The sequence below is a fragment of the Acomys minous genome, assembly GCF_964271855.1.
Source record: "Acomys minous genome assembly, chromosome: 10".
Lineage (NCBI taxonomy): Eukaryota > Metazoa > Chordata > Mammalia > Rodentia > Muridae > Acomys > Acomys minous.
This window is the reverse complement of record NC_140491.1, coordinates 28,774,677-28,846,765: the sequence shown is the minus strand read 5'-3', so window position 1 is coordinate 28,846,765 and position 72,089 is coordinate 28,774,677. Positions and strand designations below refer to the sequence as shown.

The 72,089-nt window shown below is 42.8% G+C and overlaps 1 protein-coding gene across 1 annotated transcript; it reads right to left on the bottom strand.

Annotated features, from left to right (window-relative positions):
- Positions 1-31,929: 31,929 nt before the first annotated feature.
- HS3ST1 (heparan sulfate-glucosamine 3-sulfotransferase 1) lies at positions 31,930-61,562 on the bottom strand. Its single transcript, XM_084797770.1, has 2 exons — positions 61,311-61,562; positions 31,930-33,292 (listed from the first exon to the last, which is right to left on the bottom strand). The coding sequence occupies exon 2, from the start codon at positions 33,184-33,186 to the stop codon at positions 32,251-32,253; it is 936 nt and encodes a 311-aa protein (XP_084653896.1). The 5' UTR covers positions 33,187-33,292; positions 61,311-61,562; the 3' UTR covers positions 31,930-32,250.
- Between the last annotated feature and the right edge of the window lie 10,527 nt (positions 61,563-72,089).

Sequence of the window (72,089 nt, the reverse complement as noted above, 5' to 3'; positions counted from 1 at the left end):
ACCTGGGCTGTTGCCAAGACTATAGGTTGCTCTCCACAAGCTAACAAGACACTACTGCTGAAGACAACGCCTACACAGCACATTGGACACGAAGAAGTTGAGCTGGTACCAACTAGAGGCTTCACCCCTACATTCTAGTGTCTTTGGTACAGGAAGGTATTCGGTATGCTCCTAAAGGAGAGGGAAAAAACTCACCTACAAACCATTTGATTGATCTATAATGGTGTCCTACCTGCGAGGGCAATGATGGCACAATTTGTGAGAATAACCAACCAATATCTCATGTGACTTAAGGCCCACTCTATGAGATATAATTCATACTCAACAATGCTTGGGTGACCAAGAATTTGAGACTAGACATCACAGAGACCTTTGGTAAAACCTAAGACTACCATTCTACTCAAAGAATTTAACAACAAAATGACTTCTAATGACATTATGCTATCCTCATAGATCAGTGTCCTGCTTAGTCACCATCAGGGAAGCCTCTTTGTCCAGAAGAGGGGAACAAATACAGAGATCCACAGACAGGCATTATATAGAGAGTAAGAGACTTTGAACACTCAGCCCTAAATAGCATATCTTCATCAAATCACTCCCTTAGTGCTCAGGGAACCCCATGGAAGATGGGGTAGAAAGAGCACAAGAACCATAGGGGATGGTGTAGACTTTGAACTTTTTCTAACCTACTTTATTTGGGGTTCTTTAATGCTTGTACCTCCCTCCCAACCCCCCTACCCTAGATAGGAGAGAATAGAGGTTAATGGGAACAAGAGAAATAGACCTTTTCAGACTTAGTTCCCTGGAGCATTTCCACTCTTCCTGGTCAGGATTTCAGCAGACTCTTTAAACAGCAAACCAGCAATTCATCAAAGGTGACTGCAACTACAGCAGCTGGAACCCACCCGGAACAGCAGCCAGAACCTTGAAGCATTCTCTGGAATGGTTTTCTCTAGGAGGGAGTGTCTCAAAGCCTAATGGTGAATAGCCAAATAATAAGAAGCAATGCCAAAATCAAAAAGCCAAAAAAAGCTAAGCCTCTTGTTTTGGTGCACAGCCTCTTAGAGTCCATATGAGGATATTTATCAGTTGGTAAAGACTATGCCCCACAAGAGGTGGTTCTTCTTCTACTGGAAAATAATGACCTGTTCTCTCACAAATCTGTTTCTAGTGGACAAACAGCACACCCTCACACAAGTCTGTTTCACATCCCACACTTGGAATAAAAACAAAACATGTTTGCATACACTATAGGATGGAGGGCACAAAAAATCAAGGCCCTCTAAATCAATATGTTTGGTGCATACTTTAGACTCACTCACAGGGACTGAGGCAGCATGCACAGGGCCTGATTGGGTCTGTATCAATTAGGGTACTAGAACTGAAAGAAGAAGACACAATCTCCCATCTCTAAGCCAGAGGAAATTTCCAATTGAAAATCACTTGCAAATGAAAATTTAGTGTTCTCCAAGGGAGTCTTACTGGGCAAACAAACCACTCTTAAGCATAGTCTCCATGCTCAACAGTAGAGGGTCAATAGTGAATGAACTCAAAGGCATCTTTGGAGGTTTGTTATCTCATAATACTGTGTCAAAGTTCTTCATTTTAAAATTTTATCTTATTTTTAAAATTTTATTTTATTTATACTTTGGTTTTCTTCTCTATTTTTTTTTTTTTTACCCCTCAAGTGTATACGTTACGGCTTTCAGTTTAGTGTTTTTATGAGACTCTCCTATGTGTGAATGAGTTTGTCTCCTTGTTTCTTGTGCTTTCTCTTGGGCTCTTTTCCTTCTGTTAGTTTGTTTTGTCCAACTCAAATGTGTTAGTTTTTGTTCTATCTTATGCTTATTATTATATATTATATTATATTATCATATAATCTCACAGAAGTCTGTTTGCCTTCTAATGAGAGACAGAAATCAAGGGAATCTATATAAGAGGGAACATGGGGAGGATGTGGGAAGAGTAGAGGAAAAGGAAAACAAATTCAGGATATATTATGTGAGCAATGAATTTTATTTTTCAGTAAGAGAGAAGAAATGCTATCAACTTTATTCTCTCCACATCTGGGGTTGCCACATTAATAGTATCAGTGAGAAAAGATCAGTCTAATAGGCCATGCAGCCAAGAATTCATTTCCAAGGTAGAGAGAGATGATTAATTCGTTAATGGATGAGTGTGTTCACTGGTTAATGAATTTTATGACTCGGTTAAATTCTGTACCTGTCCAATGAGGTTTTGTCTCATGCATATTCACTTAATACAGATTTCCATTTAGCAAATTGCACTTGATGAATATTTACTTAGCAGGGCTTCACTTTTTCACCTGAAATGTATTTCGTGTCCTTAAATGAATTTTTGCTTTTGGTAGAGAACAGCAGGGACTGAAGTTGCAGTGGGCCATAGGGCTGCTTGAAGGTAAACACCCCCTGCTTCTTTCAAAGAAAAGAAGGAGTGGAGAGATGGCTAAGCATTTAAGTGAGCTTGGGGCTTTCCCAGAGGACCCGAGTTCAGAATCCATCACCCACAAGGGGCCACTCACTATTGTCTGTAACTCCTGCTCCAGGAGATTAGAAGCCCTCTTCTGGCAACCAAAAACATCTGCACTCACATACACATACTGTTAAAATAGTCATAATTGGGATGTCACCATCAAATCCCTACTCTCGGGGCTCAGGGAGCCTTGTGAAAGAGGAGGCAGAAAGAGTTTCACAGTCAGAATGGATGGGGACACAGGAAATAAGACCTTCTATACAGCAGCACTGACCCATATGAAACTTGGAGACTGTGGCATCATGTGCAGGGATTACACAGGTCTTTGACAAATGGGGTCCCAGCACTGAGAGAGCAGACACGTGACCCTATCTCTAACCCAGAAGCTATCCCCAATTGATTACCACTTGCAAATAAAAAGTTAGTACCCTCCAACACGCTCACATGTGTGTGATACAACTCACACTTAAGGGAAGGCCCTAAACCCAGCAGCAGATAGCCAAACCAAAACAAACTCAGTGACATCCTTGGTGGTTTTGTTGTTGTTTTTGTTTCATAATGTTCTGTCAAGGCATGTTTTAACCTTATGGAGCCAGTGTGTATATTATGGCTTCTGGTTTTGTGTTTTTATGGGATACCTATGTCTATGAACTTGTGTGTCTCTACATTTATGCATGGTTTTTGTGTTTTCTTTGACTTCCTTTCTTCTGTTTATTTTTGTCCTCTTCTGTTTTGGTTTTCCTTTATTTTATTATCATTCTTTAGATGCCTGTTTGTTTTCCTAGGGTGAGACTGAAATGGTGTGGGTTCAGATGGGAGGGAAGGTAGGGAGGACCTTGGAGAATCCAACAGGTTGTAAGGCTTGACATGATCCCAGAATCCTGGCCCAAGATTATAGTTAAGGAACTCCCTGTAGAAACTGGGCCAATTGTAAGGCAAAGGGACAGGCTTAGCATGAGGAGCCAAAATAGTAATAAATAGAGTTAGTGAGCCTTGTTGTATGTCAAGTTGGGGAAGGGGCAACAATAATCAGAATACAGGGCGTGAAAATTCTATTTTCCATAGAAGAGAATTGAAAACAAATTTTAAAATATTTTTAAAATCATGTTTAAAAGTAGAAAGGCTCTGCTTCTGGGAGCAACAGCCAGTAACAAGTAAAAATAAAACCAAAAGCAACTCTGCTGAATAAATTAGACAGTTGACTGCTCCTAGACGGATTGAAAGAATTAGTCAGTTTACTAGGCACAGATATGAGACACTTAAATGAGCAGGCGCAACACACTGTTGTTTTAGAACTTTCAGGCATATTTTCCAAGCTTTTCATGGATTTTTTGAAAATTATTTGTATTAAATACTTACTATCAGTTATCCTGTGCCATTCTTGAAACAGCCCTAAAGACAGATCTCTCTCTTAGAGGTAAATGAATTAAGTTGCAGGTGAAATAGAATTCTAAAGGCACAGGAGAGGTTATAAGGCTGAGCATAATCCCAGAAGCCTGGCCCAGGTTGCTAATGAAGGAATCCAAATATAAGAACTGGAGGGACTGTAAGGCAAAGAAGCCGGCTTAGTGCCAGGAGCCACCCTAGTGATAAGTTGAGTTATTGAATTGTATGTCAAGCACTTTACATATGAAGCCTTTACACGCTGATGAGGAAGCTGATGCACACACTATTTCAGTCAGCTGGGGCTTCTCCAGTAACGTTTAATACCAGAGACTGACTGCTAAGAGCAGCGGTAAATACTTTTCGCCCAGTTCTAGAGGCTAGGAAGTTCAAGGCATCAGCACATTTCCTGTCTCTTTTCTAGTTTATATACCACCATCTTCCCAGTGTGTCCTCCCGCAACCAAAAGGATAAGAAAGTGCACTGAAGCCTAGCTTCTAAAATGGCAATCTCCCTCCCCATGCGCTAATTACTTTCTAATGGGAGCCCCTCTGATCCCATCACACTGAAGATTAGAGTGTGAGTTTGTGGAGTGCACAGCCTGCACCGGAATCAGGTAAAAATGGCTGACTTCAAATGCTTACCGCATGATGGAATCAGAGCCCATTACTGCTGCGCAAGCCTTCCACTGGGGTCATGCTGAGGCTCCCCCCGATGTGCTCCCTGTCCTGAGCAGAAACAGCTCTGATGGAACACCTGTCTTGTTCTAAAAAGGATGCTCTTGGGTCAAATCTAGAGTCAAAAATTCAGGAAGGCAAGAGACAGATTTTCCTTTCTATCCTCAGGAAGCTAAGAATCAACTTCCATCTATTTCCATTTTTTGCTTGGCCTTTTTTTTTTGTAAGAGGCATATTTTAAAAAGGAGGTATGACGTGTCATACTATGTGTGCCATGCAGACAAGCCACTACCATAATCTTACAGTTCAGGAAATCCATCATTGGCAATAACAACACATCTCTCCATCAGTCTAGGTACCACAACACTATGTAACCTCGTTATCTAGTCTAGAGACCCAGAAGTCCCTTCAAGCTTTATATTATTATGGAATCATGGTGTTGCACTCTTTATGGAGGAAAAGAGTGAAAATATTTATATCAGACAACATCCTGCCCAAATGCAACATGGTGAATCACAACAGTAAGTGTGTTTGGTTTACTTACAGAAACATGGGTAAGGCATCACTTATTGGAGCATCTAGACATTGGCACATAGGTCATCCAAAAACCCAGCCCTCTATGTATAATGACTCATTAAGGCTGCAACACTCGACTTCACTGTGGAAGATACAAACAGCTACACCAAAATGTCTCCTCTCCTCTCACCCACTAATTGCTTGTTTTTTGTTTTTTATACCACCTTAGGAAAGGTCACAGTGAGTCCTGGATGTTTTGTGATCTTTGTGAGTCTTGAACCATCACTGGGAGGTAATGTTTCCATTCAGGAGGAACAGCTGCATAGGAGGTGCCTTGTATCCATCTCTACACTCATCACTATCAGGTCCTGCCACGTCTAGAGACACATCGAGAAATGAGTTAGAGAAAGAAAACAAGGTACAGAGATTTTTAAAAATGTATAACGACTCAAAAAGTCACTTTGAAGAAAATAATTCAATAAAATTGTTCATAATAGGAAACCTTCCAGAACCTGACAGCAATAAGAAGGGGTGCCCACTGAGTGAGTTTCCAAATGCTGGCAATCACAAGGGACAACCAATGGGACTTTCCACTTGTTTAATGTATTTTAAAGGATCCATTCGAAGACCACACTGGTATGAAAACAAACATCCTACAGAGTATTATTTTTGGGCTAAATTTTGATTTATCTACAAAAACCTACATTTGATGGTAAGGAAAAAAAAAAAGCCAAAGACAAAACAAACTATTTTCAAATCCTAACAGTTAATCATGTGCAGGAATGCCAAGTTTCTATAAGCTAGCCTACACTTCCTTGGAAGTAAATGATGCAAATTCTCTATGGTAAGCTTTTGAAAAGACCTAAGAGCTTTTAATACCTATAATTTGGAACAAAGAAGAGAAGGTGTAGGTACCAAGACAGTGAAGATATCAGGCTGACATGTGTGTGGTACCAACACATGTTTACTTGTGTATTAGTGTGAACCAGACAGCTAAAATTTCATGATGTCATTTAAACCTTTTATGAAATTCTAAAACAAAACGAAACAAAACAAACATATCAAATGTCACTATGTAGTTGGAGAAATCTAACCCAAGGAACTTCAGGAAGCTGGGTGTGGTGGCACAGGCCTTTATTCCCAGCACTTTGGGAGGAAGAGCAAATGGATTTCTGTAAATTCGAGGCCAGCCTGGTCTACAAAGTGAGTCCAGGAAAGCTTTGGCTATGCAGAGAAATCCTATCTCAAACAAACAAACAAACAAACAAACCGAAACAACAACAAAACCAACTTGAGGAAGCCATACAACATGACACAGCTTTTCAACTTCAGAGCCACACACTTGTACATCTTGCTCTTGAGGTCAGGCTACACAGAAAGGGATAATACCTATAAATAGTCCTGTATTGTAAAGATGCTTAACATGAACAAAGACAAGTACTCTTTACTTTTAACTTTTTATGTCAGGATAAAAAGCACCAGAAATGCTTGAACATAAATCTTATGGCACTGGAGATCAAGTTGTACCAAGCACGAAAAAACATGGAGGCCTGTGGAGATGGTGTAGTGCATAAGCTTACTAGCTGCTCTCGCAGAAGACCAAGGTGTAGTTCACAACAGCCGTGAAGCAGCTAACATCCCTCTGTGGCTCCAGTTCCAGGGGATCCAATGTCTTCCTCTTCCATGGCCATTGCATGTACATGTTGCATACACAGGCATACAAACAAAATGCTCATACACATGAAATAGAATAAATAAATCTAGAAGCAAGAATTTACTTAGGAATGAGCTTGAATATGTTATCCTCCTTTGGAAAATGAGCTTCTGGCAAAAGATACCACAGTAACTCTTGCTGGTCGTGACCTGAGGTTTGAGTTCAAGAGCAATTCTGGAAGTGTGGTCAGGGAAGTTGGGAAAACAAAACATTTTTTTTTCTTGGTACACAAAAACATATGAAGAAATACTACATTAAGAGTGCCAAAATCTACCCATTGGCTATGTTATACCAGGCAGGGTAAAAAGTTCATCACTGTGTGGATACTGTGTTCACTTTTGAATAATATATTTATGGTTAGGAAGGTGATGCTACATATCTCATAGACTAGCTCTTTTCTGTCTATGAATATTCATTCCGTCAGTGGCATGACTTAGGAGTCAGAACTGGATGTTCTTACTTTGACCCCATTTGACAAAAGCTTCTGTCAGGTGATGGACCTGAATGATCACAGCTGGCCAGTGCTGGAACCTATTTACACTCCTGTCTGACCAGCTTGTCTGTTCAGGAAAGTGAAAGAAAGAAAGCACTGGCATTGAGCCACTAGGAAGAATAAAGGAAAGGATCAGAGATGTTTTCCTGGTGCAAGAAGGTTCCAGACACAACAGCATAGGGGCCTCAAGTCAGTCAAACAGTAATCCCATAAATTTTTGTTTTTTGTATGATAAAAACTGTTAGGTATATCAAAGACCATTTCTTGACAGGCTAAGCTGCTCTGTGACTCAAAAACTGTGCATCATACAGGTCATGTAATAGGAAAGCATGCACTGAACTGCCCGGTCTGCACCTGAGCTTGACGACTCTCCGTGTGTCTATGATCTCATGGGGCCTCTGATGGCATGGCACATGCAGTCGCTTAGGTGTCCTCTGAGAGCCGTTGGCAAAATGGTGTTAGATATTTATTGAGAGCGAGTGAGCATGAAACCTGTCTTAGTACAGTATCACAGACAGAGCGACTTGAATAGAATGCCTTATCTTCTCTAGTTTTAGAGCCTGAAAAGTCCAAAGTAAGGATCCTAGTCAATGTACTCCCATCTCCTCTCACTCCCCTCCTCCCCCTCTTTCTCTTTCTGTCCTTCCCTCACCTCCTCTCCCCCTCATCCCTTCCTTCCTTCCTCTTTCCCTCTCCTCCCTTGTTCTCTGTCTCTCTCTGTCAGTCTCTCTCTCTCTCTCTCTCTCTCTGTCTCTCTCTCTCTCTCCCTCTATCTCTCTCTGCCTCCCCCCTCTCTCCACAAGGACACAGTAGTATAGAATTAGATTCCAGTCGTTATGGTCCAATTTAAACTTAATTGCCTTCTTGGTTTAATGCCTTTTCTTGCTATAACAAACCCCAAACCTGGTAACTTAACAGAGACTGGAATGGGAGTTTGCCTTGCAGTTCTGGAAAATACCATGTGGTAAGACAGCTAATGCAAAAGACCAGGACTTGACTTAATCGGCTCATGACCTCAGGTCCCCACCTAATCCACATTCAAGTACACTCACCATTTAAACTTGGAGATTAAGTTCCATCTATGAACATCGGGGGACAATCACACTCTAGTACCCCACAGAGTAGCAGTAAGAGTGTGGACTTGGAATAACGGAATATATTCCAGTGCACAACAAAGAGGAGAAACTGAAGGAAACTGGAGAAACAGAGAGGGCTTGTGCATGAGGGCTTTTTCTGAGATGGATGGCTGTTTTTTAACAAGTCATCCACTGAGAAGAGTCTCACTTCCCTGGGATGGGAGTAGAGTATCATCCTGCAAGGCTGAGCCATCAAGCCTGGGCAAGGAGTGAGGTGTTAGTAAACATGGTAATATGTTCTGGGTCATAAGTGAATCATTAGTCCTGCAGCAGAGATCCCTCAGCAGCAAATCACCCGTTAACAGCAGAGATCAGAGCAGTACACCTCTCTGGCTGTTTTCCCACGGTGAAAAGGACACGGCAACTAAAGGGCATAGTTCAGTGTGCTATTGGCAAGTTTCTGTGTTAAGTCACAGGACAGGGCTCAGTGCCTGGCACACAGATGACATTTAATATAGTCCCACTTATTAGTCCTGTCCATAGTCCTGATCTTCAGTGACAGAGGAGTACTGCCCTCATTCCATATTCATCCCGTGTCTTGCCATACATTGTCAACAGTCACACTTCAATTAAATATACCATTGGTTTTTACTGCTTCGTAAAAACTTCCAAAGATAATCAGTGTTAGTGCTGGGAAAGGTTATTGCTCCATAAAAGGGAGAAAGAGCTCAATTCTCCCTACTTGAAGTTGCTGACCATCATGTGCAGCTATAGTGTTTTAGTTATTTATTTATTGTGTCTAGCAGAGGCGATGGGCCTTAGACTTACAAAGACTCTGAATGAGACTGAGAAGGGACGTTCTCAGTTCCCAAGCCATGCTCATCCTTCCTAGCGCCCCTCGCACAGTCATTGTTTTCTGTGGTTGGTCCTTCAGGGTGTGCTGAACTCAGGCTTCCTGAGGTTCTAGATCCATGATTTTACTGCTGCGTGGTCTCCAAGGGATAGACACTTCAGGGCTCTGTTCTTGTTTCTTATTGTATGTGGCTAGGGCATTTTCCCAACACTGAGTGTGCCTAGGAGGAGAGTCTCTCGTGGCAGCTCAATTTCCTGTGCACCAGTGAGAGTCATAATTAACAGCACTGATCCTGCCAAGCCATGGGTGCCAACACAGTCCCCTCCCGTGTGTGTGTGTGTGTGTGTGTGTGTGTGTGTGTGTGTGTATGTGTGTGTGTGTATGTGTGTGTGTGTGTGTGTGTGTGTGTGTGTGTGTGTGTGTGCACTATCTTAATTCACCCTGGTATTTACATTTGTAGCCCACCCATAGCTTTTGAGTTAGGTTCAATGATAAGCTCATTTTAAATGGCCCTAATTTGAGTTTGCTACATTTTTCTTCTCGCCATTCTCACTAACACAGACTGTTTCAAATTAATAGGAGTCGTTGATTCCTGTGAGTCATGTACAGAGAATCTCAGCCATTTCTCCAGTTTGACCTCAGAATTGAATATCTCAAATCTGCCACCATCAATATGAAGCTTCTGTAACAGAGATTTTGAAAAGTGATTTTGAAAAAATTAAATTCCAAATGTTTTCCAGAAGGGATTTTTCTCCAAAAAGACTTTACTCCAATAGCTTACCAGAAGTCAACAATGTTACGTATACCTTCCATTCTAAAAATTTCAAAGTCTTTTAATGTTCCTAAATGGATTCTTTATGATCTTTTAAGAAGGGACACGCCCTCTGCACAGTCTTTTGCTGTTATAGGCATCCCCTAAGAGTTTCCTAAATAACAAATCAATGAAGCATTGAAACCTTTAGACAGTCCTCAACTGACCTTACTTGTCTCCAGTGGAGATGTAAAAGCATCCTTAAGATTATTATAGTTTTATTTAAATGTATGTTTTAAAAAGGGAAAAGATAGATTTAGGAGATGGGAGGGAGAAAGAAGGGAGAGGAAGAAAAGGGGGAGGAGAGAAGGGATGGGAGAGAGAGGGGAAGAGATTGATAGGTACATAGAGAGAACAAGAGATGTAGAAAGAGCAAGAAAAAGCAGAAAGAGCAGGTAAGCTGGGCCAAGTAATAGTCTCCTAACCCCACCTACTTGGGATGTTAAATGCATGAGGACCACAAGTTGAAGCCAGCCTGGGGAAAAGAGGAGACTCAGGAGCCCTCTCTCTCTGTATATATAAACACACACAGACACACAGACACAGACACACAGACACACACACAAACATACATCTCTATATTTATATACACACATATATACATATGCCTATATGTGTGCATATATACAGATAGAGAGAATGTATGCATGCTTAATACACGTATGTATGTATGTATATATGTATGTATGTATGTATGTATTTGTGTAACACAGGGACAGAATATTTGCTTAGCAAGTATGAGGCCCTGCGTTTCATCCTCAGCACCGCAAAAATAAATGAATAAAGAGATTAATTGATAATAAAAAATAGAAAGACAGGGAAAATAAAGCTGACACACAAATAAACTTTAACCTGCTCAGTTAATTATTTTCTGAATATTACTTTTCTTTTCCATGTGTAGAATATCATTACATACTATGTGCTAATTCTTTATTTCCAACTAAGATTATAAACACACTTTCTTATTGCTTCCTAAGCAGCAAGCATGAAAGTCTGCATAGCATGCCATGTTTCTGTGTTAACAAGTTGCTTAACTTTTCCTAATCATTTGGCAGATGTTGCTATTTGATTATTTCAAATTATTAAACCTAGAAATTATAAACATTGGAGTAGATATCTTTGAAGCTAGAGTTTCTATGATTATTCTTTGTTTTTATTCCCTCTTTTACATTTCTCTCTCGGAATTGCATTTGCACACTGAAGCGCTGAAGCTAACATCGATCTCCAGCACCATGAAATGTGTAAGAATTTCTATGTAACCAGGTCTTGGCCAGCAAAATATTGTCATTAGTTCAGACTTTATTAATGTCACACTTCCAGTTCTGCTGCCCTCCTGTGAGCTCTTGACTGATACCCTATCAGTCACACAAATGATTCTTGATAGTGTGACCCAGAGGCACAAAATATTAACCATTACAGTGCAGTTTCTTCTATAGATGAAGATTTGCTCTGGACATTATGCAAGGGATCATGATTCTTGTAAATTATTTACCCTGTGTGTTTGAGGATATACATATGTTACGTCAAGTGTTCATTTTATGTATATGAGTGTGTAGCCTGAATGTATAGAAAGAAGTGTGCCACACACATGAGGGACACACAGGGGTCAAAAGAGGTCAATTCCCCTGGGAATGCTGTGACAGATTGTTGTGATCAGCTTTGTGGGGGGCAGGGAGCCAAACCCTGATCCTCTGCAGGAGCAGCAAGTGCTCTTAACTTCTGAGCCATCTCTGCAGCTCACCACAGGTTTTCACATGTTTAAATTGCTTCCAATATCACTTTGCATTATCACGGCTGAAATAACGTTTCTGCCATCTTCACCTTGAAGGCTTTGCTGAGTTACTGTTACATGCTTATCAGAGTTTTCTGGAAACAGGGTTGTTTAACAAAGGAATGTACCTACCCATAGGGCCCTTGATACATGCATCTCAGTGGCTCCCAGAAGTATTTGTAACAACTCAATTTCAGATTGTTCTAGGAGAATGTCCCAATTAACAAATCGTTCCCAGTGTTCAACATTTCTTGTTTATAAACTACCTGTGTATTTGACAGTTGTGAGGTAGAAGTCATTGAGTTTTGTTACAGTTATCTTGAAAATATTGCTGGAGAAACTGAGCAGGCATCTCTATTTCTGTTCATTTTCCCGTACATGCTTCCCTCCTCCTGATAGATTAGTGGCTGCTTGAATGTCTCCCTATTGTCTTCATAGCTCTCCCAAAGTGCTTTCATAGCTCCTCAGTTTTCCACCTCCAAACCCAAACAGATGAACAATACAGGTATAACTGAGGAGAAATGGCTGGTGGCAGGTAGTTCTCAAACTGTGTCACACTCAACGTCTCAGCATCACGTTGTTTTGCAAACTTGGCTCTTGTTGAGTCTGTTTCATGTGTGATTAGTTACCTGGAGGCTAGGGATTGTGATGGCTGTGAAACATAGTCTACATGTTGTTGGTTACCTTTAGGACATTTTAAAGACAAATCGAATTTAGCACAGATTTATAACAAAGTAGTTTGTAGAAATGGTCCAGTATATTTTGGAAAATGTACATCTTGAGACAATATAAGGTACATAATAGAGCAAACTATTCCTCTGGAACATCTCTGTGAGAGTGAATTAAGCTCTTCTACCTCTTTTTCTTTTACTAACATCTAGGTGTAAAGACAGAGCATAATCTCTGTGAAGTATCTTTACCGTGTTCAGCCTACACTTGCTATTTAAGAAAGCATAGTGTATATACTTTTAGCTCACACAAGGCCACTGGATAGCTGTGTGCCTCCAACTTGGTAGTTCAGCCTCTCTGAGATGTAGATGTCTAACCTATTAAGTTGATACGGAAGATAAAATGAAACATTCTTTAGTCAGATATTTGTTGCTAGTTGAGATAAGGTCTCATCATAAAAAAGGGTGGGGTTAGCTCACAGTTTGAGACATTGAGGGTTTAGTGCTGGTATCAGCTTAGGACTGATGATACCCTTCTTGCTGGCAGGGTACAGCAATGTTATCTGCTATCACTTGGCAACTCTCCAGTCTCTCTCTCTCTCTCTCTCTCTCTCTCTCTCTCTCTCTCTCTCTCTGTGTGTATATGGGTCTGTGTGTGTGTGTGTGTGTGTGTGTGTGTGTGTGTGTGTATCTATGTGTGTGTGTTTGTGTATCTGTGTCTGTGTATATGCATATATATGTGCATGTGCACTGGTGTATGTCTGTCTTGTAAAACTACCAGGATTTAATCAAGAGTGCTCTCATCCAAGCTTACCAAATTCTGTTTGTTTTCCAAAGGACACTCCAGTCATAGATTCATTTTCCACCCTCTCAATGCCATTAGCTATGGCTTTGGATTTAATACCCATGATTTCAGAGAACTTAAAACTCTCCTGCTAGCTATTCTGGTCATTGCCAAAGGAGCCACCTTCAGTCTGAGTCAAAGGCAGCCAGAGAACACAGGGAGTACTATCTCACACTGCTCTCTACATAAAGGTTGTTATTTCGTTATTACTGCCATGTTTCTGAACCTCAAACACCCACTGATGTTTATTAATGACTATCTATAGCACATTTCAAATGTGACATTTAAACGTGTAAAGTTGTTTGAAATAGAGGATCATCAGCCAAGGAAATAGGACCTCTTCCGTGTTTGAAACTCCTGTCATCCTATCTGTCCCCACACTCCCAGAGCCACAGAGCAAGTGCTCACAGGTTTTTGAGGTGCAAAGCAGTTTTCATAGGCAGAAGAACCAATTTCAGAGTATTAGAAACAGTCATTGCTGCTGTTTCAGCTTTGACTGTGTCAAGGTCTTCGATAGGTCATCTCTGGGGTAGTTGGAATAACTCATAGCACGATTACCCATGCACTGAAGAGATGCAGGCCCAGGAAGCAGAGCATATGGCAAAGAGAGTTAGGCGGCTGGCTGCATGAGCATCGGTTTTTTGTTCAGGACAGTCAAGCTTAAGACACAGTCTCTGGTTTCCTCTCTTCTAAGTAAACATTGTTCAGGTTTAAGGAGTTGGAACACCTGTAAGTTGAAAGCTCTATTTCTAAGTAAGCTTAGATCCATGCTCCACAGCGAGTCCCAGGGCTGTTGAATGCTCTGAGGCTTATTTCAAGCTCTTGGTTCCCTATTCATGTCTTGACATACTTTTTTCCACAACAAAGGAGCTTTATTTGTTACCATTGGCCAATGTATCGCCTTTGTCTTGTTGGTTGTTTGGTCTGCATAATGTATGCCTATCTTATGACAGAAACACCTCCAAATATCACAGGCTTTACACACAAAAGTACTTCAGGCTGTCATTGGATCTACTGAGAGTGGCAGGTGGCATTAGCACTAGTGCCTCTATTATGCCACTAGTGTATAATTTCCATATGACTGTGGATCAAAGGTATTGGGATGTGCATAGTAGGCCCTGTTGCTATTCAGAGTTCAAGTTTTACTGGAATCAAGGGTGTTTTAACAGTATTGCCCATGAATATCCATTTCTCACCTCTTTTCAGGTGTGGAAAGGACATGTCAAAACCCAAGTCCACCTGTGCAATGATACGGCTGTGCAGAATTCTCTTGAGGAAAAAAATAGAAGTCGTGTGTGTGTGTGTGTGTGTGTGTGTGTGTGTGTGTGTGTGTGTGTGTGTGTTGGAAAGGAGTTATATGTACGTGAGTGCTGGCTCCCAGGGAGGCCGGTGGCATCTGATCTCCTCAGTTAGGGGATATAGGTAGTTGTGAGTTGTCCAACATGGGTGCAGGGAATCAACCTCAGTTCTTCTGCATGAGGAACATGCACTCAAACACTAAGCCATCCTTCTAACATTTCTTCTCTTTTTCTTTCTGAGTAGAAAGCATCTTTGAACTTGCATGGGCCTTGCAGGTCATTCTTTCCTATGTCAGTTTTTAGAGGAGATTCAAGGCTCAGAAAGGTAAAATCCTAGAGCTGGTAAATTAGCTAAGACTAGATACATCACATCCCACGTCCTGTGTTCTCCCATCTAGCCATGTAGATCATCAGGAGCTCAAAGAGAGGAAGGCCATTCCAGGGGATTCTCTTTCCCATGCCTGTCTAAGGAATACACCATGAAACCGAGTGTGAAAAGGTGCTTTGCTCCCGTATTGAGAGCTCATTTCTTCTTTGAGCCCTATTTGTGTGCAGGGAAGGCTAACCTTGGTCTCAGCTCAGCCGACTGAAGTCAGTGGAGGAAGCATCCCAGAAGAGAGGGGCCTTGGACTCTGCCTTGGCAAGAACGGAGGATGCCTTCCCAAGAAACCAATGAAGAAATCACTCTAGGAAAGTAATCAACTTCAAGTGTGCAAGCCCTGGCTGAGGATGACTAACTGACATGAAGATGTAAATAAAAAGCCCATGAAATGGTCCACCTGGTTATTTCTTCATTCTCCTTTGTGCCTCCATGTCCTGCTCTGCTCCTATTTTCCTTCTTCATTCACTACCCTAACAAAATGGATTTGTGTTTTCAGATATCTCAACCTTGTATGTTCAAAAACCTGTAGCATGTGGTGATGTGTAACATGTTAGGAGGTTGTCCTATCACTAGGGCCTTTGTAGCACCATCTAAGCTGTAAAGAAGCTCTCTTGTAAGTGGAGCCATTGTGATATTTTAAGGGTCCATCTGAGAGGTAAGGAAAGCCTCATGTTCTTGAGGTCTTTGTGGACCCTTCATGGATCTAGGTCACTAACCAACAAGTTTGCGGGACTCAGATGCCATGGGTAGCAGAGGGAGATGGTAAAACAGACCCGAATTACAATTCCAACTCTATTCCTGTCTATGTGTTTTCAATGTCTGGCTCTCACTTTTCACACTGAGGAGAGAAAGCAGAACCCACAGAGAGACATGAAAGCCCACCACAAAGCTCTCCCTCTGTGCATTTTTTTAAAACACGTGTCCTTTTCCTTCCCCTGGAGACAAACACTGTGCCAGGTAAAATGACCATTCACTTATTCATTCACTTGCAATTTACAACTCTATAGGCCTCTAGTTTTTCTAGATTCTGAGAGTCACTGATGACCAGGAAGTACAAAGTCTCTGCCTTTGCAAGGACAAGTTCCTGTCAGGGAAGTCTAAACAGTATTCAGTTATTAATAAACACTCAGTTAATAACTTGGGGGTTAAGTGCTTTTGGTATAGAAATTAAAACAAGAATAAATTCAGTTGTTATATATACATTTTATATATGTGTGTGTAACCATATATAAATTTGGTTTGTATATAAATTATATAAAATATAAAATATTATATACATAATATATATAATTTTAATGATAAACAATTAAGTTCAGATTTTAGAAAGTGTTAGGAAAATTACAAAGAGAGACTGTGTTTCCCAGACCTTTAGTAAGTAGGTATTATCTGAGGAGCAAGGTATATGCAAGTTTCCTAGCAATCTCAGGGAATTGTCACTGATCTTGAAATTGATTTCTTGAATTCTTTAAGTCCCTTAAGACTACTTAGCTCCTTTATTTCCCCATTCTCCCATGCTTCTCTCACCTAAAGTCCCAATAGGATGTCCTCCCCTCTGACCCACTTTCCTGGTACGTGAAGTCTTTCATGGGACATGCCCCTTGGGCTAGTGTCTCGATATAATTGAATATATACCATTTGACTCTTTTTGCTTCTGGGTGAACTCACTCATTATGAAAATAGAAAGATCCAGAGGGTCCTAGAAACCTACAAGTAGAACATTATGATGGGTGGATCTTGGCCCAGGGGTCCTGCTCAAACTATGGCACCAGTCAAGGACAATACGTGCAATAAACTTTGAACCCCTACCCAGATCTAGCCAATGGACAGGATGTTCTTCACATTTGAGTGGAGAGTGGGGTCTGACTTTCACACGAACTCTGGGTGCCACATATTTGACCACGTCCCCTGGATGAGGAGGCCTGGTGGCACTCAGAGGAAGGATAGCAGGCTACCAAGAAGAGACTTGATACCCTATGAACGTATACAGGGGGACGAGGTCCCCCTCAGTCACAGTCATAGGGGAGGGGAGTAGGGGGAAAGCAGGAGGGAGGGAGGCATGGGAGGAAACAAGGGATGGGCTAACAATTGAGATGTAATATGAATAAATTAATAAAATATTTTTTTAAAAAGACTACTTAGCTATGACATAACCCAGTGTGTATTGAAATTATCAGAATCATTAAGATAGACAGGTCCTAAAGGCACTTGTGAGTGAGTTACAAAGCCACTCCACTCCCTTCACTCTCTCGGTTGTATCTGTGGCTTCAAGAGGATTGCCTACTGATCTGTTGGTAGAACGGAAAACTGCGGCCTGGGTAACAGACAGATGTGCACAGTATGAGGCTGAATACAGCATCCCCTTCTAGGGCATTCCTGGAGTACAGTGAAAACAGGCAGCTGCCTCCGTAGGAAGAACTTTGGCCAGTCACCCCATTTTCCGCTTTGAGGAGAGTTGGCCAGATCAGTTATAACAATGTATTAGCATATTAGCAAGAGGAAAACTTTTTGCTGGGTGGTGACCAGCAGGAAATACAGCCTCCAGTTACATTTCCATCTTCTTCACAGGGCCCCAGGCACCTCAGGACAGAGGAAGCAGCTGAGACACTTGCTGTTAAATTGGATTTTGGAATGCAGACAGAAAGGCACTAAATGTGGTCTGAGGTCAGAGGGACGAGAGACAAAGCAAACCAGACCTTATTGGCTTCACCTCTCACACCTAGAGTCAGAAATCTGCCGTGGACAATGAGAGTGAGTTCACAAAACTGTAACCTCAAATTTCCCATCCTGATTTTAAATAGTTGAGCTCTCTTGAAGAATTGGGCTCCTTGGGTGAGCTGAGGGGTTTTCCTTGCAGGAAGTCTGGTGGTCTCTCTTTGTCTTGGGTCTTCATCCTGAGATTGCACACCTGGAGTCTATATTTTGAGGTACATCACAACTCTGTCCTGGGGACTGCCTAGAGGCAGGATGAACACCTAGGAGATGTCTGTGTGCTTAATCTATGACGTTCTATGACAGAGTTATTTTTATATGGGGAGGAATTTGTGTATGGGATTAGGAATCTTGATGTGAAAGACTGCTCTGATTGTTTCTATGGAAGCAGTTCAAAAGTCAGACTCTACATTGAAGGCGATCTAATCTAGGATGGATAGTTTTCTTTTTAAAACTGGGTTAATGTGGCTATTTGCATACAGTTGTGTATGTGTACACTATTTACACACACACATATATGCACTGCATTTTCTTTATCCATTCCTTTACTCGTTAAATGTTGGACAAACCTGGGATATAGTTTAGTTGTGAAGAGCATCACAATAAATATTAAGGTGCAAATATTCTGTGGTACACTGATATGGGATTCCAAGGAGAAGGTGTTGCCCAGAAGCCACCAGGAAAAACAGATTCCTGACAACAATTTGTTTTTATCTTATATAAGTTTGATTAAATTCCAGAATTCTGAGATAAATTTCTATCATTTAGAGTGCTAAGTGTGTGGTCACCATGTTCAGCTGTAAAAACAAACCAATCAAGCTCTTTGATGACCTCCCTATATGGGGACCCGCCTAGCAGGTGGAGACCTGTTCCCACATGAGGCAGCCTTGATCTTCCATACTGAGCTAAGCATGCCTTTGCATGATGACCTCCCTGTGTGTTCTCATGTGCCAACTTCTCAAACCTCCTTAACTTCTTATGACTGTTTAGAATATTCATACTGATGAAATCATAACTCCTGGTGGAGTTTTTTTTAAATATTTGTTGAATATTAGGATTTAGAGGCCATTTAAATAATAAAACATTATATTATAAAAAGATATGTTAAATTTGTAAATTACAAAGTCTTGGTAGAAGAAAGAAAGAAAGAAGGAAAGAAAGGAGGAATGAAAGCATCTCAAGATTGTAAATATTTATACGTTTTTAAAGTATCTTAAGGAAGCCACTTCAAGCTTGTCCAGCTTGTATTTCCCAGGAAATTGAATCATGTGACTACAAAGCAAGGCAGAACAACAAAATTTTATGGTAAGTACTCCAGCTGGGAGTCTTCCCTGTCCTGCTGCCGAGTGTATATCTGTAAACACAGTTCCTCTTTCATCCCTTTACTTCTGGAAGCCACTACTTTTCTGGATGATGAGCCCCTTGATCTATACTACAGGATGGTGTGAAGGCTTGGATAAGCAAGTAAAGGTGGATTCATGCTTCAACCTCTTAGTAGTTTTTGTTTGTTTGATGTGTGTGCCCATGTGTGTGTGTGTGTGTGTGTGTGTGTGTGCACGCGCATGCACACGTGCACACATACACACACACACACACACACACACACACACACACACACGCATGCACACTTCTTCTCCTAAGTCCCTTGAGACTCCACTGGAGGGGACTTATCCTCATGACTTGAAATTACTAAAATCTCTTCTCTGGAGGAGATATAAGCAACATCTGTCCCTTCTTCTAAGGTCTCAGCCACAAAACAAAGCATGGCTCTACCAAAGTTCATCTGGAGAACCAGTGAGTTTATTGGGCTTCTTTTTTTTTTTTAGAGAGCATAAGTGAGGGCTTTCTTACAGGACTGTGGGTACTCTTCCTCCTGGGTCTACACACTTGAACTCTCCCCAATGCTATACTCAGTTAAGGTACAGTCTCATAAAATATGAGGGTCTTGTGATTCTTCCAACTCCTCCATGAAGTGGCACAGTCAATAAATCCCATCTAGAATAATCCTTTTGTACTAGGTAAGGCTGAACTCCTCAAGATGGCAATTGCTTGGCTGAGAGGACAGTGCCTCACAACAAATAACACACCTAATCCTAATTACCTCACTGCTGTTCTCCTTTCAGCTACATAAAAATATGAATTTAGGGTTTAAGTTTCCACATGGGAGCTTTACAAAGATGCATTCAAACAACGGAAAGGATCACTATCTCTCCAAATGAGTATACACATTTGTGAGTGTTAAATATAGGTTGAGTCTCATTTCTAATGATGTCATAGCTTTCATTTGATAGCTAGAGGGAGTTAGTAAGGAGACACCTTGCTCTATGCTTGATCAAATTATGTGTCTAGTAGATACAAATAAACAAACAGAGAAAAAGTGGGATATTGCTTTCCCTTTCTATTAGTTAATTTTCTGACAAACATCTGACAAAACAACTTGGAGAAGGCTATTTTGGCTCACTGCTTGAGGCCCAGTCATCTTGGTGGGAAAGTCATGGTGTCAGAGCCTCACATGAGGCAGCTGATCATATGGCAGCTGAGCCGGGACACAGAGATGAACACTTTGCTCAGCTCACCTTCTCTTTTCATTAAGTCTGAGAATCCAGCTCATTCTGGAAAGTCAGAGAACTATCCAGAGGCCATGTCTGCCTCCTAGGTAATTCTAGATCTTGTGGAGTTCATCTCTTGCCTTGTTAAATTTTTGTCGTTGTTGTTCATTATTTTTTAGCAGACTCAATGTTCCTTTGTTTTTGCCTATTCAACATTTGGTGATCATTTTAAACAGTTCAGTTAGTGGTTCTCAGTTGAAGCTCAGGAATCTTTATCAAACAGAATTGACAGGGCAGAACATTAACTTTCGTCCTAGAAAGAGATGGCTGATGCTACACATACCTTAAAGTTGTTCTATTAAACACTGCCCGGGTAGCTTGGAAAGAATTCGTATAAGAGACAATAATGCGGTTCTTGATGTGGTGAAACAGTAAGCTCTTTCAATAGCTTAAGCTGGGAATGTAAATGATTTTGTTTCATTTTATGGTAAGTCATGAGGTAGGCATGAGAGAAGTGAGTATAGGTTTGCTTCCCATTAGGCCTCACGGTAACTTCTATTTTACCTAACTGATAAATAATGCATCCAGTGGAATGAAATTGCCCCATAGAAAAGATATGGATTAAGTGTTCCTATGGAAATCTTTTCATATATACTACAGATGAATCAAGAATGCTATATGATCCTAATTCATATGTAGGCTAAAATTAGACATCCTTCATCACTGAAAAATGTAAAGATACATAAGCAAGCAACATATTGTATATATGTAATGTATGCATGTACGTATACTTGTAGAGAAAGATAGTATATGAAATTTGTCATCTCGCTCATTTTCAACATACAATTCATAGACATTGATTAGTCAGAACATTGTATATTAATCTCTATTGTTTCTGATACATTTCATATCCCAAGGACAAAATCTATACCTCCAAACCCATAACCCTTCTTTGCCTTCCTCCTATTCTCTGGTAACACTAGTCTACTTCCTATTTCTGTGATTTGCCTCTTCGAAGTATTTTATATGGGGAACCATATTTGTCTTTTGGAATTGGCTCAAGGTCAATCCATGAATATATCAAAACATCATTAATTTGAGTACTTGATCAATACAGTATCACATGGATACTTCATATTTTATTTATCCAGTCATCTACTGAGGACATCGGGGTTGTAGTTTGAAATAGATGTCCCCCAAAAATCTCTAGCATTCGAACACTTGGTCTCCAGTTGGTGGCTGTTTGGAGATCTTTAGGAAATGTGGCCTTTCTGGAAGAGGTATGTCACTAGGGATGGACTGTGAAGTTTTGAAAGACTCCCAGCATTTGAGTGTGCTCTTTCTGCTTCATATTTGTGCCTTAGGATGTGATTTCTCAGATGCTGCCGTAGCCATCTCCCACCTGCTACCTCTATGTCACCATAATGTACTCTAACCCTATGTAACTGTAAGCCTCACATAAACCTTCCTTCTAGAAGTTGCTTTGGTCATGGTATTTTCACAAAGGAATAGAAAAGTAACTAATCTAATTATCAGGTTCTTCCTCTTGGCTGTAAATAAAATGACACTTGACTATATATGGAGATAGTTAGGCTAAGATATCCGCTGGACTTTAACTTTCTTTAATGGACTTTTCACATTGTGTCCTTTCTCCCAAAGGAAGGAAAAGAATATTAAGTAGGTTACTGTACATTTGTAGAGATAGCTTAATTATCAAGGAATAGCGATGACAAGATGAAAAAATAAACTGCTAAAAGAAAAAAATTGCCACTTTATGTTTGTAAAATAGAGTTAACAACTTCTCCTTCCCAAAGGGGTAAAACCAAATTTCCAAATGGCTTAGTTGAAGTAGTTTTCTTTTAAATTATCTCTTATCTGCATCAGTTACAGAAGAAACAGAGCACATTCTACCTTGACTCTTTCACTATTTGAATATTATGTGGAAACAGAATGACCTTTACTTGTCAGAGAGTTGGTTCAAAAAATTGCATTTGTTGATTGTACAGTAAAAATAAAACATATTTGTCTCTATTCCAACTCAGCTCTCTCACTGTTTCATTCCTGCTGGTCATTAAATATGTGGAGGTTTTTGCTGTTTTTTTTTTTCCCCACAGCAAGCAATTCTCCAGTTATTGGCAGACACCATCTGGGTGTCCTGATATTTATTTTACTTCTGGCAATCTCTTGAGATACCTACCCTCTGATGGCAGATGTAAAGGATTGAATCCCATAAATCCATCGCCATTTCAGCTGATGATGGACATCCACATTGCCATGTGCATTTCTGATTCATTGGGTACATGTTAATTAAACGGTCTTAAATGGTTCTCTTCGGGTTCCATCCTTTTCTAGAACAGTTAATGGAATTTGAGAAAATAGCTTTCTCATTTGATTAACAGTCCATTAAAAACTATGTAATTGGGGACCAGACCGAAAAAGGAATGACAAATGGGCCAGCAAACTTCCCTACACTTTCAGCAAGTCCCTCCCAGCACCGTCACATCTTCACCAACCCAGGAACTCTCTGGATTCTGTCTGTTTGGGACAATTTTTGTGAATGTTATCGAATTTTTGCTCAGGAGGCTCAGTTAATTAAATTGCTGGACATGGGTTATAATTCAACCTTTATTGCCTGTTGTTGCTGTCTGTATCCTAGAAGATCAAGGGAGTGTTCGTGGAAGGATATTGAAAACTTCTAGTGTCAAAGCTGGCCCCTCCCACAACTGTCTTCCATCCTTTCATTGTCCAGTGAAAAGTATTTTTATTAATACACACTAAAGTATGACTTGTTACGAATAACCAAAGACTTCTCCTTTATTATTCTTAATGCTTAGGAAACGCAAGAGTTTAGAAGCTATTGATCAAGAATGGGGTGAGACCAAAATACAATATGTACTTGCTGACTGTATCACAACTATCCAGAACCTCAATTCAATCTCTGTGAACAGTCATATTTAGAGGCAAAATTCATTTTATAAATAAAAATTTAAGTGCGCTCATGTTGATGTTTAGGGCTGTTGTATTGTTGGTTGTAAATTCCTACAACCATGGAAAGTATATTAAAATAATAAATGTATAAAGGATGGATGTACCTGTGTGCCTGAATATGCTCAGAGGATTGAAGGGTTGTAGCTATTCCTAATTTCCATTCAACAGACCAGCAGGTTGACCCTCTAAAATGCTAAGTCCAACTTTCTTAGTGTTACTCAGATCTTAAGTCATTATGGCAACATTTAAAACCTAGGGATTTTTGTGGTTGTTTCTGAGGAGATTAACAGATAAATAAAAGAAAAAATGTAAATTACAGAGAAATTGGATACTTGAAGTGCAAATCAGAATTAGGTAGTCTTTAATTGTGTGGAAAATGTAAATTGCTACTAAAATAGAACTTCCAAATTGGGAAGATGGAAATAGAACGTGCCACACATTCTCTTTTGAATGCCATACACAGCTTTTAATATCCAGTGTTAAAAGCCTCAGCAACACTCTTTAGTGTTTGACAAATTGTCTAAGAGGTGTGGTAGGTCTGCCAGGCTATGCGCTTCCATATAGCACAGTTCCCCAAGTGGATCTCAACCTGTAATTTGTTTTAAGTGTGTCTTTTCTTCAAATGGTTCGATTGAATCGCACAGCAAAATTTAGAAGAAGCAATATCACAAACAAACCTGCATTCTACTTATGACATGAATGGATTTATGTAAAATCACTTAATCACCATCGATATCATCAAAGAATTAGATTGAAAAGAGTCAAATGACTGAGGTCAAAATAGCTGAAATTACAGAGGAGGCACAAGGACTTATAATAACATGCATTAGTATAATGGACTTTGATATCATGAAAGCTTAAACCTATATTAATCTTTCCCTTAAAGTACGGCCAATGATCCGTTAAGCAGGTGTGCTGTCCACTTTATTGTTAAAGAGTACATTGTAGGCTGATAAGTAGCTAGTCTCTACAAATGGACTCCCATGAACCACCTCTCCTATTATTTAGTTCCTTTGCCATAAGTAATCCCAAGTGGTATTTTTTGGAACAATAGAATGAAGGCACACGTTCACTTAATGACCTAATAACTTTTGATTTCTCCTTTGGAACTCTCTAGGACAAGCCAACCATATGAATTGTCTACCTATTATTCTAGATCTGTCCTGCTATGAACAAACCCAAGTTGGTAATATGGAAAGAGGGAGAAGGGAGAGAGAGAGAGAGAGTTGGGAGAGAGGTTGGTAGTCCATTCATCCCAACTGCAGATTCACACACGTGACTCAAGTCATCCTATTGGATAGTCATTCAGTTCAGCCCCCCAGTGATCTATTTTACAGACAATGTCTTATTACACATGAGGCTCTGGCAAGTCAGGCTTGACCAGCTGTTCTCATCTAACCTCCAGGGTCTATGAGATTACAGACTTGTCACTGAGCCAGCAGTGCTGGGCTATTTTGATACAGAGACGTGACTAACAAGTGAACCAGGCTGACTGATTTCCCCTCCGTTTCCGAAACACTACTAATCAAAGGGCACAGCTTTAACTGGACCCTTCTAGATGAACTCCTGCTTGTTGTAGGGACATGGATGAGATACTGTCTTCCTTTAGGCAGTAAAGGGCCTTTACTAGGTAGTGAGTGATAAAATAAAAAGTCTCTAGGTACACAGGACAGTAGTATGGTTTCCAGGTTGAAAAAATCGCAAGGAAAAAAAAAAACCATAAACATTGGCAATTATAATTGTTTCTGAGAAGTCAAAAAATGGAGGCTTTGGTTGTTATACAATGTTAACATATTTATTTGGTAGGAAGAACAAAAAAGACTATGGATTTTATTTGTTTCAAAAATGGATATAGAAAAATGAGCACAAGCCATTTGAATGGAGTAGAAAAACTGAGGCAGGTCTTTGTAGTGACATAAAGGCAAGAGCACATTACTAAATACATAGCAGGGCAGGTGACTGAGGAGACTAAGCCTGCCCTGGGATATTCTCCCCAGAAGACAACAGGATTTCAGCCAGAATCGTTTCTAATCATTATCTTCTTCCATGCTCACCAATGTTGGGAAAAAATGCTGGATGTTTCTAGAAATAATCTTAGCTACTAGTAGTCACAACAGTCCTTTTATATACCATCTTCTCAGAGACCTTTTATGCATAGCAGGCAAAGCCAGGAGACTCTCCTTATCTCTTTCTCTCTCTCTTTTTGAGCTGACCTGTTAAATCACAAACCATTGCCTTTGACATGCAGAGTAACCTAATTAAGATAATAAATCACACATGCTATTTTCAAATGCTACTCAGATGTGGGGAGAGGTTGCTAAACAAGATATATACACCAAAGGGTGGGTGTCCAGGGTCATTCTAGAAGTCCTCCTGCCAGACTGCAGGGAGGTGTTTGTCTTGAGCTCCCGATCTGGCTTTGAATTCTTTGCTCTTGTCATTGAAAAAATATCTCCCTTCCTCTTTGAAATAGAGAGTAGCTGGGAGGCCAAGGGTGCTAGAGATTACCCAGGGGAAAGCTCTAGAGCCAAGTGTGCTAGAGAATTCCCAGAGGAGACTTCTGGGGGCCTGGTGTGACAGACACTACTCAGGGGATAATTATGGAGGCCACGTGTACTAGTGCCCACCCAGGGCAGAGTCCTGGCTCTCTCTTACTTGACAGGACTCTGGGCAAACGCTATCATTGTCCTTTGGTTTGCTCATGATAAACAAGGTCACAAAGGCTCATTGGTTGTCTTGAAGACTGAAGTATACCTCACCTAATGCTTATGGAATTATGACCTTAAGAGTTGTCCAATATTCATATACCAGGCATAGCAACTGTGGAAAAGGCATTCTGTCTCCTACTGGAAATTCAGAGAAATTATGCTATTTTTCCAAGTGATGAACAAGGCTGCTCTAACCCTCTAAATCTGGGCTCGTGAGATGGCCACAAGGAGACAGCTGAGCTCCCACAAGTTGTCTTCTCACCTCCACACGTGAACTGTGCGCACAATAAATCTATAAATTAGTAGAAAATACATGAATAGATATACATTAAACTTATAAATCCAGGCGTCTGAGATTTAAAGAATGGTCATCCATAGATCCATGCGCAGAAACTAGAGAATATAGGTCCAGAAATTATGAATGTCAACAGTCAGCTTGAAGACATAACTGGTTGCCTAGGAGAATATTGAACTACCCACTCTTTGAATATTCAAGAAGAGGCTGCAGAGTAAAGCATGGTAGAAGGAGGCTGGGCAGCAGGAAGATTTGTTTAGTTAATAAACATTTGTGGTTCCAACTTCAAGTATTGTACTATTTGCTGGCTCTATGTTAATAAGCAAACACATGGAACTTGGTTTGGTTATTTCCCCAGGGGTTTTCGAGGACTGAATAAAACACCATATTGTTAAGTGCCTAGCAGTTCCTGGACCAAAGAAAGCACTCCCAGGGGAGGCCACACTGTGAGGCTGGGATGTGATGGAGAGAATTTTCACATTAGATTGACAACTAGACAAGATTTATCATCCAATTCATAAGCAAGGGTTTTCTGTCTACCTCCTACCTAGGCAGGCACAGTGCAAACAGCCATAAGGTTTCAGTCAAGAGGGAAGACTCATCCTTGTACTGACCCTCGAAGAACTTTGTACATTAATAGAAAACTGTACTGTGGAATGAAAGTAAAGTAGAGCAGTGCAGTTGTATCTGTGAGACCGAGAAATATTTCATAAACCAAAACATGAAGATTTACATTGATGCATTGCCACCATTTTTTTTTTTTCGTGAGGCAGGGTTTCTCTATGTAGCCCATGCTAGCTTTGAACTCGTGATCCTCTTGCCTCAAATGCCTAAGTGCTGGGATTATGGGTGTGTGTGCCAACCTTCCTGGCTACATGGATAGGATGCTGATGATCGATAGTCTAATAATCCAAGGAAAAGAGTATACTTGGTAAAAATTCCGTCCACTATTGCATTTAATCCTTCTATGCGTTAACCAATAACATAGACTTGTTTTCTACTCCTTATTTAATTAGAAAAGTGACATCTGTAGGTTGGTTATATTACTTATATTGTATGTACAGAGAACAAGACATGAATGTGGCCCTACTATGTGACATTAGGTGTTCTAGAAGCAAAAGTTGAGCTGAAAATAGGGCTACAAAATAAATGACCACCAATAAGGTGAGGGGAAAAGGATGGAGAGAAACAAACAGACACATTTTTAGAAGCGTGGACCCAGGCTGATGTCAAGAGGAGCTGTGAGCAGAAACTGTATGATGAGGTGGCTTATGCGGAGGCAGGAAACCTGAGTGGTTTCCCATAACCGCCTGGTTCTCTTCCTTCCTCGCTACACCGGTCAAACATTAGTGACTCCCTGCTCCCAAGAAACTGGGCACAACTCTGCAGCCATCTCTAGGGGCTGTGGCTTTTGCTGAGATAAAGCTTTCCGAACACACTTCTGTGTGGCTGTTAGTAGTCTGCCTTTGTGAGAGGTGCAAGATGGAGGAGCATTGGAAAACAGGATCTTCCTAGGCTACTAACAGCAATGACTACAGTCTCATAGCTGGGTAGGAGGGGACAGAACCAAAATAGTGAGTTCTTGCTCGGCACTTTAAAATCAGTCCCTGTCTGTCTCTGGCTAAGCCACATGCATGCAGCAACTTGATGGTCTTTATAGTTCACCTCATGGGCTTCCCCCCCAAGCTGAAATAAGTATCAACCCATTTTTACCAAAGAGGAAATTAAGGCTCTGAGCATTTGAACTGAAGACTACGTTGTCAAATTGGGTTCGCACATAGGTCTCTTGACTTTGATTGAATTTTCTTTCTTTTTACCTAACAGTGGAATTTGACCTGAAGAGCCACTGCTGCCTTTAACAGCCAGGCAACTATATAAGGTGATGTGCTATAGCTCCTCTGCTTATCCTGTGCTATGGAGGGATGCTTGCTCTGGCTTTTTTCTCATGGTCAGTGATGTATTTTTCTTCTAATTTCTGCCAGTTGCAATACATTTTAGGTCACCCTTCATGTATAGTTCGATGGAAGGTGACTTTCGAGTCCTCGTGTGTCCAATCTCACACCCTATCATGATTACGTCTTGGCTGAGACCTGTGCATTACTTCTTTCCTTTACACTCTGTGGGATGGATGGAAATTGACCAGGTTCAAGACACTAGAAAAACAAACATGCAAATGAAAGAAATTATCTTCTCTGTCATCACAGACAAACCCTGCTCTGCTCTTGAGTTTCTTCTTTTATGAAACTAGGGCACTACTTCCTACCTTTCAGAGTTTTTATGTAGGTCAGAAACAATGTATTTAATATATCAAGCACATAGCAGGTGTGAAAATGATGGTTATTCTTATGCAATCAATAACCCTGCACAGGAGTCAAAGACACATGGTGACCTGTGAGGCCTTCAGCACCACTGTATTGGAAATCTTCTGCCAAGGCTCCATGCGGCTGATACAATGAGCTTTCTTAATATGCTTAATCCATGATACACGCTTGCTAGACAGGCTTTCCCCTGTACTTCCCAATCTCCTTTCCCTTCCCCATCACCACTTTCTGATTCCAGACATGTCCTTATGCAGAATGTCTCCCTTTGGTAATAGTGATGGCTTTCTTTTTTTATTTTTTTATTTTTTTGGCTGGAGGACATTCCTCCACAAAGCCTTCCTGTAAAAGGGCAGGGTCTCTGTGACCCTTGAATTAGTGGCTTTGGTCAAAACTCTAGTGAAACCTTTAGGCAATATGTTTTTATTTCTTCTAGAAAACTGACTGGCAATCAGGAAAATCTCATACCTCATTCTTTATTCCTCCTCTTCATATTGGGCTAGTTGATTCCTTCCAGAAATGCAGCTGAACTGATGACAAACTATGAGCCACATTGTTCTTTCCAGTCTGTACACAACTCAAGGCCATTTCTTTTGACTTCTTAGTACTTCTTCCCTTCTTATTAAAACCCCAAACACTTAATTCTTGGGTCTTTTTTCTTTTTAATTAATTTAAAAATTGGCACCATGCTTGCTACCTAATAAGAACTCAAGAAAAAATCATTTTAACAAATATAGTGACCTTTGTCCCCACTTCTCTAAGCAACAGACATGATGGGCACAGGCATATTCTATGCTCCATGTTTCTTCTGCTGGGGATGGAAAGAACAAGGTCACCTGAGCTCAAAGGAATATCATGCTTTCCCCACCCCCAAACTAGCCTAGTTCCAGGCTGTTAGCTAGTAGTCACACAGCATCACCAGGATTTCAATACTGTCTGATTCCTGGAGGAAGGAAAAGTGATGTTATTTTCTCTTTGCAACAGCAAATGAGGCATGAGTCCAACCTCCCTAGGAGACGCTTTGCCCAGTAAATCTCAGCTGCTTCTCTAGAGCTCTCAGATGGCCTTGGCTTGAGCTGGAGTCAGAGGCTAAAGCTCTCATCAGGGAACTGTCTTTGTTAGTAGGATTGGTATTTGGCATGGTCAGGAGGGACCTAATACCACTTGACTCCTGCCTCACTGCATTTTCTTCTGACAGGAATGGCCATGGGTCTACTGTAGTATCCTCTGAAGAAAACAGGGCTCGGATGAGGTCTAAATGCCTGGGGCCAAGTAGAAAGTGATGGGATATTTTTGCTTCTTAGAATATACTGATGACTCACTGCAGTTAAAAAAAAATGAATATGTGCTATGAATTGGCACTCCTGGCATCTTTGCTGGTGGTATGTGCAAAACTATGATTCCCTGAGTCAGTACTCTGTGCCCCCAGTAAAACAATTACTTGAATATACATCCACTCATCACTTACACTGCGTTACCCCATGCTATGTGCTATGATTGTTCTAAGAGCTCAATCTTACCCTTTGTACCAGTTTTGATTTTCCTCATTCCTAGCCAGCACCCTGGGATCAACAGACTAGGCTCCAACCATATCTGTTCCACCCAAGCATCTTCTTGGGCACAGAGATCCCCACTGGAGCTTTCTTTCTGTCACACATTGCTGGGCAGCTTTGGAAACTTGATGTAATCTTTCTGGCCCCTCTTATTCTTTAGATTAGATGTCATAAAAGACCCAAGTACATGCTGCGGAGGGAAGCACTGTGCATATCTCAAAGTCTGCGGAAATCTGCCATTAATATTTCTGCTTCTCTTTCTGAGGAGATAGTGGTTGAATGACAACCCTACTGGGTTCTGAACAGGAAAGTATCCTCTTTGCTGTCAGAGCCTGGCCAGGAATGGGGTGTGGGCCACGATAAGGTCAGGTCAGTTGGGATTGCTAAGGCACAACCAAAGTGACTCATTTCCCTAAGAAATCTGCTGAGAAAAATGCTGGTTTCCCCTTGCCCTTCCTCTGGCTCAAACACAGCTCTTAGGGTGGAAGACTTTTGGCACCAGGAAAAACATGTCATGTCAAGTTAGAAAAACACTGCCTCTGAGACTGAGTTTTTCTTTAGCGTTCAGATAGAGCTGGGTAGAAGTAAATAAATAAATAGCAGATTACTCGTGCTTTTGCAGCAGCTGGGCTCTAAACCTGATAGTCAACGTGACCTTCAATAAGTCTCTTGTGTTTTGGGGTCTACTCTCTATTCTTTGAACTTGTCAGAGTAACCCCTTCATCTGGAATTTGCTTAGAGGATGTTCCTGGGCACTCTTAGATGGAGAAGCCAATCAAGGGTACCTATTTGTGTGTCTCACGCCTTCAGAGCAAACAATCAGGAAGTGGTTTTATACTGGGGCTTGCATTCTCTCCCACTGTCATGGCCACACTTTATTTTTTTAATGGAAAAGGTCTAGTCTATTTAATTGTAAAAAGAAGATTGGCCTATATGGTGACAATGCAGAGGCTTAGAGCTGGCTTTTGTGACCAGCCTCTGCTCTGCGGCTGTTCTAGGGAGAAGTGAAACCCCCATTTAAGTGCACTGCGCACACGTTTATGTTGTGACGTTTTCATAGTTTAACTTCGGTTCTTGGGATTTTTAATTTTCTTTTCTCTTTGGAACTCTGAAATTGGAGCTGATTTCGAAGCACATACATGTTTATATCCCTATGAATGTGAAGTGGACAGTCGTAAGTACACACTGATCTTTCAGGAAACAAATTCGGGGATGAGTAAAGGCTACCCTTTACTCTGCCCCCACACAAGCTACAGGATGGACACACACACACACACACACAAAGATCTTCCATGGTCTCTTCTCTCTCTTTTCAGAGGCCAATTGTCCCAAAAGGCAGTGTTTACTGCCCAAGATCATTCTGAAATCCAAGGATGTAATCTTGTTTATTATGGGTTTTGCCCACTGCTGGGATCAGAGTTATATGCGAATATCCTCTGAGACAAAATTGGATCTTAGGGCACCTCTTTTCAGTTATCATATGAGTTTCTAGCCTCAGTACCATCTTCTTCCCTTAAAATTTATGTGAGTTAAATCTACATGCAGGCTACAGGGGCTAAACCCACATGCAGGCCGACGTGAGAATGCATACAACTACCACTTCCAAAAATAATAGAGACTCTCAGTGAGGAGGACATTTAAAGTGCAAGTAAGAACTAAAGCTGATGACCACAGAGAGACATTGAATTTAAAAGAACAAATTCAGAAAGGAGAGGAGAGAGGTCCATAATACCAATAATTTTTTTTAAGCAGAAAAAGAATATAGATTTGACAAGGAAGGTGCAAACAGAGAGCTATTTTGAATTGGAGGCAGTTAATTATATTTAAAAAAAAAAAAAAAAAGAAAGACGTCTCCAGAAAAATCTTTTTTTTTTCAGTGCAATAGTTAAGTTCCTTCATATTATAGAGACATATACACAATGTTAACAACCATGAAAAACAATACAAAACGCCCTCCGTTTAACGAGTAGAAAAATATAACTACTATATATGGCAGCTGTGAATCTAATACTGTACAGAAGTCGTTTGTGGGTTTTACAAATAAATTATAGCTTAAATGTCTTTTTAAAATTTTTTTCCTCCCCACTCCCCCCACTTAGATGTACACCAGAAGTTACAACAGGAAAAGTCCCGAGCCTAACTGACAGCAAATTAGTGCCAGTCGAATGTTCTGCCCACAAGCTCGAAGAATTTCTTATTTGGCTCATGAAAATACTCGTGCAGTTTATGGAGTAGTTTGGGATCCACTTGGGGGTGCGCCCGGCCTTTGGACTCGTGTAGGCAGCGGTCCTTGCCGCTGTCCCGCAAGCAATAGAAACCCTTGGTTTTGTTAAAGTAGAAGTTCGAGGCATTGATCTGCGGTGACAGCTTTAAGAATCTTTCGACTTTCTGGATCTCGGGGAAAGGGTCTCTGATGAGGCGGTCGCCATCCACGATGTGGATGTGGCCCAGTGGGAAAAAACGCAGCCAGTTTAGCATGTGTGCATGGTACAGGCTGCGGTTGAGAGCCTTATAGTCCAAGTTGAGCCGGCCATCCCGCATGAGAAGATCTTCGATGGGTGGGTAGGGCTTGTGTTTCTGAAGGTGATTGTACAACACTTGGGTGTAGTCAGACAGCACGCGCTCCGATGGGTCCCTCAGGATGAGCAGCAGGCGGATGCCCGGGTTCATGCTGTGGATTCTCTCAGGCACTTTGGGCGAAGTGAAGTAGGCGGGTGTCTTCTCCACCGTGAGCTGGTGCGGGAAGGAGAAGGGCATCTGGGTGAGGTACCAGGCCAGGCCTTGGCTGTAGTGTTCTTCCCAGTCAAAGAAATGGACCTCGTTCTCAGCTGCAGCCACATCAGGATGCAGGCTGAGCATCTCCAGCAGCGCTCGGGTACCACCCTTGCGCACTCCGATGATGATGGTATGTGGCAGCTGCTGTGTGGAACCATTGGCTGCTGCACCTTCTCGGGCATCCTCCGGGAGGCTGCCCACCTTCCTCAAAAGCTCTTGCTGTACAGGCCCTGGGCCAGGAGCAGCCGGGTGGGAAGGCACAAGCTGGGGCTGGGCCACCAGCAGCACGGCACCCAGGAGCAGCAAGGTCATGCTGTACACCTCAGGAGCTTCACTGGGCCACACGCCCCTGGATCCTGAAGCGGCGGCAGAGATGCCTCCTGGTTACTGGAACATGAGTGTCTCCAGTTGCCAGTTACTAGGGAGGAAACGAAGAAACTGTTAACCCCAAGCAAACATGGAAGTAATCCAAGCAACATCAATAGTCATGAGCCCTGCCCTCACCTCGCCCAAACTCTCTCTTTATTCTCTAAAGGCGGGGTAGCAGACATTTTCTCTAAAGGACTAGAGAGTAAATATTTTAGGCTTTGTGGGACGTATGTTTCCATGGTAACTCCAATTCCAACTGTGCTTTTATGGATCTGAAGCAGCCAGGGACAATAGACCGAGTCAAGGGTGTGGCTGCGTTTCAATAAAACTTTATTTACGGACACAAAAGTTTCAAAGTCAAATACTTCTCTTGTGGGATTAAATTATTACTCTCCGTTTTAAGACCTAGTTGTGGTTTGAGTGCCTGCACGCAGGCGCATTTGCTCATGCCTGCCCGAGGCAGCAAGGGCAGAGGCCAGATGCCCTCTAATCACAGGCAGCTGTGAGCCGCCACCCTGTAGTAGGTGCTAGGAAGTGAACTCAGGTCCACTGCAAAAGCACTATGTACTCTTAACTACCGGCCTGTCTTTCTAAGCCTCCTCCATATTAATTGATACCTTAAACATAATCTATACATTTAGCTGTGCAGTTGGGAAAAGGGAAAGGGGGCTTTCCCGATTAGCCATAGTTTACCAATCCCTGGTCTGGTATAAAGAAAAGCACTAGAAACAGCCTTTAGACTCCAGGAAGCATCTGGGAAACCTTGCCTTCCTGTCAGTCTCTGGCAGAGGCTCGAGTGATAAAGAAGCAGGCTGGCTTCTGCATCCCAGGTCTCTCACCAGAGGTTTCTATTCCGATGGGACGTATCACCTATGTGGAGGAGTGAACAGTCTGCTGCTCCACGCAGCATTAGAGTCTGGTTGCTGCCTCGTTGTGGACATGGTGCTTCCCAGATTTTTGGGGTCTGGCCAACAGTATTCAGACAGATGTGACAATATGCTGAACCTATCTCTGCCTCAAGTACTTTTATCCCTGCAGCTATGCCCTTGCAATAAGAGCATCTCTGGTCAGCTACAGCTCTGTGCGGGAAGAAGAACAACCACTCTGGATCATGAACAAGAGCCAAAGGTTATGGTTCAGTCACTGGGTTTGGGGATGGTTTGTTGAATCTGGTAAAGGTAAGTGTGTGTATACCGACTGCAGGTAGCAGACAGCAGGATGACCGGCACAGGTTGAGGTTGGATGCTAGGTTGGTGTTATACAGAGGGATGTTTACTCATTTGCTGAAAACAATCGGAAAGTCTTAGTAACAGAGAAAGACCCTGAAATGTGCCTAATGGGATTAAAAATGGAACACCACCAGAAGAACGTAGAACTTTACTACTTATAAAGTGGCTCACGGTTGGCAGAATTCATTGTCAGCGCAACCACACAGTGTAGCATAGGGAGATCAGGGCTAGTATCACCACAATTTATAGCTCATGGTCTTAAAATCTAAGGATTTAAAAAAAAAGTTATAATTCATTGCAAAACTCAGGGCCCAAATTGGAGACCTTTGTGCTTACAAACTTCCTCCCTTTCTTCTTCCTCCACTTTTTTTGAACTGCATTACCTGTTGGAATAAAGTCCTTGCAGGACATGAACTGCTAGCCCAGATCCAGGGACTCACACAGATGACAAGCCATGAGTGTCCCTCTGAAGAGTGGACACAAACTACCATGCTTGTCATTCTCCCACAAGTAGAGGCACTGACTTGCTTTGGTCATTCCCAAAGGATTGGAAAAAGTGCAAGTAATGGGGATTGTAGGCTTTCTCCAGTCAGTGACATGCTTGGCCCATCTTGATATCATGACCAGAAGGCATGGACAAAGAGCCAATTCAGGGCTTCCAATTTTGTGGTCACGGTAGCTGATCTGTTTCCCTCAGACAAGGATATGCAGTTTGTAAAAGCGCATGTTAAAAATGTGAGCCCTGGACTCTTCTGGAAGATGGCTTAGCATAGAAATACTTGCAGCTCTTCAAGAGGACCCAAAGTTCAATTCCAGCACCCACATGATGGCTCAGAACTGGCTGTGACTCCCCTGACAGGGGATCTGAAGACCTCTGATCTCTGCAGTCACAAGACACACATGTGGTGGCCATACATACATACATGAAGACAAAACACTCATATATATAAATTAACAGCTAAAACATGAAATAAAACCAAAGCAAAAGTCTTGAGCACTGAACCAGTGAAGAGCCTTTACAGAGAGCCAAACACACAGGAAAACAGGCTTGTGGGCCATGGAACACTTCAAGAAGTGACTTGAGGTCAGCAAGGAAGCCCTTGGGAAAGATGCTCATGGTGGCTGTGATTAAGATGAGTGTGTTGCATGGGTTTGGCAGAGGAAATTGCTATTCCTCAATGAAAGGATTCAGAAATCTTTGCCCAAATTTAATTTCCTTCTCCACTGTTCAAGTAGATAGAACCAATGGGCCATTTATTCCTGCCTATTACACATTTGAGGGCGGCGTGCACAGGTAAAGCATGGGTAGCACTAATTTCAACATGCTAGAGTGTCTTGTGTGTGTGGTGGCCGCTGCTGTCATGTTCTTAGAGGTCTGCCTTTGGACTCAGGACTCAGGAACAACCAACAATTCACAGCGTTCAATACTCATGTGACAAACCTACGGGCTACAACTGAATTCAATAGTATCTGGCTGCTCATGTTTTTTTTTTTCTGCTTTATTTTGAAGCAATTTGGTCACCATACAATTCACCTGAGACTTCTTCCTAGACAAGAATTGCTAGCTTAGAGAAGATGAGAAGCTAAATACAGTTTGTCTGCAATGCTAAGAGTAGGAAAATAGTCCAGCTGGTTATCTAATAACAAATGGTCAGCCCTGAAAACAGATACAATTAACATTACGCAGACTGAACAGGTTATATTTAGAGATATATAAATACAAATATTCATATTTTATATATGTTTACATATGTATGTGTGTGTACACATGCTTGCAATAACAATTAATGGAAAAAGAGACAATGAATTTGGAAGAGAGCAAGGAGAGGTATATGAAAGGTTTTGATAAATAAAAATAAAATAAAATAAAATAACTGTCTTTAAAGCAGGTGATCTTGATATATAACAATGATGTTTTTGGAGCAGGTGTTAAAAAAGAAAGGCCCCATGTAAAAAAAAGTCGGCTCTGACCACACCTCAGCTCCCATTTCTAGAAGGCAAATGTTCACAGAGTACAATAGGAATTGTATTAGTCCATTCATTGCTTTTAGGCAGTAGTTGGGCAAAAAGATCTGCACAGCCTGTGGGGCCAGGAGCCATGCCTCTAGTTTTAAGCTTAGCTGAAGTGTCTTTGCCTCTTTGCCTCATTCTGATCATCTGGGAAACAGGATGCTACCAGAGGATTCCTCTGGCACATGAATGAAGAAGTGTGTACCAGAGAGAATCAACAGAATTAACAGAAACGAACCAAATTGGTGCTTTAGGTTTTCCTAGAAGCCACATGTGAGAAACCCATTTTACATGACTCGATGCATACAAAACGTCATTGTTTCCAGATTAAAACCATGACATAAAATTAATGAGCAATTTTTTTCAGTATTTTGCAATAAGCCTTGATTAGCCAGAATGTGTCTTTCTAGCAGCAGTAATTCATTCCCTGGCCCCGCATAGCCAAGGGCAACTGAGGTGGGTAAGGACAGAGGTCTGAGGAAGATGTAGTTCTTCATGATACCTTCATAGAGATGTCCCCTCCCCACTCTCAGAGAAAAAGCTCCCGTGCAGGAAAAGGACAGGGAAGGCGAGCCTGAACTTGCAGGTGACATAAATACATTCATATTCTATCTGTTGATAACTCCATTATTCTCCCACAGAAAGGAAAGCAGGTGACCTTGAACACAGAGGGCTATCTGAAAGCTTGGAGCTGTCAAGGGCACAGACACAGACTATTTCCCAGCACCTGGACCGAAGGCCAGGCACGCTGGCAAGAGCATTCACAATTGCTCCAGCTTCCATTGGCACCAGTCTCTGGGCTGGCAGCTTCACACATAGCGTGCCTGCAGTGTTGACAATGAGCCCTCAAGACATCTAGCACTGCTATTGGAAAGCTGGGCTCAAAGGAATTGAAGGTTTGTCAGGAACGAATGAGCAGGGCTCACGTCCAGAGGGAGTCTGAGCAAGGGGACACAGGGCCTTGCTATGACACTCACTCCTTCATAGTGCTTGTGACTAGTGTGGGTGCTGGGCATTGAACCTGGGGCTCCAGGGCCTCGCTGTCACCCCCATTCCTTCATAGCACCTGGGATTTGTGTCCGGTGCTGGGACTCAAACGTGGGTCCCCTCGAAGAGCAGAAAGTGCTCTTAGTCATTGATTCATCTTCTCTCCGGGTCCTTGGTTGGATGCTTAACCAAAACTTGTGCATATAACAAGCCCTTTGGTTTGAGGTCCTATTGTATAGTCTTACGTCAAACGGGGGACAAAATTTCTACGAAGACTCAGACTGGCTAGGCTGATCAAATTACCCTTCATCTTTTACAGATGGATTACTAGGTTCAAGAGGGAAGCCATCATACTCTCTGTTTCTTTAGTCAAAGTGACTGTTTTTCTGTATGCTGAGGTGAGAAACTAAGAATCAGAAGCCTACAGGTCTCCTTGCACCCCATCCCCGTGACAATACTGAATGGAAAAACCAAGAGTCCACAGGCTGTCCCAGAGTGTGGCTTCCACTGTCCTCTGGATTCAGTCCGAATTGTGCAAGCTGGGGATGGCTTTAGCATGGGACCTGCGTGGCTCTTGGGCTTCAGTCTCTTCCTTTTGCCAAAATCTGGCCCCACTAGCTTCTTTATCCCTCATAGTTCACCAAGTCCACCCCAGCTTTGGATTGGCAATCACAGATTCCCATTTCAAGAATGTGGCATCCCAGGCTTGGGAGAGCTGTCCCTTTCTTTCTACTCAGATTTTGTCTCAAACACCAGCTTCCCCTCAATGGTTTTCACATTATCTCATTTTAAAGTCCCTGCCCACTGTACCAAATCACATCTGCCATCTACCTCTCCCCCCAAGTCTTGCACACCACTGAGTCTCTTGGCTGTGACCTGTCTTCCTCAGATGCTCGCTCCTGAGAATGGCATTATTCCTGGCACATTGTAGGGGGCAAAAACCTCTTCCCTCCATGAACTTGTCAAATGCAAGGGCATGCAAGGCCAATGGCTATAAGTTACTGAGAACAGATTTTAATTTAGCAAAAAGTGAAACATAACAGCCTATTCATTAGAAAGACTGCCAAAATGCATTGTTTCTTCTATTCCTAGAGAGACAAGAAGAAGCCAGATGTTGAAGGAGGTCGGGGGAGAGTGCTTCATATTGCTCTGTGATTGGACAATCTCACCCAGGAGTCTAGAAAACATCTTAATTAAAAACCAGGGGTAGCTATGAAATACCCTTCAAAAATACTTTAATTTTCTCCTTAAGTCTCCTTATTACATAATTCACATTATGACTCAGACTCCAAACGTAATTAACGCTAATATACCCCTGCAGTCTCACCAGTAGAACAGATTCACGATTGGAGGAAATAAGCAGAATATTTAATAAGAGAAACAGTGATGCCCGTGTGCCTCTGTCTTCATGAAACTTTCATAGTCCTGCCACATGAGCACACAACTGGCTCAAGCATCCTCTCTTTCCCTCCCTTCCTCCCTCCCTCCCCCGCCCCCTTTGTTGTCCTGGACTTGCTTTGTAGACCAGGCTAGCCTCGAACTCACAGAGATCCTCCTGCCTCTCCCTCCTTGAGTGCTGGGACTACAGGCATGCACCACTTGCCCAGCTGCAAGCATCTTCTCAGGGGTAAAGGGATTTGGAATGTAACAAAAGAGATGGAAACAATAGGATTTTTGTTTTGTTTTGGTTTGGCTGAGCAACCACTGTATGCCAGATAGTAAGCACCCAAGCAAAGGTCTCCTCTATGTCCTGCAACACCACCACCACCACCAAGCGTGATTGTTTGCTTTTTGTTTCATATTTTTAAGCAGTGAAAGGGTGTTAGAGAACAGCAGAAAAGCAAGAAAGCTCTGATAGTTAGACAGATCCAGGTGGGAATTCTAATATGTAAGTATATTACCTCTTAGAGACGCAGTGTATCACCCCTTCTGATCCCCAGGAAGATATAAGAGACTGCAGTGGTCAAGGGGTAGGTGTTGTGACAGACAGGCTAGTGTGGCCCAGAGACAGAAGCATTAAGAGTAATGCCTGAAAGAAACCAGGTAGCAGGGAAGGGCTGGAAACACTTCTTGTCCAGAGGCCGATGGGATAAGCAGAGCGTGTCTGAGAGAAGCCAGAGAGATTCACAAGCACACAGCATAGGCGGATGCTATGCAGAAGACTAACGAAGGTCCATGAGCCTCATGTCTTATGTCCAATCCTTTATTCTTGAACACAGGACCTGGAAAGCTTCAGTGAGTGACCTGAGCTTCAGAGCCTCTCCTTTGCAAACTCTACAAAATGGGCCTAAGCCCACTGTGTTTGTGGCCAATCCACATTAAATCAGTACTCTTGCTAAATACACATTACAGCGAGTGTCCAGCACACAGTAGGTCCTCAACAAACATCAAAGTCCTTCTGTTCTCCCCATGGCAGTTACGGAAGTGTGTTATTAAGCTTAACCAGCATCTTCAAGGCCACAGAACCAGGAAGCAACAAACTAAACTGCAGGGCCCTTCTCTAAGGCCCTGCTTTGCCTTCCTCACCTTGGAAGGGAAGCTTTCCCCGCAGACAGTACAAGTGCACACCAGGCAAAGGCAGAAACTCCTGAAAACGCCAGAGAAGACGGCAGAAGGCACCGGCTCTAATAAATAGCTGTGCAAAAACTGCTTCTTTCAAGTCTCCCTTGGTGATGAGTGATTTAATTTTCTGGAATGTACTGAAACCCGACTAGAGACAGTTTGAACAACAGAACTGTCATTTTTTTTTTAAATGCAACTAAACTGGGCAATTGAAAGCATCAGGTTATTTGTTCATCCTGAAGAGTCAAAAATGTCTTCACTTTCATCTTTGCACAGTGATTTAAGAGTCTGTTTCCGTGGTGTCAAATTTCCATCCTTGGCAGGGCATCTTGGAAGGCAAGGAATAGGAAATAGACTCAGTCTGTGCCTGTCAGTCTGTGAAAGGACATGGGTATCTCAAGACCTCCATAAATATTTATTTTCTGGAAACTGCCTCTACATGACATTCTTCAGCCAACATTGACATTCCGTTTTGTTTGGAGCTATGATAATTGCTGTGAGGTAGGATGAAGTGAGAAGGGTTCAGGGTAGGAAGGACCAAAGGACAGCTCGCAGAATGTTAATAAGTGTTCTGGGAGCACATTTACTGTCTAAGGAAAGCAAGTGAAAGTGGGCCCAAGTTCCCTTCCAAGTGATTCATGTGCTTGGGATGCAGTGCCTCCAAGCTCTCCGAGTTCCCTGGAATCCTCCACAATGCCAGAGGGCTCCAAATCCACTAGCGGCTACCTGGATAATGAGCACTGTTGGATAGGATCGAGGTCAGGGTGGGAGATGTGTTGGCAAGGACAGGAAGGCATCATGCTGCCCTTCCAGGATCAGAGAACCCTATCTCCCTTCACAGGTTACTGGAAGACAAGTGACAGAGCAGCACTGTTTCCTCCGGGATCAGAACCTGAGGATCCTGAGGAGGTGTTGGGAGGAAGTGACTTCAGCTTTTCTTTCTCCTTGCACCCCGGGATGTCCATCACAATCTCCCTGAATTACTCCAGCTGCCCAAGTGGGACACCACACACCAACCTTTTGAGGTCTAGTTAAAGAGGAAATGGTACTCTACAAGTTCTGGGACAGGTGTGAATTTTTGCATCCTTAAATTCTCAGGGGCACTTGTCTTACTGACTAGTCTGTGGAACAGGCCTGGAATCTCAGTGCTCACTACAATTCTCACTGCTTTGGCTGGTGGAAGGGCTGCCCTTTGTACCCCATTTGTTTTTCATTGGGATGGACATAGCTTGTTTTTAAACCCGGGATTAAGAACAATCCTGGTAGGCAACAAAGAGAGAGATCTGTCTGGCCACAGAGGTGGAGTTATTTGAGGAAGAAAATAACAAGAAGCTGGAATTAACAAAGGATTTCCAGCCAAATGTGGGTTCCTCTTTCAGCTCTGTAATTTAAAACCTGCAGAAAAGCCCTGAAATTCTCAAGAGCATTCACCTTGTATCTTTATTGAAAGGATTAAGTAAAATTGTACATATTGGGGCGCTTAGGACACTGTTTTATTGCATAGTTCATATGGCCAGCCTGCAAATCACAGTAGCTAATTTTATCTGCCCCCTCCAAAAAAAAAAAATTGCTCCATGGTATAAATAGGACCTGGGGATGATAATTAGACAAATGTATTTTCTTGTGAGCCAAACTGCTGCTGACTCAACCAGGCAGAAGCTCAAGGAAGAAAGGACAGTGTGACATACAGACAGGATCAGGCTTTGAGGACAGCACAGAGTAGGGCATTGCTAAGACACCCCCCCCCCCAACAAAAATAGAAAGGCAGGTACAAGGTGCTACAGCCCCAGAGAAGGGAGGGAGGCAGTGAGCTTCCTGTACCTTTGTTGGGCACAGAAGGCAGCAATGACCTAAATAAATCCTTCATTAGACACAGAAACACACTGGCATAGGAATCACATGGCGGAGCTGTGTGACAGGAGGGCGGACAGGGCCTCTCGTATTCCCGTTTAGCTGAGTGGAAATAGGGCCCTGCCAGCAGATTGGGGGCTGGTGCTGGGTGCTGCAGCACTCTTGCTCCAGCTGTGACTCAACCTCTGACAGGTGCTTTCTTAGCAGCAGGGACCTTCCTGGGTAGGGCAGAGGGTCATCTCTCATGCCATATGTGGCGAGCACTCACAAGTCCCGCATGTTTTTCCCAGAAATGCCAAGAGACAAGCACTGTGAGAGGCACAAAGGCCAGGCACCATCATCTTTGCCTGTCATCGTACGGTACCATCTCACGTAAAGTAAAACTGAAGAAAGCAAAAAGCAAGGACCCCAACATCATGCACAGATGTGCTACACCCAGTAGGGCAGCATGGAGTCTTGTCCCCATACCTGTGAACACAAACTACACTGTAGATGGAGATGCGCTTTGGTGTTTGGGGCCAAGGGAGACGAGAGCATTTTGCAGTTGTAAACAAACATGTGTACTGTGAATTAAGTTGTTCCTCTACTTGGACCCAAGGCAAGAGGGGATTTGCCTTGTTTCTTAGGCCTGCCTTAAATGAATGGATATCCATGTCACTTCACTATTCATACTTGGAAAGACTGGTGTCCAACATGATCGTACTTGCAGGTCAGAGTCTCTGAGAAGTGGTTCGGATTAGGTGACGTCATGCAGCTAGAGTCCTAATCTGAAATGACAGGTGTCCTTCTAAAGAAGAGCAGATGAAAAGAGTTCTTTACGTGCCCAGCATGTGTGAGACAAAGAAGAAGGAAGCTGCCTATAGGGCAGGAGGAAAGCCCATATAGAGGGCCGAGTCCCTCAACACTTGATCTTGAGACCTCATCCTCCAGGATGGGGAGCGATGAATGCCTGCCTATCCCTAGCGGCTGCTGAGCAGCCTCTCTGGCACACAGTCCTCAGGGACACAAGGGCAAAACTAAGCTTTCTGTGGGAAGCCCTGCTGCTGGGTAAGCACAGGGTTGTCTGGTGGATCCAGGCAGGTGACATCACATAGGAAAGCAGGTAGCTGTTTGGAGCTATTACAAAGCAAGCTGAGCACAGGGTCTGTCTGAAGAGGTAGATACTGTCAACTTGTACAGATGTCATTCAAGTCCAGGGACTGGAGTGATCTGATACTCAAGTTTTCCCAGATTAGACTATGGATATTTATATGAGAAACTTTGGGGTTTATTAATGTTATACGTGAATATTTGTTGCCAAATAAGGAGAAGGTAGGGAAGAAAGAATGGAGAACAAGCCAAAACTGCAAGTTCTGATGCTAAGCTCTCTGCTTTGCCTTCAGGTAGGCACTCACTATTACAGTGGCTTCCAAGATTTCCAAGCTTGTATACAGGTCTAGAGACACATAGAGAGAACACAAGTAAAGGAGCGAATAGCAAGGTGAGTGAACCTGCAGAGAGTCAGGTAAATATAAGACTCAGATAGCAGAGAACCAGAGAGAAGCAAGGAGCGTCTAAAAGGAGGCCACAGGAAAGGGGATGCCTGGGCACAGTCATAGAGGAGACATAGGGTTTGCTTTACAGACCCCTTAAGAGGGCATTCATTCTAGGTTGTTTGGAACAGAAAACAAGGTGCATGTGTGTCACTTCTAACCTAGCATTTGTTGAGGAGCTCACATGTTTTGGTGAGTGTTGACAGAAATGAAGCTTCAGCAGCTTGAAGACTTCACAGCGTCCCCAGTAGGAGGACAAACACTGCATTCCGACTTTGAATTCATGCAAGGCTACTTCATCAATAGATTCTAACTTGGGGGAAATGACTGAAAATTCTTGTAAATTTCTGCTCAGAGGTTTTTTATATACATGGGTGCTTGGTCAAGTATTTAGGCCAGGTATGGTAACACATACCCAAAATCCTAATGCTTAGGAAGCAAGGGCAGAATGACTGGGCTGTTTAGGGAGATCCTGTCTCAAAAACAAAACAAAGTGAAATCTGAGCATTTAGTATATATGCTTCTACTATGAAAGTGGTGCTGCCCTGACACATCCCTGCAAATCAAAACAGCCATAACTTAAAAAATGCATTGAGTGCATACAGGCAATAGAATATCGAAGCCAAGCAGCAATGTATACCACAGCATGTTGATGGTTTCCCTGGTGACCTCACCTGAGTTTGAGGTGCAGCAGAGAAGCTGCCCAGCATCCCAAGAGAGAATGGTGCCAAGCATTGTTGGCTTAGGAACAACTCCAAAGTTAAGAAGGGAAACACAAGTGCTGGATGCATATTGCTTTCTCACCATAGTAAAGTTGAAAACTCCTATGTCCACAGCACAACTCACCTGTACTGCCAACTACCATGAGTGAACCAGAGAGGGAACAATGTACAGACATGACCACAGGCTGGGGGGATCGTTCTGTGTATGAAGCACTTGGCATGCAAATGGATCGGAGTTTGAACCCCCAGAACCCATATAAACCTTAGTGTGGCAATGCGCAAATTGGTGCTCTATCAGTGAGTTGTGTGGTAGAGATAGGAGACATTGCAGAAGCTCAAGGCCAGGTGGCCCATCATATGCAACTATGGCCAACAACAACAGAGGCGGTGTGTGTGTGTGTGTGTGTGTGTGTGTGTGTGTGTGTGAGAGAGAGAGAGAGAGAGAGAGAGAGAGAGAGAGAGAGAGAGAGAGAGAGGAGAGAGAGAGAGACAGAGAGAGACAGAGAGAGACAGAGAGAGACAGAGAGAGAGACAGAGACAGAAAAGGGAGAGACCCTTTCTCAAAGAAGGTAGAAGGTAAGGTTCTACATCTTAGGTCATACTGTGACTCCAACATGCTTGTGTTGGTATGTGTAAAACTGCACACATACACACAGACACAGATGTCCTATACATAGATATCAGACATAGATGAACTTATACAGTGACATCATACGCAGCCGTATCATAGACATAGATGCACACAGAGAGAGAAACAGATATATAGGGAGAGATAGATAGATAGATAGACAGACAGACAGATAGATTTTTAAAGACATAACCACGCCTGTGAGGAACTCAGGAAGGAAGTTGGAATTAAAATAACCAAGGTCTAGCATCTCAGCAGGCACTGATTTCATAGTGACCACATCTTTTTCTGAATAAATCTGGCAACTAGTGGAACAACATTCTCTGACCTCTCCTACTACACACACACACACACACACACACACACACACACACACACACACACACCATGAATTATACTTTAAAAATTTTAAGTGCTATTTGAGTTCAACATGCCTTTGTTATAATTTGGTAATCATTAATTAGTGCCTCAATTTTCTCTGACTTGAACTTCAATTTATCTATAATGAATCTACTGTAAACAAGGGACACCTGTTTTGTTATCTTTTTAATTTAAAAGTCATGTTATCTATTCACATATGCTGCCCTTGACATAACTCTGTTGGAGGTCTCTTATTATTTCTTACTATAATTTCAATATCTTTAGATTAAATATGATGGCATCAGTCAAGGAAGATCAGTAGTAGCCTCCTCTTTCATTCTTTCAGAATGCAAATACAAAATGACTGACTTGCGCTTTGTACCTTTAAAATATTATTTATATTTACTTAGATAAAGCATCCGAGACATGTTGGCATTAACAGGAAACTTTTTGGGATGATCTAGATGAATTCCGGCACTCACAATGGGAAGGACTGGGAGTCTAGAGGTTGGCTTTGAATCCCAGCTCTGCAGACCTTCTCCTGCGTAGCCCAGAAAATCCCGTGATCTTTATGCCTCCTTTTCTTATCTGAGATGTGAAGACCGCAACAGGACTGACTTTGTAGCATTGTCCGAGAAGGAGGGGGCGTGGCCTAGAGAAAAGCCTCATGAAGTGTCAGCCCTTGCCAGATTCTGACTTCTGCTTTCTATTGTAGCAGATACAGGCTCTTTGCAGGTGGTCTGTGTAACTAACCTAGATAATTTCAGGCACATACAACAGGTCCCCACGAAGTTCTCCTTCTCGAAAGGGCCAGTGCATGGAAATGGATCCACATGAAACTACTGTCAGGAGTTGAGCACTGTGCTCTCATTTCTTTGTGACCTTGTTCAGGAGTTGGGGATATTTTAGACCTCATTTGAACAGGGAAGTAATTAGGACACAGATTCTAACTATTTAACAAACATCAGAAATGTCCAGACAACTAAGACGCATTCTCATGTATCACAGTAATTACCCTAGATTCCAAACAGGATGATTCCTGTTGAGTTAGCCAGAAAGCCTTATCACCATCCGTTAGCCTAACAGATGCAGGTCGGTACAGCAATGATTGCCAAATTTCCAAGCTACTAAGGTGTTCTTTATGAGGAGGTATTGGGGAATAACACCATTTTTTAAAAATAGGAAAACCTACTGTCTTCAGATCACAGCTAACACTTATTCGACGAATATTAATTGAGCTAAAGATCTGGTTGAGGAGATCAAATAGCCGGAAAAACCGTCTCTAAGCTGTGCTTAGTTATTACAAGAATGAATATAAGACCGCAGTAGTTTTATACTGTTACAGACAAGTTGTGTTTGAAACCCTTGTGCAAGGCAGCTGTGGACAGAGGGGCAGTCTCTTCCACAGTGAGAAGGAACAGACCGGAGTTGATGTGAATTTAGCAACGAAAAGAACTTTACAGTGAAAACCACTTGGGGGTCTGATGAGAATAAGAACAAAGGTCAACACGCTTGACTGAATTCCAGACTACAGGACAAGGATGGAGAAATGTGTGATGTAAATGAAGTAATGTGCATGAGATACCACAAGCCTAACTCCAGGCTCAGGCCTGTCTTCCTCCGAGGCTCTAACTCTCCTTCAGGGCCTCAACTTTCCATTCAGAAAGTGAGAAAGATTACCCTGCCGTCCTACTTAGGTGGCTATAAGAACTAAGTGAACTATCATAAGAATCATACTAACTTTCCTGATACAAAGAAGACTTTCAGTAAACAGGTACTTGATAATATATGCTCTCATAACCTGGAAAAAATGATAATAATTTGGCTTTTAAAAGAAGTATACTCTATCTCCTTAAATAATTATCCTAAAAATGGGAGGAAACTGCAACATTCTGAATACTAACACTTTCTTTTGTGGAGAGGGGACTTTTTTCCAAAAGCAAGCAAACAAGCAAGCAAACAAACATTGCATACTGTTATTTATAGACAAAACAATAACAGAGGGAAAAAAGGTACACGACTGGATACAAAGGTTCCTAGGCAGGCATTTATGAAGGACGGCTATTAGGAGACAATTTGTCACTATCAGAGAACCTTAAAAGCTACTCACATAAGGAAGGAAAACAGGTGAGGGCAATCTCACTCAATGATCTGCCAAAGGCAGCTAGGCCCAACCCTAGTGGGCTATGCGACCAGATTCCTACTACTATGTGGCCTGAGGTCAACCCAAGGCCTTTCCACAGCTTCTTTTGGAATGTGTGTGATGAAGGTGAGACTGAAGATGAGTGTCAGTATGAGCAGTCTCAACCTGCAAGACTCAAAAATAATGGTGTCCTGGGAGCAGAAGCCTTGGGGCCCTGGGAGAACTGTTTCACAGAAAGGCTCCTGTGAGCCCAACCAAAGACAAGCATAGAGGGCGGTGACCTTGACCACAGAACGAACATCTGCACAGGTCGCATTAAGTTCCTTAAGAGACAGAGGGCAGCTGTGCATCTGAACTCAGGAAGTATGAGCCAGCACATGAGCTTGCCCTCAAGGCTGATGTTTCTATTTATAACAAGCGGGCATTGAATTCATAATAATAGTACTTTCACTTCCCAACTACAAGGACCACAACCCTCTCTTAAACCTTGCTCAACAAACAAACCCATCTACATTTATTTCATTCTCTATTGCATTTTTTTTTTTTTGCACCTGTACTCAGGGCAAGGCATCAAGCAGCATGCAGAATTGGTTGGGACATTGATTGTCCTGTTGTCGGGGATCCAAGTCCTCAGGGACATAGTCAAGATGACAGTGGTCATAAGCATGTCACCTAGAAGAGTTGTGCTCTTTCAGCACTGGAGAGGTGTCCTTGGTTATTCAACTTGCTCAGCTTGAAATGAGGGCCTACTTCTCAGCATCTCCCTTTACATGCACTCTGGTGGCAGGCCTCCGCACACTCTGCTCTTTCAGAGATCCTGAAAGGGAGCAGCCACTGTTTCAAGTAAAGCAGGTCACCAGCCTGAAGGGAGAGCAAACACACCCCAATGTGACAAGCACGGGATGGCTCCTAAATTCACAGGCCCTCCCTGCCACCTAAGAAGCAAAGCATAGGACCATCATGTAATTGGAAAGAGATCTGTGTTGCTCTCCACACTGGAAATGATTTGCCGTGGGAGAAAGAGGCCGTGCATCAGGAAATCATCCAGAAAGAACATAAAAATGAACCAGTGTGAACCTGATGAGAAGACGGCATAGAGGTGCCAAACGTGAAGTAGTGTGCACCAAATGTGGGATACTCATGTCTCCTGATCTATGTGGGGGAGGTTACAGGGTCCCCTGTCATCAGATTACAGAGAATAGAGTGGTGAGGGACTTTAGTGGGCACAGTAGCTGGCCAACTTGGAAGCTCATTAATACTTCCACTTTTAAAAAGCAAATCAGAACAAGAAGACAGAGCATTTACACACCTACTATATGCATTGAATGCTTCAACTAATTAAATGGACTGTCATTAAAACCAACATTAAACGCATCATTGCTCTTAATCTTGAAGACTGAAAAGGAGGGTGGCAGGGTCTCTTGTGTTTTCATTCAACGGTTATTGTGTAGCACCAATAGTCTGCTGGGCTTTGGGGGACTCTAGGAAAATTCCTCAAATTCTATAACTTCATCTCCTGAAATAGATTTAATATTAAATAAAAGAACAAAGAGAATTGTGTAATTAAAATTATGAGTGGATACCTAAGGAAGAGCGAGCAGATTTACTTGCCCAAGGTGACATCTGTTCTGAAACTTTATGTTGTGGGATGAGATCACATCTATATCTAAGAGCCCAACACCACCCACAATCCCTGAGAGTGCCCATTGCACTGGGGGCAGGGAGGTTTCTATTTATCTCCGAGTTCTGCAATGATTGTCCAGGACATCAGGAGCGACGAACAGAGAGAAATATTGCAGACTGCAAACAGTTGCAAATATTATGGAGCCGGAGGATGCAAAGAGAGGTAAGCAGGAGGCCAAAAGATCTGTATTTCAGCTGAAGACAGCAATAAAAAAGAAGTTATGAAGTTCAGCCTGATCAATCACTGACTGCTGTGTACAAACACAGCTCTTACAGTTGCTCAAAGTAGGAGAGATCGATTCAGGGTTGCCATAGTCAATTAATTTTTGCTTTTATTGTTTCAAGTACCTCTGTGCCTCAGTTTCCTATTATATTTGTACACACACACACACACACACACACACACACACACCTATTCACCTTTAGGCTAATTTTTGGTTGCTAGGAACTACTGGCAAAATCTAGAGTTTTTTAAGATTCCTCTTCCTGTTTAAAGGACAAGAGAGGCCCTCATGTCAATTTCTCTCTACTTTTGAGCAAAATAATGAGATCATATGTGTGAGGGACACTGTGACCTTTCATCCTGCTGGTGTGGGGCACCAGCACACAAAAGGGGGCAATCAGCTATACTCAAGATGGTGTTTTTGAGCTGACTTTCAATCAAAATCTGCCTTGCCCAAAAGAGAAACCAATAATAAGTATCAGAGGCTACTATGTTGATGCTATCTATGGGCCAGACTTCCTAATGGATGTTCTACATATGTTACAGATAAGGCTCCTCATCAAATAGAATACAGATTTTAATAGATAAGACAATGAAGGCTTTTTAAAAGCAAAATCACTTTCCAAATATGAAATATCCTGGTCAGGGATATTTTCTTGTGCTCAGAGTCACTGTGAACGCCAATCTACTCTCAGAAGAGAGTTCTAGCCCCATGCATGGCTTTACATCCCAGGAAGATTGCTAAAGGATAGCTCTAGCATCCCCTTGAAGGGTTCTTCACATAAGGTGTGCAGATGGAACTCAGAATAACAGGGGAGAAAACATTTTCCTGAATACCCATTCCCAGGAAAGTCAGAGCAGAAAGGACACCACTCTGAAAGGCTTCTTCAAGAGGTAGTTTAAACAACCAAACTGTGAAGCCCAACCAAAGAGGAGCCCCATGTCACCAGACAGAGGACCAACAGAGGCACAGTGGTCCGTCCCTCCACAAGGTGGCACTCAATGCCCTAGTCTTTTCATCTGCTACTTTTCACTGCATCAGGATCCCAGCTTCTCTCCAGCTTGACAATTACAGTTCTGAATACCTTTTCCTCTACATCAGGAGCATTACTTTGAGATCCTGAGCAGTGGGACAGGGCATGCCGGTAGTGTTAGCCTAAAACAGAGCATGCAGTGAGCGTTAACCTAAGTGACTGCATGAGGATGTAAGCAAGGCTTGCAGAGGACAGTCTTGCTACACGTTACTGGACTCCCTGCCCTTGAATTCTGTTTGCTTCTTTTTTTTCTTTTTGTCCCACCTTCTCTTTTCTCCCTATGCTCTCGGCTCCTTTCTGTCTCCATTCTTCTCCCCCACAACATGTACTCTTGGTCTTCTCCTGTCCTCAGCCTATACCATTTCCTCATCACTGTTTCACATGGGTATGATCAAGGAAGACTGGTAAAAGAAAAGGCTGAGACACTGCCCTGTTAATATAATGTATTATATATATATATTGATGTATAATGTAATGAGCTTTAGTTTTTGCCCTCCGTGATACTTATTCAACTTTCTATTCGGGTAACTGTTGCTTTCTGTGGTTAGCTTCATGTGACACTATCTGTCAGGCATCATGTATCTCCTGACATAGTTTATTTAGTTAACTGTGCACTAAACCACTGCCTGTTATAAATTTAAGCATGTCCATTTCACAGATGTGAAGACTGAGGCTTCACCATGTGATGCAACTTACTGTCTATGGTACGCTTCATATGTAGAACTGGCTGGATAAATAAATGTCATTCTACGCACATATTTCTAGACAATATTCTGTAGAAACACACCACTAGCAGGCTGCTCATATTATACAAAGAATTAATGCCTTGTGCAGCAGAAATGTATTGTTTTACCTGAAGCAATAGCTGCCACTGAGGAAGTTATTAAAAACTGCCCTAGAAGCTATACATGCACCAAACGCCTTGCTAGTTTGATTGCCTATCAAGTGGCTGCCTGATCAGACACCCTCTCATCCGTCCTCACAACATGGTCCATCCATCTTTGTGAGATCTCCACTCAGTTCTCTGTCCCAGTCCAGCCATCCAGGCACAGCACATCTGAAAGGCCCTCAAGCGGACAAGCTTTGCAGTTATCTGACAGTAGAGCAGTTTCAAGGGAAGCTTGCAAATGGCTGGGCATCCAGTCCCAGTGGAGCCATGTGGATATCTACTAACCTTGCTTTCATCGACAATTTCACGCATGTATACAAAGTACTGCAAATTATCTGCCACTTATTTCCATCCCATCCCCATAGAGTATCATCCACCATCCTCATCGGTCCCAGGTTCCTGGTTACTTTTTTTGTTTGTTTGTTTGCTTCATTTTGTGACTTAATTGGTTTAGCCAAGGCCATCAGTGTGGCTGCGGGATTGGAACCAGGCACTGTACCCTGATGGGGTCACCAGTAGGGGTGCAAATAAAGGCAATGAAGTCCTCCTCCCTCCTCTCCCGAAATCTATCAGCGGTGAGGGACAGGACCCCCTGCGTCCCTCCTCCAACCGCACTTGACTTGTGCAGACCCAGCGTAAGTATCCCCAGCTGCTCTTAGGCCATGGTCACCATGACTATGCCTTGGTAGAAGACAGCACTTCACAGCCCTGTTCCCTATCACCTATCTTTTAGACTCTTTCCTCCCTTTCTTCCATAATGTTCCCTTGACCTCGCAGGGGTTGACAGAAATTACTTGTTGAGAGCTGAGCACTCTGCTAGCACCTGATGCAGCTACGGCCTCTGTATTCACTGTTGTTGACTAGAAAGAGGGAATTAACATCTATGTGTATAAACATAAAGATTTAGACAGAAGAAGCTTGGCACTGTCAATTTAGCTAAGAGACAGAATTCAGTTCCCATTAGGGCCCATTATCTCCTGTGCCATGTTTATTTTTTTTTTTCAGGTTTATAGTAGCAAGCATGGATTCTTTCTTGTGGGTTGTGAGGCAGGTCTCAAAGTCACCCAGAGAACAGTTGGTCGCACACATTACATTGGTGCCACCACCACATCAGTAGATTCATCTTGCCTGTCAGGCTGGTTTCGCAGTAGGATTCCTAAGTGTACATTCATAATGTATAAGACCATACTGACTGACACCCTCTCCTCCCGTGTGCCCCAGCAGCCTGTCTGGCACCTTCTAGCACTGTGAAAGCTAGCCTGCAGAGGGGATGGTGCTGCCACTTCCACGCCAGCTTGACTTCTTTGTGTTATACATCCAAGGGATGCTAGTTCTGAATGACAACCAAGAAAACGATAAAAGCTGGTACTGTTTTGGAGATCCTTGACCAACAACTTATAAGAACATACCCCACCCCTGGCACAGCGCTGTTGTTTTAATAACCCGTGGCTTCTAGGAGCAGCTTTTCCCAGCCATGCTGAGTATCTCCCTTCAAACAGTTTATTAAAAAATAAACTATGGTGCCCCATATTTGACCACATCCTCTGGCTGGGTAGGCCTGGTGACACACAGAGGAAGATAGCAGGCTACCAAGAAAAGACCTGATATCCTATGAGCATATACAAGGGGAGGAGGTCCCTCTCAGTCACAGTCATAGGGGAGGGGACTAAGGGGAAAACGGGAGGGAGGGAAGAATGGGAGGATACGAGGGATGGGATAATAATTTAGATGTAATATGAATAAATTAATAAAATATATTAAAAATAAATTATATGTTTTAATTTGGATATAAGATTGTTGGTTTCCATTTCAGTTTTTAAAAATATCACCTCATCTGGTTAACCCTCCTTCCCACTTCCTTGTCTGTCCTCTCCCTTAACTGCTTCCCGCTTGAATCGCCCCTATATTCCCTCTGTCTACTTTCATGTCGCCTGTCTTCTACTGTCCTCCCCTCCTTTAGGCCACAATCCTCCCAAATGGCCTATTCCCAGTTTCCTCGATTCTCTTGGCACTGCAAGCTAAACACACAGAATTAGAAATTCTAATACTAGGTCTACAGAGATGAGCTTGGTCTGATATTTGCATTTAATAAGGGCCTGTCTTAGAAGACCCGGTACACCTCTGGTAGGCTCACAGGTCAAAAATTCCATTTTTCCCACAGATGGCTGAGAAAGACCTGGCTCATAATATCAGGGTCTTAAAGAGAGAATGTGTGTCTCGGTTACTAAATACATACCAGGCTCTGTTTCCCTCTTTTTAACAGACAAATAAGATCTCTTAGGCCAGGCTGCTCCTCACTTAGCTTACCAGGGAAAACAACATTTTTTTTTTTTTCCTCTTGGACCATTCCCCGAGGCTAAGCCATTTTACCTTTGAGATTACACACTGTAACCCTTTCCTTAGCTTCATATGATTTGGAGTTTTCAGAAAAGTAGTTTCTCAGAAGACATAGGAGACTAGTGGGACTCTGAAAGATACAGGATAGCAGACAAACATCATCACAGACAGATGACCCCTATACTCAAGGACACTCAGCACACTGAGCCTGCCACGGCCTATAGTCACAACCAACAGTAAATGAATCCTTAAGTATCTGCATTATATCTAAACTGTTGTTTATTGTTTTTATGAAATTCAAATTTCATTGGCAGTTTTATATATACTCATCTGCAAGTCCTACCAACCTTTATACAAGGCAACTTTCTAAGTGTGGCACTAGGGCCCTGTTACATCCTTATAACTTCAGAATAAAGTTGAGAAAATTAAGGCCCACAGAAGTCACCCATTATTGAAAGCCGACGCAGACTGTAATAACAGCAAAGCCAAAATAATTCAAAAACAGAATCTTGATATCTGTCTCTGACACACAGTTCCTCCTTCCTTCCTTCCTTCCTAGCCTCAGAAGGGTCTGTCTGGAGAAGGGGTGGGAGTCAAGGGCAACCCAGTTTTTTAGAGAAGACAGCCCAGCCCACTCTGGCCTCTCTTTCGGAAGTAGTTATTTTTCTGAGCACAGCGAGGCGAGCATGCTTTTTCATTTCAGCTTCATCTGCAATCACCTTTCTCTCACTGTATCCTAACTGCTGATATAGGACTTTGATTGACTCTCTTAAATGGAAGAATGAAGACATTTACATAAAACAACCTACTGCAGGGCTCACACATGCACTGAATCTGCAGGAATTCCAGGGGAAAGGCGACAAGACGGAAAATGCTGAAGTGGAAGTTCTTGATGGATAAAAGAAGCCGTGAACAGTTTTCAGCTTACGTGGATTCCTTCACGGACAGAGTGTGGGTTCCTCATTCAGTCCTCTGGGGGCTGAGTAATCTCAAGCTATCTGCTAAGCACGGGTAGAGGATTCTGGCTGCAGGTCCTGCACCTACCACATTCACAAAGGGAACAGAAAAAAGACAAAGAAAAAAAAAAAAAGAAAGAAAGAAAGCATTTCCAGGCCTCAGTTTCCTTCAACATAAATTAAGGAAGCCAAGCTCTCCCATCTTTGCAGGACTGAGAGGGTGGGGAAGGGTGAGGCAGACAGCTGGTATTATCACCAGCTGCCAACATAAGGCCTTATCATTATTGCATTCTTTCTAAATCAGGGAGGGTTTTCTTGGCCAAGATAGGCTCCACAATAGGCTCCTGCCAATAGATCAGTTACTCAGAGGAATTTATACTTACTTTGGGCATCCCAAAATAACTTGTTGGGTTCTCAATAATTGGATCTATACCAATTTTGACTATATTTGATTACTATCCTCTTCTTTTCTCTCTTTTTTTCCTAAATGTTTCTTCCTCCATGAAGCCCTCCCTCATTTCCCCAGATGAAGACTCTCAGGATTTCATTTTTTTGAGCCAGTAGTTGGGAGCAGACACGGTGTTCTGGAAACTGAAGCAAACATACACCTCCACGTCTTCGCTCTCACGGAGCGTATCTCCTCGTGGGGGAGTGCGGCATAGTAAGCAAGTGAGTCAGGCAAGCAGCAAGATAACCAGAGCTAAGCACACTCAAGAGCTACGCAATTGTCTTAAGAAAGTATTGGTGTGAATAAAGGGAAAGTGACAAAAGAGGCTTATCTCTGAGATGAGCCCAGTAATGACGCTGTACACTATGCACCTTTTATGCACAACAATGCTAACTTATCTGACTTTTCCTTGGGCATTCAAAGTATGCCTTAATCTCCTGGACAACTGCCTATCAGTGAAAGTCGGGCAGATTTGGAAGATGGTCTCCAAGGGCACAAGCACACTCCATACCTTGAAAAAAATTTTAAACACTTTGTTCCTAGAGACAACGTTAATAATAATTCTTTAAGAAAAAGAAGCATCAGGCCAAAGAAAGTGCCACTAGGGTTGGAATCCAGGCATAGAAAACAAGTTGGAAAGCACACACATATACTATTTCTGGCACATATGCAGATTCAGTGTTCATTTAAAAAGGCCCTGAACACCAGTGTTCTAAGCATGGACTCTCCACAAGGATGTCTTCCCCACTCCTCTTCACAGCTCTGCTCATCTAGTCACCTGTGGTCCTGTATTGATGTCCTCCGTGTTGGTCTAGGATACCATTGGTTGGTTTAATGTTCCACCATCATACCTACCACAATGCCTGGTGCAAGACAGATGCTCAACGTGCCCACTCATCACTTAAAACAAATTAGGTGCACAGAGAAATACCAGAAATTAATTGGAAATTGAAGAACACAATCAAGACTCCACGTTCCCACACTGAAAACCGTTTTGTGTCAGGCAGTAAAACTTTACATCCATTGCTCTGAACTAGAGCCTAGGCTACCTGTCTCAGGCCTCCCAACTTACCGGGGCTCCCCTGACATTCCATGCTGCACTTCCCTGATTTTTTTTCATCCTTAGCATCGGCCATCTAAGTAGTTGAGATTTTCGTAGGTTCTCCTGCTCTATGTCCCCCACTAGAGAATGCGCACCTGGGTGGGGGTTTCCATCTGCTTTGTTTCCTGCTGTGTTGCCTGTAGGAAGTAGTAAGCGCTGCAGGGCTGGAATTCAGCAAATGAGCTCAAGGTGTAAATAGGACTCTGAAGCTGCTACCTACTGAGACAAGGATCAGAGGCATCCCAAACTGGCTGAAACAGATGCTCCAGCCACGAGGAACGGAAGTGATTCCAACAGTCTAAACCTCTTTCCCCCACACTCCTGTTTTGATCTTACATGTTAGGTCTTCAGTGTCACATTCCAAGTCCAAACTTCCTTCTATTGCAAGCACCCGGGGAGCCATGTAGTCTGTAGGGCTCTAAGGTCCCTTCATAGAAAAATGCTCTGTTGCGCCAATATGCACTAGATAGACATGTTGAATTAGCTACTAGAACCTGATGTCGGTACATTTTACACGAATCTGCAGTTTATATTAAGCAGTAAATAAAACCTGGCAAGATTAGAGCATACCTTTCACTGGCAACAAAGTGTTGGATCTGCGATCTAGGCCTGTTTCTGCCTATGCAGGCTGATCCTTGGCTGGCAGCTGAAGGCACTGCGACCCCTGCTGGAAAGCTACCAAAAAGCAGGCAGTATGAAGGAGAAAAAAAAAAAAAAATAGGAAAGACGTCCTTTGGGATCTATTTCTGTTATGTTTAAGCCTTTCCTTCCAAGAATAATGTATTCATTTTTCTAGCCCTCTCCTGGTAGCACATAACTATTGACAAACTATGGCCCAGTAAATATTATTCTAACGGCCTGCAAAAGCTATGGTCTTAATTCCCTGTAGGTGGAGGGAGCTTGAGAAGACTTCACGCCAGAGGCAGTCCTGAGGATGGATTGAGGAGGCTGTGTGCATCAGCTGTTTACGGATGCTGCTTAACTCAGACACAAAAAAGGAATTTGTTTGAAGACTATGTGCTGCCTCTAGGAACTAGGGAGATGCTGAAAATCCAGGATTGGACACTGAGAAGGAATGAAGGGAAGCCAACTCCAGGGATCACGTCAAGATGGTGCCCAAGGAATGGTTCCGCTGGGAGCACATCTTGAGACTGGGATGCTGCTGCTGACGCCAGCCACTTGATCCATGACCCAAGTCGGTGATAAACACTCTACAGTTCCTCTGTCCTTGAGCTGCTCCCTCCAGATTCCAATCCCCTGGTGGGATCATTTAACTTAGGTCAGGGCTGCAAGATACAAAGTAGAAAAAGAAACTCCTCCTCTAACTAGGAGCAGCTCTCTGAAGCAACACTGTGAGATTCTCTATAGAGTAACGGCATTTGCTTGCTGGTTTTACCTTCCAGACACTTAGTGGGACTTCGAATGGGGTGGAGGGAGAGGCACCCAAAGCAGTACTGACGGCTGTAATGGGAACACATAGATCTAGATTTCCAATCTGGAATCCTCTGTACCTTCAGAAAACTGACAACGCTTCCTAATCTGCAGATTCTCAATTGTTAAAATAGAAGTGAGGCCATCTGCTCCCCTGAATAGCTGTGAAGATTCCCGTTCAATCATTCATTCACTTTCCCAAACACATTTAGGAACTGCCTATTAAGTGTTTGATACTGAACTAGGCTCTGGGGACAAATTCTGGAAAAGGAGAGAGATAAAGAAAGAAAAGAAAAGAAAAGAAAAGAAAGAAAAGTAAGTACTCTGTACAGATGACCATGTTAGACCAGGAAGACCCACAATTCCTCACGCTTCACTCTCCCCCGGCTGAGTCACTGCTCTTTAACTTTTCTCCAGTTATGATTAAGCACTATTAAGTCCCTCCCCCCAAATACACCTTGTTAAGGCACACGTACATACTGAACTTAAAAGCAAAACTACAGCAAAAACCTTTACAGGGCCAGGGATGCAGGTCAACTGTTGGAGCGCTTGCTGAGCACACTGGTTTGAAGGATAGCAATAACTGGGTGATATAGTTATGTCTACAACCCCAACACTCGGAGCTGGGAGCAGCAGGGCCAGAGGATGTCCAAGGTCATCTTTAGCTGCATAGTAAGTTTTAGGTCAGCTCAGGATATAGGACCTCGTCTCAAAGAAGACAACGAAGAAAATCAACTCTAAAACTTAATGCTGATCCTCAATATTAAAATTATAATTCCTAGAAACAGTGGGGCTCAGTGCTGATGCAGTTCATGTAGAGTTCACATAACACAAAATGTATTTTAATCTGCCCTCGTTTCATGTTTAGTGCATGTGACGAACTCAGGAGTACCCCAATTCCAATTAAAATGAGCATGAAGTAGATATAAAAATATCAGAAAGGCAAATACAATAAACAAAATTTCACAAGTGTTTTATAGTCAGCAGAATGTCTTTTATGTGTATTTTATTACTTCCTCTTAATCATCCTCCAGTCACTAATCTGCAGGAAAGACTAGGAAGCTTAGAGGGAGAAAACTGTCAGCCTAAGGTCACAGGGCCAGAAGTTGGCTTCACCCCAGCCTGTGTTCTCAGCCTGAATAGAAAGCAGAAGACACGATGGCCAGGTTGGGGACTAGGGAAAAGCAGTATTGGTATTTTCTAACCTCAGCTGCAAAGTCCCTGCCTTCTGTATCATCTGGGAAGCCAGTACCATTGCCACAGAGCAGCCAGGAAAGTTCTACACTTCCCAACTGAGGCCTTGGAGCTGGCTTCTAGATACTCCTGACAAGCACAGGTTACAACCCACTGAAGCATCCACTTGTTTGACTGTCCCTGCCTCCGAATCTAACTACCAAAAAGAGGAGAGAATGTGGCTGGGTCCGGCTGGCAGCTGTGTGCCACCCAGGGGGCATGCTTGGTCTCAGAAAGGCAGAGCACAGAGCTGAGCAGAACATACCAGCCAGCCCACTCCCAGCTGCTTTGAAATCACCACTGAATTTTAACATGAGACAAGGAAAGCTCCCTTGAAGCATCTCCCTTCGGAGAATCCCTGGGATTTTTCAAGGCTGAGAATTTCTTCTTTTGAGGATGAAAACACAAGTCCCAGCTATATAAAGGAGTAAGTCAAAGCTCATTCTGCTTAACAAGGTGTAGGGAGGCCACAATCCCCTGGAGGGATAAAGCTTGTGCTCCCGCACCAGCAGCAGGGGCCAAAATTCCCTTTGTAAGACCAAGGCATCACTTTGTCACCAGCTTCCCTGTTCAAAACTTTCCATCTCAAAGTCCTGGTGTATTGCATGCACACAGCAGCTTGGCGGAGGATGTGATGCCCAGAAGCATCCATAGCTCTCAGCCTTGCTCACTAAGACATCATCTCTGGCTGCTGCCTAATTAACTGCAGAGACTTAAGACTGCTTAGTCAGGAAGTTGCCCATCCCTGTGGAACAAGAGTTAGATGGGTAACTGACTGCCAGAGAGGCTCTTTTTAAAAGTTCACCTTCTCATACCATCATACTGATGGGGGGTTGTGGGGGGGAGGGTGAGTAGGGGTCCAGGTGTTACCTTACATAACTCGATGGTCAGTCTCAATGCTATTTTTCCAATCCTGTGAACTGGGAAAATAACTGAGCACGCTGAAAATAGAGGAGAGTGCAGTGATGGGAAGCTTCAGCATTCACCTGGAATTTTAGAAGGTCCTGCTAATTCTAACTGTACTCATGTTGCTGGGAGAGGAGATAGCAAGACACTCCCAGTGTCAAAAGGAATTAGCACTTTAGAAATGCTGGAGCTAGGGGTGCAGAAATTGAGCTCTCTCCATCGCCTTTTATTAAAAACTAAAGTTAAATATGAAATTAACTCCTAGGTGAAAGCTGGTAGTTGAATTTCAACAAATTCAGTGAGATTTGGGCCCAGAGCTGAGAGCAGGGGACCTTGTTTATTTTTCCCTCCAGCAGCTGGTCAAATATGCAGGGCTGGGGGGAGGCACATGGGGACCGTGTTGGGGACTTGCTCCTCAAGGGTTAGGTGATGCCTGGGAGCTGGGGCAGCTTGTGTGGCAGTGGCACTTTCCTGAGAATGGTGAGCCCAGGCTGAAGCAAGGCGCACTCCCTCTTTCTCCCTTACCCACTCTTCCTAGCCTCACCCCAGCTCCTCACTAACAAGAAACTGCTTCTCTAAGACTAGCTTCAAGACTATGGGTACAGAGTTACCTACTTGCACCCCCCCCAAAGCATCTTAGCATACTTATGGATAAAAATAGCCCAGAATAACCAACGCGGAGCGAAGAGGAGGAGTAAGTCTCGCGCAAGGCAAAGCAAGAATACCATAGCTTCTGCATAGTGGGGGTTGGACAGGCAGGGTGCTACTCCTGGTCCAGAGGAGGACCCCGCGTGTGCAAATGAGGTCAGGTGCCCCTTTAGCTTGGTAGTGCCATAAAGGATCTAAGGCACCCACGAATAATTCCTGAGACTGGCACAGCCCACCAATCCCTACCCTGCATCTGGCTCAGGCATTGGTTTTTCCGTTCTCCTACTGGCTTGAGCCCGAGGTTCCAAGAGCTGGCCCTTCCTTCAGTTCCAGGAAAGGCAGTGTACAGAACGGGTAAGGCAGTAGAGTCCACTGCTGCAAAGGACGGGGTGTGTGGCGCACCTGAAGAGGTAGGGCTTGGAGTAAGCCATGCTCATTCTAAACAGAGCCTTTCCCGGTTCGTGTCCTGACATCCCTTATCCACCCGCTCCCTTCTATCCGCCTCCTCTATCGGTGGTACCCGAAATAGAAACCGAGGAGGGGAAAAGTAAAAAAGTAACACGAAAAATCAACAGCCCTATGTAACTGCTTTTCTTCATACTTACGATCCTGCCTGTCGCCTTCCTCTTCGAGTACCCCAACAGATACTAGGTCCTCCCCCCGACCCCCATTATTGTTACCAAATGCAAAGGCAAACCAGACCTAGGCTTCCGCAACCCAGATGCCCCATCTCTGAATAACTCCTGTCAGCTGTCCCCCTGGCCCAGTTCTCTGCCTCAGGTAGATCGAGCGCTCCGCTCCTGCTGCAGATGCACAGGGTCCTAGAGAGAAGCCTCAACGCCTAGCAGCGGCCGGCGACGACCCTCCCGAGTCAGCTAGGGACATAAGTCCAGTCTTTCAAGAGTCAGAAACTCTTCTCCTTTCTACTCCATGTCGCGAATTCTAGAGACGAGGTTCCATCCAGGACACGAGACAGCAAGATCGGAAAGCCGGGAGTCTTCCCTCTAGTAGCGTGTACTCTCCAGTTTACTAGCTTCAGCCTCTTTTCACCTTGGGCTCCGTACTTATTATCCTAAGTCAGAGCGCCAGAAGAAGGTGCCCACACCGGCCACTCCCCAGCCTGACGCCCTCACCCCACACGCTTAGGGCTCACCTGAGTCGTGTACCCGTCCAGCCGGTCCGGCGCCCTCAATCGTCTCTCCGGCCGGGCCATGGGCAACACCACCGCCGAGCACCTGCGCCCCTTGGAGCAAATTCCCAGGCACCCTGGGGCTGGCGAACACGGAAGGAACCCAGGGACTCACTGAGAGTTACCCAGCAGTGGCGGCAGCTATCCGCTGCAGCGCAAAGAGGACCTTGCAGACGAGCGTTTTGGTGCCGCTCGGAGGATGGGAGGAGCAGGAGGAGGAGCCGAGCAGGAGGAGGGGACAGCGAAGGCCTGAGCTCCCCGAGAGAGCGGAGGGCAGAAGAGGATCGCTAGCGCCCACTGCTGCCTTGTTAGCTCCGGTGCTGACCGAATCCCGCCCCCTTGCGCGTCCCTCTGCGCCGACTTCCAGCAACCCAGCTAAGCACCTGACTTCTGGGCCTCTGTGTCTGGAAGGAGCCAGCTCTGCCCACCTCTTGCGGAGGCTCCTGGGATTTCAGCCTAAGGGGAGAGAGACTAGCTTAGTCTAGAGAGTGGGGCTGGTAGCTTGGATGACTTTATCCACCTTGCAAACCGTGGACTCCTAGTCCACTTCCTGATCCCTGCTGGATCCGAACCTTAGGCCCATCTGTCCGTTAACTTTTTCGTAAATTCCGCGTGGTCCCCAAGACCTCCGCAGTAACCAAGTATGTTTGCATCCAGCGTTCTCCACCAGCGCCCTTGGCGCCTGTGCACAGTGCACAGAATCCGAGGGCTGCTGAGCCCTTAGCTCATTCTTGCTCTGAAGCAAAGGTTGGCAAATTTCACTTCTAAAACTACTCGAGGTCTTCCTGCGTTCCAAAGCTGAGAGGTTTTAGGTGAGAGCCAACCTGTGTATTGTGACTCAGTTTACGATTTGGAGGGCAAAGGAGCTGGAATTTCCTTGGAGACACTAGGCTGCTTCACAGCCAGAGCAAGTTGCCTTCCAAAGCAGGTTACCAAAACAAAAGAGGGAAGAGAGGAGGAGGGAGGTGAAAGGAAAGAGAAAGAAGGAGCTAAATACAAATCAAAAGAACTTCCTTTAACTATTTTAATATCTTCCAATCTTAAAATTGAGAATATAAATATTTAACATTTGCATTTCTTAAATCAATATTCTCCCTTCTAAGGGGGAAAATTCCTTTGGGAAATTGACCACTTAATGGTGCAAAGATTAGCCTAGGTCCTTTTAGAAAATAAAGGAATGCTGCGTACAGTATATTGTGGCTTATAAAGCCAGAAGCATCTTAGAGACCTTAGACCAAGTCTTCTTTTTGAACTATACATATTTTAGAATTCTAATCTTTAAGTAAATTTCAAATTGGCATGCCCATTTAATATTTTTTTAAAGTGCATTTACAATATTCACCCGAAGTTTGCATCTTGAAAAGTCTGAGCATTTAAAGTTTACATTAGATCTAGAAACATGCTTTTTTTCTCCCGTTCTATGAGCGTTGTGCAAAATCCTGCAAGTGGCTGTGTAGTCAAATGAAAAAAGTTAAGATTAACAGGCTGCCATTTATCAATTATGATCTCCTTAAGCTTCTATCAGACTCCAAGCACAGTGCAGATCAGAAGTCCCTCAACATAGGAGCGGGTGTTGATACACTAAGTTGATCGAGGTTATTTTTCCTCCCTGAAGGGTCCAGTGTGTTTCAATGCCCAAGGCACAGTGTGAATTCCCCAAGCCATCCGTGGGGCACAAAGGGAGATTAGCAAGGATTCTTCTCTTCACACCCTGGAAGTCAGAGGCCATGAACCAGCTCTCTTAATTACCTACCACAAAACCTCACAAGAAGCTAAAATCTCAGCCCTGAGCTCAGAGTCCCTTTTAGTTGCCTGCTTTTGCAGAGGCGACTCTAGGCGTGTCCCAAGTTATAAGAATGGGGGTACTGGCCTTAACAGTTGCTTTCTAACCCCAACCTCATCAAATATTTATTGAACAATAGGCAATGTTTTTAGATTTAGGTAAATAAAAATACCAGTGGATTTTTTTTTCTGTTCTTTGGTTGTATGTGTCTGTGTCTGCTTAGCTGTTGACCTCTCTTTCTCCTCGATGCCTTCTGAGCCTTGATTCTGCTCACTCAGTGTAGATCTCACATCTGCTCTATCAGTCCTAGTGCTGTACTGAACAGAGCTGCTTTTGCATCTGTCTTCTTCAGTTGATTAGATGAGCCTTGGGTATGAGCAACCGTGCCATAATTATCACCTACCAACATTTTGTAGCTCATTTGACAGGATAATTTAAGGGGGGGGGGAAGAAACCTTACAAAGATAAAACCCACATAACAACATCAACAAGAAACACAACAAGCAAACAAGCAAAAAATATAAAACCAGTAGTCGTTAGGGACCAGAAAGATGGTTTACCAGTTAAGTCCCAGCATTGCTTCATCAGAAAACCAAAGTTCTGTTCCTAGGACAGAGGGCTCACAACATCATTACCTGTCACTTCAACTCCAATGCATCTAATCTTTTTTTCTATTCTGGTCTCACAATCTACATGTGTTTGTGTGTGATCATTCACACACACACACACACACACACACATCTCACATCTAAAATTCAAAATAAAAGTAATAAGTGAATATATTTTCTATGTTAAGGGTAGTTTGATTGGTTCAGACAAGTTTCCCTATCAGAACAGTAGCTGTGAGAATACTAGCAACCAACCAGAAAACCAGCTGCTATTGAGTTCTATGACCCCCAAGCCACTGTCATCAACTAGAAAACGAGAGTGTATTGCAGATGATTTCCGCACCAGTAGTACATAAGCTCTTAGAGCAGGTGCTGGGTACTTGATATGAGAGAGAAAAAACATTAAGATGTCATTGCTGCCACCAGACTATCTTTCCTCAAGGAGCATAAGGCTTATAGACACAAGCCACCTTTACAGAGATTCATTCATCCTTGCTAGTCTGTAAACTCTGTTCACAGAAGATCAAAGCTAAAGCTGTGATAAGAAAACAGAAACTGGTGACCTCTGCCTATCGTCAATAACCTGTAGTAATAGCATCTCAGACAGAGCCAAGACTTGAGTCAGGTGTGGACAAAATGAATTATGTACACTGGATCTGCTCAGTGTGTGTGTGTGTGTGTGTGTGTGTGTGTGTGTGTGTGTGTGTGTGTGAGATATGATATGCTGGTGCACTTCCTATAATGTATATAGAGGCCAAAAGTTGAACGGATTAGATCTTCCTTTATATTTCACCACCTTGTTTCTTGAGACAAGCTCTCTCACTAAACCTGGAGCTTACTGTTTCTCGTGAGTGACTAGCCAGGGTCTCCTCTCTCACACCACACAAAACATCTGCCTTTCTTTTCTTTGATGGCCTCAGCCTTGGCATCAAAAATGCACTGGGGATCCAAACTCATGTCCTTATATTTGCAAGGCAAGCACTTTACTTCCCCAGTCCTATTCTCAGCATCCATTTGCTGTTTCTATAGCAACCTTGTTAGAAACAAACAAACAAACAAACAAACAAGTCCCACTTTACAAGTAGGAGAGCTTAGTCCTCACAGAAAGTAATTTGTTTCCAGCAACATACTAATAAGATGTTTTTCTTAACCATTTCCAGAGATCATTAATCCTTCTCTATTTTGAAATTGAGAGAGTTCATCAGTGGCCCAGGTAAAGTGGTTAATCTAAACAGGTTCCCTTCAAGTTAAAACCAGATGCCTAGTCCGGTGCTCCTCACAACTGAATGGCTTGCTTATGTTTCTTGCTGTTGGTCTACTTTTCTTTCAGATGTGTGATGACTAAGGAGTAGGTCAGGGAGAGGGGAGGAACAGAGTGAGCCTGCATCTTTGGCGGACTCTGAGGAGTCACACTTACTACCTGACCAGACTCAGAGGGATCTTCCCTGCAGTCCCTGACCAAAGCCTTGCTCTATCTCCTCTCTTCTCATAATGGATGCTTGAGTCTTTGAGGTTAATAGCACGAATTTTAAGGAGTCCAGTGGGATTCTTTACAAGCAGCAGAAATTGGGATCAGGTTAAAAATCCAATTTTAATAAACTTTCCAGGTCCTGATTTAGATGGTGTGCTAATGGCTCTTTGTGCTGAATCACCTTAAAAGTCAAATGTATTTTTTAAAAGGTTCTCCTTGTATGGGAGGCTTGATGGATATTGCTTAATTGTGCATTGTGCATTCTTGTCTTCATCAAAAAGGATCATCTAAAATTGAAGAGAGCCGATAGGAAAAGCAGCCATCCTTTGAGCCGATTGGTTACAGGGAAGGCTTTGGGGTTGCAAGATAATTTTCACTCCTTTTGACCACAAACAAAGAGAGCATGATTACACTGTGTGAAATGGCATCCTCAAATCACTCCACTAATTTGATTGTGCTGGGGTCTAAGACTGTTTCTGTTTCTTCTGATTTGCTAATTAGCCAGAGTTGTCTGCTCGGGAGAGAGGAAGCCAGGGTCATGTCCATAAACATGAAGGCTGGGGAGTACTTCCAACTCAGCTGGCCATTGCATGCCTACACTGCAGCCCATCTCAAGTCCCAAACTGTCTACACTCATGTGCAAACAATCCACCCTTCTACAATTAAGAGGTTATATGATGGGTTTCTTTTCTCTGAAAACATGACCTGATTTCTTCCTGTCTTGTATGATCACTGGGATAAATTTGGATTTTTTGATTCTATGAGCTCCTTCATTCTCATTTGTTAGGACTTAGAAATGATTAGAATTACCACCACCACCACCACCACCACCACCACCACCAATGACCCATTGTTAAAGACTTTTTTCCAAAAGTGGCTTCATGTGGAGGAAGGGGAAATTGTAAAGTCTTTTGTTCACTGAGGTTGAGCCCACAAAAGGGGTTAAGGTGGTTCTCTCAAGACACCATAGTAATCCTCCTGAGAGTGGTTATAAAGTCAATAAGGCTGTACAAACCTGAGGTCATGAGCCTAAATTCTAATTCTGCGTGTCATCCACATAAAATCTGGTCACGGCTGCAACTCCAGTGCTGAGACGGGCCAGGAGCAATGGAATAGAATACCTGACAGCTTTCCATGGCTTCCAAAGCACACCCGCGTGCATGCGCGTACACACACACACACACACACACACACACACACACACACACACACACACAAAAGAAAAGGAGAGAGAGAGAGAGAGAGAGAGAGAGAGAGAGAGAGAGAGAGAGAGAGAGAGAGAGAGAGAGAGAATTAGCAAGGCTTTCCAATCCTTTTCTAGTTTAAATTAACGTGGAGTGCCTCAGCCCTTGCTCTCTAATCCAGCACAGGTGATATGGTCTCTGGGGAGTCCTTTGCAAGACTCTAAATGCTTAAAGATAACAAACATTATTTTTGTTTTGTTTATTTAAATGTCTTTTCTTAAACTTCATTCTGTTTATCTTCTAACTTTAAATTAAGTTGAAAAATTCTTTAAGACTCTGAAAGCACTGTGGGCTATAGACACTGAGGCAATAACAGGACCTGGGACCAGGTTGGCTCTGAAGAAGGGAGTACCGTGGTGCCTGAGTGCTTAGCTGATGAGGGTAAAGCATGTCTGTTAAAGGGGATTTCACACAAGTGGCTGAAAGGCCCTTGGTTGGATTGGATAAACAGCTATAAACAACCTACTGCTTTGATTTGTCATCTCCTGTCAAACTTTGCCACAAATTACACACATTAGTGCCACAGAAAATGCCACCTTGCAGGACGTAAGTGGTCTCCTTGTTCACACTGTTCAATTCTGCTTAGACTGCAATACCTTCAGGGCAACAGAAAAACATGGCGCTCCTTTTTGATTTTAGATTTTCTGGGACCAATATTAACAGGCCCTCTGATGATCTTGATGATGTTTTTCCTGTAGACCTTATTCAAAGATACTGGAAATTTCCTTGTATTCAGAAAATAAAAAATAAAAAATGAAAGTCTTTCTTTCTTCCTCTAACCCCATCCATTCAGTCAAAGCATCTTCCCAGGCTCCCTCCTCGGCTGCAGCTCTATGCTGGGCATGTGGGTGGAGCTTTATGGAGAAGATGAAAGCCAATTCCACTTCTAAAGCAACTCATAGATGTGCATGGTAGGAACAGGAAACTATGGTTTCATCTGATGAGTGTCCCAAGCTCCTGGCCTGTTAGGTACCAAGAAAATAGAAGGAACATTGAGCCCTTTGCCCTCACATTGCACCTTCAACTCCCAGCTTCAAGCAGCTCAGCAGGTTTCTTGTCTGAGGTTCACGGTAAAGTTCTCTCTCTTCATGTGGCCCTCAGGTACCTCAAACTGACAAAGCTATCATCTCATAGATTCCATCCATCTGAACACCAATCTATCATCTCTCTATATATCTATCCATTCATCTACATGTTAATCTATCATCTGTCTTTTATCCACTTCCCTACTCATAAACTATCTATCTACCTCTCTATTCTCAATCTCTCTATTTACCTGCCTATCATCTATCTATCTATCTATCTATCTATCTATCTATCTCTCTATATCATCTATTTATTCATCTATAAACCTACTATTTATCTTCTACCTATCATCTTTCTACCATCTTCCTACCTACCAACCTACATACTTGACATCTGTATATTCTTTTATCTACATCTCTATCCATTATCAATCTACTTGCTTGCCTATAATTTATCTATATGTTTATCTGTTTGTTTATCATCTATCCTTTTGTGATAGTAAAGAGTACTTCATCTCATGCTTCAAAGTTTAAACAGTTAGTTCCTAAATGAAAAAAAAATATTATTTTACATTGGAAATAAAAACTCTCACTGTATGTCATAACATCACAAAATAAGCTTTTTGATTAACAAAAATAGCTATTTCATGTGAAATTTAGAAAGTCAATTAGACAACATGAAAAAAAACAAGAAAAACATGTAAGTGAAATATGCATCCTTTAACTTCATGTCAAGAGATCTGAATATATTTTGTACATGGAGAACTCAGAGTTGAAGGGTGAATGTCCCAGCTACGTACAGCAATACGGGCTAGAGAAGCAGGCCCAAATCAAATCTGCTGTCCTGTCTCCCTTGTACATGTGCATCAGAGACCAAGAGAGAGGACTGCAGTATATTCTACATTATTTCCTCAAATGAAGAGAGTTGAGTTCTTCAAGCCTTCAAAATGTACTTACATTCCAGGAATGTAACTATCCATAAAGTATTTAAATGCAATATTCATGATATTGTTGTAATTGCATTGCATAAACTAATTGACAAAAGAAAATGCTAGGCTTAAGAGCTCAGTTCTCTGTGTAATTGGGCTCCTCTTCCCACATATAATCAGCCTTTAACTAGAAAAGCTATTATGGTCTCAGAGTTCCCAGGCATACCCTGGCTCTCTTTGAGGCCGTTGATTTCATGTGATGCTCTGTGAGCATCTGTGTCAAAGGCCATCCTGCTCAGCTCAGCATGGAGGGTGATAGACCCTGAGTACACTGGTGGACTACCAGTGGTACCCTGTCCCCATAAGATACATATCAGAGAGGGGCTGACCCACTGTTTCCAGGATTTAATGCCCTTCTTCAGCTCCTGTTCATTCTGTGAAGGGTCCTGCCCCTTAGGGTTCATCTTTCCTGGAAGCAACTTTGAGTTGGCAGGGGTGCTGCCTGTCAGAGAGGAGGACGTGTGTTTACTGAAAGATGTGGGAAGGATCCTTGCAGATGCTTCCACCAGTTCAATCCTTCCTCCTTTAGGGAGCAAACGGTGTTCAGGGAGTGGCCAGCTGGCGAGGGTTCCTGGCTGTGACTCAGGGACATTTTTGTACAGGAAGAAGTTCTGCTTGGTGTGGGGTGGCCCTCTCTTCCTGGATAAGTATAGTTCCTGTGGGGTCAGCTAGCAGTTTTTTTTTCTTCTCCTGTGGTGACACTTTCCAGCTTAGTCTCTATTAATGAAAAGGAGTGTGCTTAGCCCTTTCCTGTTTTAGTCATTTTTGCACCAGCACAGGGGAGTGGTGCTGTGGCCAAGGCTGTTTACACCCTCGTCTGCCCCTCAAAAGCCCTGGTGCACTTTCTCAATCCTATTCATTTACAGAGCCTGACGCCATTTTCTACCACCCCCAATTTGCAGCACTTAAACCCTGTCCAGCTCTCTAATTGTGTTCATGGCCCACAGCTTTGCTGATGTTACTGTGATTCCAGTGTGTTTATAGTCCGTGTGTTTTAGCACCTGCTTGTATTCAGGAGAAGAGGAGGGAGTGCACTCCCCACAAATGTATTTTAAGGAGATGCCATGAGCCCTACCAGAGAGGTCAGGTCGTATTTTCTGCACCTTACAATTCACAGTCCCAATGCAATATAAAACGGCAACCTTGGAAAGAGTAAATATGAGCACGAAGTTACAAAGAGAAGAGACTTTAACGACACAGGCAGACCTGAACTATCTACAAGCTAAAGACGGAGGCATGAAGCTTTCTCTCTCATGGCCCTTAGCAGGAGACAACCTGCTCAGACCTTGACCTTGCTTCTAGAATTGTAAGATAACAAATGTCTCTTGTGTAGGTCATCTTGTCTATGGCCCTGTGTTAGGGCAGGCAACCTTTGCAGTCTCTGCTCATAAAGCATTTGGTTTTGGCTTAGCAAAATGCAGAATTCCTCATCATTCTTATATGTCCTGAGCCATAAAGCACTTCATTTTTATTTCCAATTTTCTTTTTATTTCTGCATACAGACTAAAATTTTGTTCTTAAGTCAAATCTTAGTGTCTAATTTTAAAAATATTCTAGTGATTACAGTCCACAACTATACTTCATACCATGCCAATATCTCAATTAAGCTGCTGTTACTACATAGATACTGGTTAGCTATTGCTGCATGATAACACACCCACAATGTTTTTGTCCTAAAGCTAGAAGTGTGTATTATCTTTTGGTCTTGATTGGCACAGTTAGGTTTTTTGGTCCCTGGATCTCAAGCTATGTACAAGACGTAACAGTGGCTATAGAGGCTCTGTGGGTGAGGACCTATGTCCCAGTTCATTCACTTGGCTGCTGAGAAGACTCAAGGTTTTATAGGTTGTTAGGGTGAGAGCTGAGCTCTTTGATGGCTGTTGCAGAGTCCCCCTCCGTTACTTACTATGTGTTCTTTTTATAGGGCATTTCATAGCAGGTAGTTGGCTATGAACTGAGCAGGTGGCAATAAAAAGGGCATCCAAGGTAGATGCCACAGTGCCTTTGTAACTAAATCCGTTGACTGTCATCTTGCATTTGACATTTTCAGCTGTTGAAAACAAATTACTAGATCTAGCCCGTTCTCACACTGAGTGAGTTTCTTGGCAGCACACATACTGAGAGTTGCGATCATTGGAAGGCAATGCAGAGGCTGCCTTCCACAGGGGAACATCCTTCCAGAGGGAAGCATCCTTCTTCCATGGGGGAGAATCCTTTCATGGGGGAGAATCCTTTCATGGGGTAGCATCCTTCCACAGAAGAGCATCCTTCACATGAGGCAACTTTCCACAGGAGAATATCTTTCTACAGGGTAATCTTCTTCCATAGGGGAGCAAAACCCTTCCACAAGGGTGCATCCTTCCACAGGGGAGCATCCTTTCATGTGGGAGTATCCTTTTACTGGGGAGTATCCTTCCACATGAGCATATTCTTCCATGGGAAGCATCTTTATACAGGAGGGAGCATCCTTCCACAGGGGGACATCCTTCCACTGAGGAGCAGTTATGGACCAGCAGCAGTGGTGGCACCAGCATCATGTGACCACTTGGCCAGCAGCAGGACTAAGTTGCCATCAGTCATGAGGCCTTCCAATTTTCTCAAGTATTAAAATGTGCGAAATCAAAACCCTCAAGGTCAATAAATTACATTATATTAATTCTTAAAATCTTTAAATTCATATTTTAGATGTTTTTCATGTGACCTTAACATTGCATAAAATATAATAATATTATAATAAAATATAAAATAATAAGTAGCCCTGTATCAAAAATTGAGGCCCTAGTAAATCACTTAATCTGTCAAGATATGAGTGTTAATTACTCTATCCCAAGAATGTGTACCAGTATTGTAAATGTTGATCATAGCTTTAAAAGTGTAAACTTTTCTGAAACAGGCTTCAATGCAGTCTAGGCTACCTGAGATTTCTCCATAACTAGAGATGAGCTCCTGGTCCTTCTGCCTTTTACCAGTAAGGCTTAGAGAGCACTGCTTCCCTCTGTCTGCTCAGAGAAGGTAGTCCTTATAACAGAGGAGAGAAAAGTTCCTGTGCATCATGGCCTTACTGTCCTGGGAAGACGTTCAAGCGGCACATGCCCTACTGAGTACAGTGTGAGTTGACATGGGAACAGAAGCAGGTGGCCACTAGAGTATCACCCAGAGCACTGTGCCTTGTTTTTAAACCCCCACATCTTTGCTTTCAAGACCCCCACATCTTTGCTTTCAAGACTTACTTAAGCACAATGGTTGGTTGGTTTCTGTACTTCGTTCGTTATAACATACTCCCTTTTAAACATTAAAGGTGATTGGGAAAATTAGAAACTATAAAGAAGAAAACAGCAGTAATTCCACCACCCAAAGGCAACTCTCCAGTGAAGACTGGGGCAGCAGCAAGGCTCAGTTGAGAGGGAAATTCAGCCTTTGGTCTCCTGTACTTCAGCATTGCTAAGACTTTAACGCTTAAAGCAGTTCACGTCGAGCTTTATTAAACATAATGTTGATTATTTAGTTTCTTGATTTCTCAAGCACAGGTACAATTAAAGCAGAAATTTTCATTTAAAAAGCAATTACTTCAACACTTACTGCATAAGACAATAAATGTAAAAGCCCACATGCTTGTATATGCG

Bases quoted from the DNA above. Each gene is read 5' to 3' on its own strand.
- HS3ST1 (XM_084797770.1), bottom strand. From the start codon at position 33,186: ATGACCTTGCTGCTCCTGGGTGCCGTGCTGCTGGTGGCCCAGCCCCAG.